Source organism: Ovis canadensis, chromosome 12, assembly GCF_042477335.2.
Source record: "Ovis canadensis isolate MfBH-ARS-UI-01 breed Bighorn chromosome 12, ARS-UI_OviCan_v2, whole genome shotgun sequence".
Classification (NCBI taxonomy): domain Eukaryota; kingdom Metazoa; phylum Chordata; class Mammalia; order Artiodactyla; family Bovidae; genus Ovis; species Ovis canadensis.
In genome coordinates, this window is record NC_091256.1 from 35,780,766 (window position 1) to 35,852,854 (window position 72,089).

Here is a 72,089-nt window from a genome sequence, read left to right on the forward strand (position 1 = left end):
TGCTGTGGTTTTACTGGTTATGCTTGTTAATACAATCCCTGCCCTTTCAGGATATGTGTGTGGTAACAGCACCATCTGGGTTAGTGAAATAGATACTCTCAGGTACAACAGACTAAACACAGCAGGATGTTCATAAAACTCTTGATCCAGGGGCCCTTTGGGCCACCAAGGGGAGGCACAGAGGTTATGTAAGCAAATTACTAAGTCAGGCTGAAACCAGACCTTCAGACATTTTTATAATTTAAAAAAATTTGCCCACACCACAAGAGGCTGACTCTCAGACCCCTCCCCGAGACATGCTAGACCACCCTGAGGTGCCAGCAGCGCTTTAAGCAAACATGGTCCCTTCTTGCTGCCTGGCCACCACCTCTAGGAAACCCACCCCTCTCCTAGCCCTGCGTATCAGGGCAACTTGGCGGGACAAAATCATCTTTCTAGAACATTTTATTGCTACATTGTTGTATTAATTTCTACAAGGGGAAAACTGTTTCATTGGAAGACTTCATATCTCCTTCCCAGGGTGATAACGCGGTCAGAGAAATTATGAACAATAGGAACCATGACGCTTACATTCAAACCCCAGCTCTAGAAACTGGTAAGTGGTGGGATCCTGGGGAAGTGATTTTGCCTCCAGGAGACTGTGTCTCTTCATCTGTTCATGTTGCTAAGAGAGCCTGCCCCACAGATGTGTTCTGCAAGAGACACAAGCTTGACATCTGGATGGAGCAGGCATTCCAAGAAGGCTAGGAAGCTGAAACTCCAATACTTTGGCCATCTGATGTGAAGAGCTGACTCATTGGAAAAGACCCTGATGCTGGGAAAGATTGAAGGTGGGAGGAGAAGGGGATGACAGAGGATGAGATGGTTGGATGGCATCTGAGTGACTGAACTGAACTGAGATGTTTCCCATCACCCCAGTACATGATTTCCCCTACAGCCAGGAAGCCAGGGAGCCTAAGATTACCGCATGGAGAGGAAGCACCAGAGAATTACCACTCTCCATCCCCCATGCAGGAGTTGGGGGAGGGCAGTCCAACCTGACAGCACTCACCTCTTCTGTTTACTAACAAACCTTACTTTCACAAAGAAGGCAGATAGTGCTTGCTTGGCAAGGTCCCCTTGAAATGAATGTACTCCTACAAACATGTCTGCCTTCACTGAACACTAACCAGAGTACCTGCTGCGCTGATGACCTGGTTCATTCATCATCTAAGGCTGGAAAGGACCTTGGCTCATAAGACACCTAGCATGCCTGAGTGCTCATTTGCTCAGTCATGTCTGACTGTTTGCAATCCTTTGGACTGTACCCTGAAAGACTCTCTGTCCATGGGATTTTCCAGGCAAGAATAATGCAGTGGGTTGCCATTTCCTCCTCCAGCGGATCTTCCTGACCCAGGGATTGAAACTGAATCTCCTGCATCTCAGGTAAATTCTTTACCGCTGAGGGAAGCCTCAAGACACCTAAGGCCCAGTGAATTTCCCACTCTGCTTTTGTGACTGCTGGAAAGGTCAAGTGCAGATGGTAGGCAAGTAATTTGATAGTATGGGAATCATCAATTTAGGAAACTTAAAGGAAACCTACTAGAGATTTGTCATGCTCAAAACCAGGAGCGGAGTGAGCTTGTGTCTAGGATTCATACCAAGAGAAGGATGCAGATGTACATCTTTAAAAAAAAATTGTAAAAATGTGTACCAGCAGGGTTGGGAGTCCCATGGCTTGTTGCAAGTGTTGGGGTCATTGCTCATTGTTTGGGGGTTCCAGATTCATCCTTTTACCCAGGAATCTGTGGTGTACAGCATTTCATCTGTGGGGTTGCTCTGCTGATGCCATGTTCAGGGGTGCACTAAGGTCAGAGCATTAACCTCACCCAGGTGAGTTTGGTCACAGCTTCTTGCCTCTGGTTGACTCTGTTTTCTCATATCTTTCATGATGTCAGTAATGGCAACTCCCCTTGAGCTTTGACTTGTGCTTTGAGTACCTTGAGTATTCACTGGAAGTACTTATGCTGAAGCTGAAGCTCCAGTACTGTGTTCACCCAATGTGTAGAGCTGACTCACTAGAAAAGACCCTGATGCTGGGAAAGATTGAGGGGAAGAGGAGAAGGGGGTATCAGAGGATGAGATGGTTGAATGGCATCACCGACTCAATGGACATGAGTTTGAGCAAACTCTGAGAGATGGTGAAGGACAGGGAAGCCTGGCATGCTTCAGCCCAAGGGATGGCAAAGATTCAGACATGACTGACTAACTGAACAACAACAACGTAGAACCAAACGAGGTAATGTTGAAAGGATTTTGCAAAGTTGAGATTTGGATAGAAATGCTATTGCTGTTCCTTTGTTAAGTCATGACTGACTGTCTGCAACCCCATGGACTATAGCACACCAGGCCTCCCTGTCCATCACCAACTCTCAGAGCTTGCTCAAACTCACGTCCATTGAATGGGTGATGCCATCCAACCATGTCATCCTCTGTCATCCCCTTCTCCTCCTGCCCTCAATCTTTCACAACATCAGGGTCTTTTCCAATGAGTCAGCTTTTCACATCAGGTGGCCAAAGTATGGGACTTTCAACTAAAACTTCAGTCCTTCCAATAAATATTCATGATTGATTTACTTTAGGATTGACTGGTTTGATCTTCTTGCAGTCCAAGGGACTCTCAAGAGTTTTCTCCAACACCATGGTTCAAAGGCATCAACTCTTTGGCACTCAGCCTTCTTTGTGATCCAACTCCCACATCCATATACAACTACTGGAAAAACCATAGCTTCGACTAGACAGACCTTTGTCAGTAAAGTAATGTCTCTGCTTTTTAATATGCTAAGTTGGTCATAGCTTTTCTTCCAAGGAGCAGCATCTTCTAATTTCATGGTTTCAGTCACCATCTGCAGTGTTTTGGGAGCCCAAGAAAATAAAGTCTGTCACTGTTTCCATTGTTTCCCCATATATTTGCCATGAAGTGATGTGATGTTGAGTTTTCAGCCAGCTTTTTCACTCTCCTCTTTCAACTTAATCAAGAGGATCTTCAGTTCCTCTTGGCTTTCTGCCATTAGGGTGGTGTCATCTGCATGAGTAGAAATGTAAGGGGGACTATTTTGTGACTAACTGCATGTGCTGAGGTGGAGAGGCACATAAAAAGGTCCATTGGGTTGCTGGGTCCACGTTTGCTTTCAAACCTTCTGAGCTCTCTCTCTTTCACAGCATCTGTTCACACCGTTGAAAACCAAAGCCAGTCACAGGAAATCCTGTCCATCCTCGGGACACAAGGTGTAGCTCAGTGCCCAACCACTGGACAGATAGCACCAGCATCTCTGCCACCTCCCAGCCTCTGCATTCACCATTCTCCCTGCACAGTTATCCATTCTGCTCCCAAGACCCATCCTGCCTTGAGGAGGGAGGCTCTTGGGCAGTTTCCACCTCACCCAGGGGGCTCTGCCTCCAGTCCTGCTAGACAAGCCAGGTCCAGAGAGGAACAAAGGACTCTGTCTGGTTCACAAATCCCCTCACAGGCAGCCTAACCTGGGTCCAGCCCGTGCTGCGACCTGAGTCAGCCCCTCGTTTTCAGCCTCCCTACGGAAATGTGTCTGCTCTGCATGGATTCATAGTTGGCTTTCCAGTCTGAACAGGGTGGCCTGAGGCTTGGGCTCTGGTTCCCAAGTTCCTGTTCTGATATCTGTCTGCTCCTCTCTGTCCTTCCCCCTCCACACTTGTTTTCAAGTCCAATTTAGTTGGCTTTCCAAATAGCACTTCCCCCAGCTGGGGTAGCCAGCTTCCAAGATGGTCCCCATGGATGCCCCCTCCCTCCCTGCCCTTCACACCCTCATGAGTTTTCCCCCAGTGAGTCAGGAATGACCACAGACTGAAGCTGAAGTAAGAGTGGGTGTGACTTCTGAGACTCTTGCCTTTTATTCTTAGATCTAGCACTAAGCTGGGAAGCTCACTGCTTTGCCCAGAACGCACTCAAGAGCACCCCTTGCAAGGGGCCACATGGAAGGAAACCAGAGCTTTCCACTAAGAGCCAGCACCAGTTTGTGGGCAGCGAGTGGAGCATCTTGGAAGCAGGGCCCAGAGGTCTGGACAAGCCTTTAAATGACAGCTTTGGTAATGACCTTGCCCTTATGACAGACCTTTAGCCAGAACTACCAGCCAAGCTGCTCTTGAATCTCCTGATCAACAGGAACCATGAAAGAAAATAGGTGATAATTTTGTTTTAAACCTAAGTCTGGGGGTTACTTGCTACTCAGCAGTCAAAAACAAATACACCAGCTCCTCTAGTTTCCCTGAAGAGGTGCCCCACCCACCCACTGAACCCCCATCACTTCCTGAAAGATCCACACCCCACCCCTCTCCCCCTCCCTGCCACATGCTGGTGATCAATTCATTGCAAACTCTACCCATCTCTGTCACTTTGTCTTGCTGTGAGTAAATGAGCCAGGCTTTTTGTGTGAGTTCTGAAAAAGACTATAACCAGGCAGGCTCCCCACTGCCGAAGCCAAAGATGATACTCATGAGGGTGGAATTTCCAAGACTCATGCAATCCGATAGCCTGAATTTGTTCTAAACTTTAGCCTCTTTGCAGACTCACTCTGCAGGTAGAAAGACTAATGCTGTTTCCAGATGTTCCTGTGTCCATTTTACAGATGAGGCAACAGAGGCTGGCATGGGAGCTCCTGCTGGCCTTGGTTTATAGGAGGGCTCAGACTCTTGGCTGTGGCCTGTGATGGGGTCTCAGTCCTGCCCATAAGTCATCCTTTCCACTTCAAGGGCCTCAGCCTAGGACTGAGCCACCCATGACCTTTCTGCTGCGATACTCTTGACCCACTTCCTTTTGGGGAAACAGTGGATGAAACTGGGTGATGTCATCTAACCGCTGCCCAGCTGCAGACTGCTCGTCATCCATCATCATGGTTGCTGAGTCTCAGAGGGGTGGTCACCTGACACCAGCTGGAGCCCCCGGGACAGAGGAGGAGCTGGGGGTATAGGTCAGTGAGGCAGAGGCCTCTAAACCAGAGCCAAGTACTGACTGGAGCAGAGAGTGAGCCCAACACAGGCCCCGCCATCAGCTGCCACATCGCAACAGATAAATATGATAAATGGTCTCCTCAGCTGTCTTGTGAAAGGGCTTCAGCAATGCAGGATCATCCTGTTTCCTCGCTGGTGTTCTCATAGATACAGTTGAGAGTGTCAACCTGAAATCGAAGCTCCAAAGCCCCTAAAGATGCAGAGAAATAGATTTTGTCTCAAGACATTTTCTAACTCAGGTTCCTTTTCTTCCCTCTGCCAAAATGCTGTCTCGAGCTGATTCTCATCTCTAGTTAAAGAAATGCGGAGTGAGAGGTGAGTCAAAGCAGTGAAAGATCTGGATTCAGATGCATGTTGTACAAAGAGGGCAAGTCACCGAAAAGGATGAAGGTGACCGTCTTCAGCAGACATGAGTGAGCCGCAGAGAGACAGGAGGGGTGCGGGCATGCACGTGCGTGTCTGTGTGTGTGTGGCATGCCTGCCCTCACCCCTGTCTCTAACCTCTTTTCCAGAGCCAGTTTACCTATCTCCACTGGATTTGCAGGAGAACCGTGAGGTGCGTGTCAAGCTCACCTGCACCGTAAGACCTCAAGAAGAATATATGGCCATCGCTTTAGAGTTCAAAGTCAGAAGTTCCTCTAAGCACATCCAGGCCCCCAAAGTGGTGTTGGGCCTAAAGACTATCCTGGTCACCAGATAAGAGTTTGGGGGATACTTTCTTTCTCAGGGTTGTTATTACTTGAAATCTGCAGCAGGGTCCAAGGGTCAAGCATGCCTTGGCCATATCAATCACTGTTGAGTCACTGGCATTTTTGAAGGAGCTCCATTGTATCCACAACGGAGGGCATTTGTGCTCTCTGGCCACCTGAGAACATAAGAAAAAATAATGATAAAAATAGCAGCAACCCTTAAATAGCATCACTGTGAAGGAACTAACTGTTTTACAAATATTCCCTCCTTTAATGCTCACAACAAATCTATAATGGAAGAATTTCTGGTAGCCTTGTTTACAGACATGGCACTAAGGCTCAGAGAATTTAAGCAGCTCTCTTAACTTTACATGGCTGGTGTGTGGCAAGTCCATGTCCTCCACCATCACACTGGCTTTCCAGCAGCATCAGCTCCTTGGTAATGTGAAGCCCTCTTCCAGAAAAGTTTTGAGATGGGACATAGGCCTTTGCTATCTCCCACTGCTCCCCTACACATGACCTGAACTCACAATTGTCCCCATAAAAAAGAAAGAGCTGAGTCAGGTGCTCCAAAGCTACTGAGGGCCCCATGTCCCCATCCTGTTGCTAATGGATTTGTTTTCCAGCACTGATTTTCCCTTCCCTCATCCTTTTTGGCTCTGACACCATGAAAGTCACTTAGCTTGCCTTCCAGCCCCACTGTGGGGACGTGACCTAGAAACCCTGGATATGCACATGAAAATTCAAACGTTACTGAAAAGTAGCCTGGGGAAGAGCCACGGGAAGTCTCTGAGCTAGAAAGTGGGCATGGGCATGGCTCCCAGCTCCACCACTTTGGAGTTTCATGTTCTGGATCAGATTATAGAAATATACTTGGGTTTAGACTCTTCATCTGTAAAATCAGAATTAACAAATGCTTATCTTGTAGTTGTGAGGACGTAATCAGACCACGTGTGTGGAGCTCCTGGCATGGCACTGTCTTCATTGTGGGGGCAACTATGAGGTCATCAATGAAGAGGATTCTTGTTCTGTGGGCAAGTGTTAGTCACTCAGTCATGTCTGACTCTTTGCGACCCCATAGACTGTAACCTACTAGGCTCCTCTGTCCATAGAATTCTCCAGGCAAGAATACTGGAGTGGGTAGCTATTCCTTTCTCCAAGGGATCTTCCTGACCCAGGGATAGAACCCAAGTCTCCTGCATTGCAGGCAAATTCTTTTCCATCTGAACTTCCAGGGAAGCCAGCATGCATTCCCCACCCCCATTATTTCATTTTCAGAAACAGGGATTTGTGAAAATCTTCTTGTTGTGCACTACAGTTGACTTGTCACCCACCCATTCTATGCTGAGGCCCTGAGAGGTCAAGGCTGATGGACTTAAGAGGTTATGTCTGAGTTGATAACAGAGTGGAAACATTTTGACAGCAGACAAAATACAGAATGCTATTTTGCCTCATCTTGTGCTGGAGTGCATGTTTTTAACAACCCACCAAACCTCCAAACAGAGCTATTGATGCCTTATAGTCAATTGCCTGGGGGCATTGGGGCAGAGAGGTCCAGCTCGTGATCGCCACACTCTGCTTCTGCAGACCTCATATCTCAACATAGCTGGTGTGGAGAATTTTTACGTTAAGCTCAAAGGATGCTTCTGTGCTTTTCATAGCCCACATCCTTCTTCACCCTAATTGGATCCCTAGCAATGTTTTCTGCAGGCAGAAGCGTTCTCTAAAATATGATGGATGGATGGATGGATGGATGATGAATTACTCCATCTATAGAAGGAATGGACTCACAGTAGATAGATGCCAGGCCTTTCTATTTCCAAGTGGCTGCCTTTATTGTACTGATGGTGGGCTGCCTGCGTCTTCTGTGCAAAGCTCTTCTTAGAGAAAGGTGAAGAGCATCGGGTAGATATTGAGTCTAACTAGCTTACTTTCTGGGTTCCTGTATTAGCCAGGGTCCAACCAAGAAAACAGAACCCACTGTGAATTTTTTTTTTTTTTAAGATGGAATTTGAGAAACTGGTGACACAGATTTGATGGAGGAGAGGCAGAGGGAAGAGTGTGAGAGGGAAGTGGTTTGATTCAGCACCAAAAACTCGAAACTGGACAGGACTGTCTGTGAAATCCTGTCTGGGTCACATAGAAAGGCCTAGAAAGTGATGAGCTTGACCGTCATTATTCAAAGTGACTACGGAAGGTTGGGCTGGCTTTCCCTAGATAGTGGTAATCTGAGCTGAATAAAGGCTTCCTTGTGATTGTGAGGGGCTGGCAGTGATCATGACCCAGGAGTGCAGCCACATCACTGACAGCGCCAGAACATAGACCCAGGGCAGAGCCACTGCACCCTAATCATCCCTCATGCTCCCCGCTCTCCCTGTAGGTAGTATTGGCCAGGTATTCTAAAAGCCAAATATACATGGATCATCCAAATGAAACCATATGTAGACTTTGCCAGCCCTCAACCATGATGATAAGGGTTGAGGTGCAAAACCCATTCAGACTTTACAACTGGTATGCTGCAAGCCAAATCTTCAAGTAGAAATGAGAGAAGCTATTTGGATTAAAGTGGTCAGCAGAGGTAGAAATATTTAAGAGAAAAAAAATTGGAAAAGAATAAAAAGAATGGGGCCAGCTGTTTCCTGGGGAAACCATTTTCCTCAAACGTGTCACCTTCCTAAATCAAAGCATCACAGTGTAATAAAGAGCATCTCCTGAGAGTGGTGATGATGGGAATCACCGAAATCCCAGTGTCCAGATATGCTGACATGTACTCCATGAAGCCAGGTTTGTCCTCTGAGAGCCTGAGGGGATGATAGAAAGAGACATGTGAGACCTGTGGTCAATACAAATCACCTTTGATCTCCAGCCATTAACCAGGATGGTTACTGAGACTATTTTGAAGACCTAGGAATATAACTGATCTGATCAAGCCTGAATAGTTCTAAAATCTATTCTTTTAAATATTTGTTTATTTGGCTGTGTCAGGTCTAGTTGTGGCTCACAGAATCTTCATTGCACTGGGGGGAACTTTCATTCAACATGAGTCTTCATAGTGACGCATGGGCTTAGCTGCTCCACTGCATGTGGGATCTTAGTTCCCTGATCAGGTATCAAACCTGCCTTGCAAGGTGGATTCTTAACCACTGGACCACCAGAGAAATTCTTAAAAGTCTATTTTTTAGAGAAAAGTGGCCAAAAAAAAAGTCCAACCTTTAGGAAAGGACCCACGGCCCAATGCCAAACGGAAGAGGGAAATGTTATTCTATAAACATCACATCTTAAAGTTCCATCCCATGGAACACTAATCCTGCAAACGGCTTCATCCTTAAGAAAAGCCTAGTTTGGGAAAGGCTCTCTAATGCATTCTCTTGCCTTCTTGCAGAATTACAGTGCTCATCAGCGTGTCAAAATTCTGAGCTGGCGTAGAGTAAAGCATTCTCAGCTTCTTGCTTCCACCTAGGGTTTCCCAGACTTCTTTTACAGTGGAAATTACTTTCCCATTACCTGCCATCCCATCTCAAATGGGAAGTGGGAAAAATCTCTTATTAGGGGATTGAAATGTTATTTTCAGAACCTCAGTCCTTTGAAAAGGATCAGTCTTGGATGATAGTCCTCAGGTGTGCCTTTCTGTAAGATGACCATTTCGACCAGTTCCAGATCCACCTACATAAGTTGCCCAGGTAAAAGCAGAGAACTGCTAAAGAAACTGGTGTGCGCATGACACTCTGGTCCACACAGAGCTCCCATTGTGACTATTAAGGCCCCACATCAAGATAAATAAATGTCACACTGGCATTATTTCCTCTGTTCTGCTGAATAGTCTTAAAGATAAGGAAACATTCTTCCCAACATAATGAGCCATCAAAATACACTTATATGAAATCCCAGGTACAGCCAAGTGATCTGTGCTGCTGACAATGGGCTTTCTTCTCTCCCATTTCTTGCATTATGTCCCCAACAAAGGAGCTATGCTATTACTCTTGCCCTGGCAAGAGATAGCGTTTCAGCCCTTGGAGATCTGACAATCACACTTAATTACTTCCAGCACAAGCACCCGCTTTATTAGCACAGTCAGGGTCAGTGGGGGCTTCCTGTAGGTCACAGGAGTGGGGGTTGGTTGAGACTTAGGTATAAGGCTCTGTGTTCATACAGAGAGGACAGCGCGCTTGTGTATCACTCTGTTGTGTCCGACTCTGTGACCCCATGGACTGTAGTCCACCAGGCTCTTCTGTTCATGGGATTTTCCAGGCAAGCCATTTCCTTCTCCAGGGGATCTTTCTGACCCAGGGATCGAACCCATGTCTCCTGTATTGGCAAACATATTCTTTACCAATGAGCCATCTGGGAAGCCCTGTTTTTTTCCCTATACAAGGTCTAGAAATCAGAACCCAGTCCACACAAGTGCCCACAAAAGTTGACAAACCAACAAACAAACAGCAAAGTGCAAACGGTGGTGAAATGGGCTTTCTGTGCACTGTTTACACGTTGAGAAAATTAAAACCTCCCCCAGACCTAGATGAATTGCCTACTTTTGCCCTTGACTCCATCCAGTACCCTCTCCAGTTGCTGTCCTCCAACCCAACCCAAGCCTCAACATTGCTTTAAAAAAACAAAACAAACCCCCAAACCTGACCTTCCCCTTGTTAAAATGGTGGCTCTCCTGAGAGCTTTCCCAGTGGTCTGTGTTGATGCAGAAGTGAAGCTTTGAACTCCAACACTGACTGTTGACTCTTAACCAGCTCACAGTGGGCCCTGTCAGGAACTTGACACTTTACCACCCCTATGGCACCTCTAGGTTGCTTTCTGCCTACCCCACCTGTGCGGACTCACCTGTATACAGGGCAAACCCCAGAGCACCCTGCAGTTTTAGATGCTAAGTAAAAGAAGCCCTAGTTACAAACTCAGGGTTTAAGGCACTGCCTTTAAAGTCTCTGGAAATACCCAGTGTATCTCCTTCACTGTGAAGGGGCCATCACCACAGCCTCAGGTAAGCTACAAGGGGAATCTTTTAAAGTCCATTCATCTTTGGGCCTTCTAGTTCTGTCCCAGCCATTTGGGGGCTATAGGTAAACCTATGGGACCAGTCGAAGGATGAGGAGGGGAGAGTGGGTTAAATGAAGGCATGATTTTCTTGTCATCCAACCAAAGACAGTTTGTTTTACAAAAGAAGCCTTTCCTTAGGGAAATCATTACCATTTAATTCCAATTTATTCTTTAAAATAAATTCTGTCTTAAATTCTGTCTTCTGTCTACTCTCATCTATTTCTTTCCTGTGGTAAGTTGCAGTGAGAGAAGAGCTAAGAGTTCAGAGGTCTGGGTAAACGTGCAAAAAAGTTCAGAGACCATCCAAATGCTGTCTGATGACCTAGTCAAGAAATTTGACCAGGGACTCTCAGGAGAACTGTGCATCAGACACTCCTTGCTACAAATTCTATTTTTCCTCAATGATAACCATTCACCCACTTCATGTCAGGCAGGAAATTAGAGCAAAAGGATTTCTGGCAACTCCAGAAAGCCTTTCTCCCAATAAATAGAGTGGTGGGAGAGCAAAGGATGATGGGTAGTTGGACACTGTTCCTTCAACATGGGGAGACACAGAGACAGAGGTCCAGACCTGGGTTCCAACCTTCACGACCCGGGGTTCCAGTCATGCAGGGTCCCCCACACCCTCCCTCTAGACTCACAGAAGCTGGAATTCCACGCCTCAGCTTATCATTGTCCTCTTAGGGGACCCACAGCTGGGAAGGGATCTTGTGTCTAAGAAGGAATGGGTAGGAAATAGACTCATTTACTCAAAAAATATAAGAATCCCTACCATTTACAAGACACTGTGTTGGATATTATGAGATGTTTACAAGATCTAAAACTCTATAGTGTATAGGGAGGGCTTAAAATCAATAGGAAGCTGTGGTACTAAGCCATAGCCATGGGCTTCCCATACGGCGCTAGTGGTAATGAATCCACCTGCCGGTGCAGGAGACATGGGTTTGATCCCTGTGTTGGGAAGATCCCGTGGAGAAGGAAATGGCAACCCACTCTAGTGTTCTTTCCTGGGAAATTCTATGGACAAAGGATCGGACACGACTGAGCACACACAAGCCATCAGTTCAGTTCAGTTCAGTCGCTCAGTCGCATCCCACTCTTTGCGACCCCATGAATCGCAGCACGCCAGGCCTCCCTGTCCATCACCAGCCCCCGGAGTTCACTCAAATTCACGTGCATCGAGTCAGTGATGCCATCCAGCCATCTCATCCTCTGTCGTCCCCTTCTCCTCCTGCCCCCAATCCCTCCCAGCATCAGAGTCTTTTCCAGTGAGTCAACTCTTCTCATGATGTGGCCAAAGTACTGGAGTTTCAGCTTTAGCATCATTCCTTCCAAAGAACACCCAGGACTGATCTCCTTTAGAATGGACTGGTTGGATCTCCTTGCAGTCCAAGGGACTCTCAAGAGTCTTCTCCAACACCACAGGTCAAAAGCATCAATTCTTCGGCACTCAGCTTTCTTCACAGTCCAACTCTCACATCCATACATGACTACTGGAAAAACCATAGCCTTGACTAGACGGACCTTAGTCGGCAAAGTAATGTCTCTGCTTTGGAATATGCTATCTAGGTTGGTCATAACTTTTCTTCCAAGGAGTAAGCGTCTTTTAATTTCATGGCTGCAGTCACCATCTGCAGTGATTTTGGAGCCCCCCAAAATAAAGTCTAACACTTTCCACTGTTTCCCCATCTATTTCCCATGGGGTGATAGGACTAGATGCCATGATCTTCATTTTCTGAATGTTGAGCTTTAAGCCAACTTTTTCACTCTCCTCTTTCACTTTCATCAAGAGGCTCTTTAGCTCCTCTTCACTTTCTGCCATAAGGGTGATGTCATCTGCATATCTGAGGTTATTGATATTTCTCCCGGCAATCTTGATTCCAGCTTGTGTTTCTTCCAGTCCAGCGTTTCTCATGATGTACTCTGCATAGAAGTTAAATAAGCAGGGTGACAATATACAGCCTTGACATACTCCTTTTCCTATTTGGAACCAGTCTGTTGTTGCATGCCCAGTTCTAACTGTTGCTTCCTGACCTGCATATAGGTTTCACAAGAGGCAGGTCAGGTGGTCTGGTATTCCCATCTCTCTCAGAATTTCCCACAGTTGATTGTGATGCACACAGTCAAAGTCTTTGGCATAGTCAATAAAGCAGAAATAGATGTTTTTCTGGAACACTCTTGCTTTTTCCATGATCCAGCCGATGTTGGCACTTTGATCTCTGGTTCCTCTGCCTTTTCTAAAACCAGCTTGAACATCTGGAAGTTCATGGTTCACATATTGCTGAAGCCTGTCTTGGAGAATTTTGAGCATTGCTTTACTAGCGTGTGAGATGAATGCAATTGTGCAGTAGTTTGAGCATTCTTTGATACATAAGTAATTACAGTTGCTCAATGAGGTAGGGAAAAAAAATAAACTTATTCTGTGAACACCTGGGTTTTGGTCCAAGGTAGTGGTGATGAGTTATGTCACTGCAGCATGCCCCGCAACATATCTCAGCCTTGGTTTCCCATAAATAGAAATGGAGATAAAAAGGTCTTTTCCCTAGGATTTTGATGAGTATTAAATGAGGAAAGGCATGGAAAGCACCTGGCCACAGATGGATATTGTTAGGTGTTTTCCTGGCATTGCTATTTCACCCAATGAGTTAAGCAATGTCTCTTTTGAATCATTCATAATCTCTGAAGTGGGAAAATCTCATTTACTTTCCTGACTCAGGCATGTCCCAAAGTAGTAGAAAGTAGTTCAGATTTTGTTGCTGTTGTTCAGTTGACCTCATGGACTGTAGCTTGCCTGGCTCCTCTGTCCATGGAATTTCCCAGGCAAGAATACTGGAGTGGGCTTCCATTTCCTTATCCAGGGGATCTTCCTGGATCAGGGATTGAACCCATGACTCCTACATTGGCAGGCAGATTCTTTACCACTGAGCCACCAGGGAAGCCCAATGTATTTTACTCATATTTATTGAGCATTTAATGTATGCTGTGTTAAGTTCTCTTCAGATATCACCTCATTTAATCTTTATATTTACATCACGGGAAGAAGGTACTTTATAAATTCTCAATTTACAGGTGAAGCACCTAAAGATCAGAGGGGTTAAGGAACGTCCCTAAATGTATACACATCTGATCCAAACCAGGGCCTTTCTGAGTCAGGAGCCTGTGCCGTTAGCCACCACCTATTTGTTTCTCCAAGACGTCACACTCAGGACAGCAGTAAGTCTCAGAAGTTTTCTCCCATCAATGGTGAGGCTGGCCTCACTCAGTGCTGAAAATGCCAGAAACACTGAACTATCCCAGGACCAGGACTGGGGTTAGCAAAGGGATGGGGTAGGTGATGCAGTGAAAAACGGGGACTAGTTAGCAAGGAGGTACGCACAAGACACCTTCCTGTGAAATGTGTGAGAATTTAGGAGAGTCAGTCTGAGATGCAGTTTTCAGAAACCATGATTCAGTGGACATTTCATTCCAAATGCTTTGAAGAAGCCCAGTCACTAAGTGGCTGCTTTAACTTTCTACTCCTTAAACCCAGACTTTTTCATTTGAGTTTAGTCTTTTCTGCAGACAGACCATGTAGCTGTTTCCATTGTTTTGTTAACGGCTCGGCTCGATTCTTTACAAGTCAATTCTCAGTCCACTTTTTTTTACTGTTTCGAAGACCTGTGATAATGACATTTGGGAGTGTTTCTTTAGCCCTGTAGTGGGAAGTTGCAGGTGAGAAAACAGCATGATCTCTCATCCTAGTTGAGAAAAGAATTCTAAGAACTGCACTGCCGTTTTCTGATACATAGGACAGAACCTGTAAATTTTTACAATTTTATTTCTGAAGCTTTCTTCTAACTCAGGGGTCAGCAAACAACGGCCCTGGGCCAAATACAATCTGCAGGCTACATTTCTTAATAAAGTTTTATTGGGACACAGCCATGCCCATTTGTTAATGTGTTGTCTCTGGCTGCCTCCAAGCTACAGTGGCAGAGATGAATCATTATTACGGACATCAAATGGTCCACAAAGTCTAAAATATTTACTACTTGGCCTTTTGCAGAAAAAAAGTTGCCAACTCCTACTCTAACGTACTCTTTCCATTTCCATTGCTTGGACTTTTCCTGAGATGTAATAAGATATGTATATTTAGTCTTCATCCTAGTTCCTGACACAGAACTTCTAAAACCCTTGTCATTTCCTGAGTGAACATGTGACTACATCTTTTGTCCTAATATTTGGTTCTTGACCCTCATTGCTAACGTAGAGCTCTGAAAACCTTTGTGATTTCCTGAGTGATGGGGGTGTTAGCAACATCTGACACAGAGCTCCTAAACCCCTTGGAATTTCTGAGTGATAGGAGCACCATTTGTTCCAATAAAGCAACTCTTTGTGGGATCCTGGATGGGTACTCATTGCTAGAAAGACCAAGTCATGATGAGAAGCTTGGAATTTTCCATTCTACCTACCACCCCCACCCCATCCTCTAGAGAGAAGAGGGAATGGGAAATTAATTAATAGACCATACATACCTCATGAAGCCTCCATAAAAACCTGTAAAGTATGGGGTTTAGAGAGCTTCTGGGTTGGTGAACACAACGGTGTGTTGGGAAGGCGGTGTACCCCAACTCCGTGGGAACAGAAGTTCCTGTGCTTGGGCCCCCAGGCCTCACCCTATGTGTCTCTTCATCCTTTGTCATGTTGCTGCTGCTGTTCAATCACTTAGCATGTCTGACTGTTTTGCAACCCCATGAACTGTAGCTCACCAGGCTCCTCAGTCCATCGGATTTTCCAGGTAAGAATACTGAGTGGGTTGCCATCTCTTTCTCCAGGGGATCTTCCTGACCCAGGGATTGAACCCACATCTCCTGCTTTGCAGGCAGATTCTTTACCACTGAGCCACCAGGGAAGTCCATCCTTTATCATATCCCTTGTAATAAACCAGGAAACACATGTAAATGTTTCCCTGAGTTTTTTGAGTCATTCTAGGAAATTATCAGACCCAAGGTGGAGGGTTATGGGAAATCATGACCTTGCAGCCAAGTCAGACAGAAGTGTAAGTAGCCTAGGGACCCATAACTTGTGACTGCCATCTGAAATGAGGCCAGTATTGTGGGGCTGAGCCTTGTAACCTGTGGAATCGGGTGCAAACTCTGGTAATTAGTGTCAAAACTGCATTAAATTAAGGGACACCTAGTCCATAGGGTAGGAAAATGTATTGGTGTGGGGTAGGTGTGAGTGTTGATATCTGTACTCTCTGATCACATTCATTGGCTCAATGTCCCCAAATCTAGGTAAAGAGGAAGAGCAGAGAAGGGCAAGGGTAAAAGAGGGAGGAATAAGAAAGGAACAGAGCAATCGTGGAGGAGAAATAATAATAAAAACCAAGGAATGAGATCAAGTGAGCAGAGGTGGTAGAAAATGGTCCCCTGCATTTGTCTTAGTTGTTCTATCCCTCAGCAGGTTCTCTCAGCTCCAAAGTTAGGGTCAGTTCTCCTATTGGTCAAGCAGGCATTTTCTGCCCTTTCCCTTCCCTGCTGTATCTCTTCTCTTCCTCACCCCCACTTCCATCCTTCCTGCTCAAACCCCCCTTAACTTTCTTTTTTTTTCTTAATTGGAGAAAAATTGCTTTACAGTGTTGTGTTGGTTTCTGCCTTTGAACAACAATGTGAATCCAAATGTGAATCCGTCATAATTATACATATGCATAAATATATCCCCTCCCTCTCAAGCCTCCCTCGCTCCCCCTACTATCTCACCCCTCTAGATCATCACAGAGCTCTAGGCTGGGCTCCCTGAGCTATACAGAAGCTTCCCACTAGCTATCTATTTCACACGTGGTAGTGTCAATGGCACCCCACTCCAGTACTCTTGCCTGGAAAATCCCATGGACAGAGGAGCCTGGTAGGCTGCAGTCCATGGAGTCTCGAAGAGTTGGACATGACTGAGCGACTTCACTTTCACTTTTTACTTTCATGCATTGGAGAAGGAAATGGCAACCCATTCCAGTGTTCTTGCCTGGAGAATCCCAGGGACGGGGGAGCCTGGTGCACTGCTGTCTATGGGGTCACACAGAGTCGGACACGACTGCAGTGACTTGGCAGCAGCAGCAACATATATATGTCAATGCTACTTTCTCAACTCTATCCTCTGCCTTTTTTCTCTTTGTTGCCCCATTTTCTATGCCTCCTTGCCAGTATTAACCCACGAATGATCTTGCGCCTCAAGGAAGGAACTCAGTGAGAAGGGGCTGCTTTCTACTGCAGGTCACCATGGAACCAGTGCCTGAGAGCCCCAGACTGGATACGGACTCTATGCTGCATCTGGGAAAAGCAACTGAGCTTTCTTTGGGGAAGATTGTATGTACACCCATACATACACACACATACACACACTCAGCAGCATGAACTGAAATGTGGAAATGAAATAAAGCATGCCCATCAGCTCAAACCCTTTCTTTTGATAGCACACATCAGGCTCTGGGCTGCTGGCTCAAAGGAACAATGTCAGGGTACAGGGCATTTAACATGATTCCTCTGCGGGGAGTTCCAAACTATCATAATCAAATTCAGAGAAGTCTGATGTCATGCTAGTGGCAGTGGAATAACCCATACGCTGTGGGCTAACCATGTTACATCAATTTTCATTGCATGTAATTACATTTGTGGAGACAGAAGGGGATGACTTGATGAGGCCTCATCAGTAATAACAGCCTAGAGAAGGGACTTTTGCTGGAGTTAATGGGTGCCCTTGAATGGATGATGCAAACACACACTTTACAAAATGAATCAGTTGCCAGCCATTGGTTCATTCTCACTGATGTTTGAAATTATCCATCCGTTTACCTCCTTTCCATTTTCCTGCTAGTGTCTTGGTTCAGTTCCAGTTGCCTCAATCCTACACTGTTTTCATAGTCTTCCAAATAATTTCCAGTTCTCTTGGGACTTTCCTTTCCTACCCTGTCTGTCTGTATATATATATATATATATATATACATATATATATATATATATATGTGTGTGTGTGTGTGTGTGTGTGTGTGTGTATAATATATTATATATAAGTATTGAATTGAATTATATATATATATAATTATATATTATATATACTCAGTTGCTCAGTCATGTCTGACCCTTTTGTGACCCGATGTACTGTAGCCCTGGAGAAGGCAATGGCACCCCACTCTACTACTCTTGCCTGGAAAATCCCATAGATAGAGGAGCCTGGAAGGCTGTAGTCCATGGGGTCACTAAGAGTCAGACACGACTGAGCGACTTCACTTTCACTTTTCACTTTCATGCATTGGAGAAGGAAATGGCAATCCACCTCAGTGTTCTTGCCTGGGGAATCCCAGGGACGAGGGAGCCTGGTGGGCTTCTGTCTATGGGGTCGCACAGAGTCGGACACGACTGAAGCGACTTAGCAGCAGCAGCAGTACTGTAGCCCGCCAGGTTCCTCTGTCCATGGTATTTTCCAGGCAAAATACTAGAGTGGGTTATCATTTCCTCTTCCAGGAAATGATTCCCGACCCTGGGACTGAATCCTCATTTCTTTCATTGGCAGACGGATTCTTTATCACTGAGCTACCTGGGAAGCCCCCAGATCGAATCTTGTCCTTTAAAGGCAGATTGTCATAAAGAAAAATCTCATCATATCATTATATAATCCCTTTACTCAACTACGGAAAATGACTCATTCTCCTCCTGCTGGCACTCAAAGCTCTCAGCACCGTGCCCTGAGACCATCCTTCCAGATGCATTTCCCACTGCTTTCACAGGCAGATCCTATATTCTGCCCATAAAAGCCCCCTAATTATTCCCTGAACACATCTCATGTTGAATTATGATAGTGACTTAAAAAAAAATCCAACTATAGTTCTGATACGCCTGCCTACTTAATCTTCTCTATCCATGCTTCTATTACCTTGTCTCTGAAGTCTCTTTCTTATTACCTGAAAAAACAATATCACCCTCTTCTGAATCCCTAGGACACTCAGCTGGGACTGATCCTTGTAGGTAACGCCAACAACTGTGTACATGTTGATCTATACTTCCAAACTAACAGCTCCTTGAAGACAGGGTTAGTTTATATTTTAGTCACCTTTTGTCTCCCACAGTATTTTGCATGGAGTAAAAACTGAATAAATAAACCATTTTTATATACTGAACAAGTAAATACAAATGTCTATGGAGTTCATATAAAAACTGGATGACAAAGAAATAAAACTCGACAAAGAAAACATAAATTACATATATGACGCAAATCTAACTGTTTAGAGAATAAAATAACAGCAGGAAGTTGTTAGAAGCTTATGAATGGAGCTAAAGAGGTAAAAAGACAATGTTGCTTCCATATATATGTGTTAATATACAATATTTGTTTTTCTTTTTCTGACTTACTTCACTCTGTATGATATTCTTCAGACTTACTCAGTTCAGTTCAGTTGCTCAGTCGTGTTTGACTCTTTGCGACCCCATGGACTGCAGCACGTCAGCCTCCCTGTCCATCACCAACTCCCAGAGTTTACTCAAACTCATGTCCATTGAGTTGGTGATGCCATCCAGCCATCTCATTCTCTGTCGTCCCCTTCTCCTCCCACCTTCAATCTTTCCCAGCATCAGAGTCTTTCCATAGGAGTCAGCTCTTCATATCAGGTGGCCAAAGTTTTGGAGTTTCAGCTTCATCATCAGTCCTTCCAATGAATATTCAGGACTGATTTCCTTTAGAATGGACTGGTTGGATCTCCTTGCAGTCCAAGGGACTCTCAAGAGTCTTCTCCAACACAACAGTTCAAAAGCATCAATTCTTCGGCACTCAGCTTTCTTCACAGTCCAACTCTCACATCCATACATGACCAATGGAAAAACCGTAGCCTTGACTAGATGGACCTTTGTTGGCAAAGTAATGTTTCTGCTTTTTAATATGCTATCTAGGTTGGTCATAACTTTTCTTCCAAGGAGTAAGCGTCTTGTAGTTTCATGGCTGCAATCACCATCTGCAGAGATTTTGGAGCCCCCCCCCACCAAAGTCAACCACTGTCTCCCCATCTATTTGCCATGAAGTGATGGGACCAGATGCCATGATCTTTGTTTTCTGAATGTTGAGCTTTAAGCCAATTTTTTCACTCTCCTCTTTCACTTTCATCAGGAGACTCTTTAGTTCCTTTTCACTTTCTGCCATAATGGTGGTATCATCTGCATATCTGAGGTTATTGATATTTCTCCTGGCAATCTTAATTCCATCTTGTGCTTCACCCAGCCCAGCGTTTCTCGTGATGTACTCTGCACATAAGTTAAATAAGCAGTGTGACAATATACAGTCTTGACGTACTCCTTTTCCTATTTGGAACCAGTCTGTTGTTCCATGTCCAGTTCTAACTGTTGCTTTTTGACCTGCATACAGATTTCTCAAGAGGCAGGTCAGGTGGTCTGGTATTCCCATCTCTTTCAGAATTTTCCACAGTTTATTGTGATCCACACAGTCAAAGGCTTTGGCATAGTCAATAAAGCAGAAATAGATGTTTTTCTGGAACTCTCTTGCTTTACCGACACCTAGATCTACCCATGGGAAACAGTGGAAACAGTGTCAGAATTTATTATGGGGGGCTCAAAAATCACTGTAGATGGTGATTGCAGCCATAAAATAAAAAAAGACTCTTACTCTTTGGAAGGAAAGTTATGACCAACTTAGACAGCATATCCAAAAGCAAAGACATTACTTTGCCAACAAAGGTCCGTCTAGTCAAGGGTATGGTTTTTCCAGTGGTCATGTATGGATGTAAAAGTTGGGCTGTGAAGAAAGCTGAGCAATGAAGAATTGATACTTTTGAACTGTGGTGTTGGAGAAGACTCTTGAGAGTCCCTTGGACTGCAAGGAGATCCAACCAGTCCATTCTAAAGGAGATCAGTCCTGGGTCTTCTTTGGAAGGACTGATTCTAAAGCCAAAACTCCAGTACTTTGGCCACCTCATATGAAGAGTTGACTCACTGGAAAAGACTCTGATGCTGCGAGGGAGTGGGGGCAGGAGGAGAAGGGGACGACAGAGGATGAGATGGCAGGGTAGCATCACTGACTCGATGGACATGGGTTTGGGTGAACTGTGGGAGCTGGTGATGACAGGGAGGCCTGGTGTGCTGCAATTCATGGGGTTGCAAAGAGTCAGGCATGACTGAGCAACTGAACTGAACAGAGATCTACCCACATCTTTACAAATAAGCCAATTTCATCACTTTTTGGGTGAGTAACATTCCATTGTGTATATCTTCCACATCTTCTTTATCCATTCCTCTGTTGATGGACATTTAAGAATCTAGATATTGCAAAGCAGAAATAGAGACACAGACGTAGAGAACAAACATACAGATATCAAGGCGGAAGAGGGAGTGAGAGAAATTGGCAGATTGGTGTTGACACATATAGAGTATTGCAACTATATGTAAAATAGATAACTAATCCATCCTAAAGATCAGTCCTGGGTGTTCATTGGAAGGACTGATGTTGAAGCTGAAACTCCAATACTTGGGCCACCTGATGCGAAGAGCAGAGTCATTTGAAGAGACGCTGATGCAGGGAAAGATTGAGGGAAGGAGGAGAAGGGGACGACGGAGGATGAGATGGTTGGATGCCATCACCGACTCAATGGACATGGGTTTGGGTGAACTCTGGGAGTGGATGATGGACAGGGAGGCCTGGCATGCTGTAGTTAATGGGATCACAAAGAGTCAGACACGACTAAGTGACTGAACTGAACTGAATGAGAATAATTCATACAGCACAGGGAACTCTACTTAATGCACTGAAGTCCAAAAGGGAGGGCACATATGTATATGTATTGCTGATTCATTTTGTTGTACAGTAGAAACTAATACAACATTGTAAAGCTACTATAATCCAATAAAAAATAATTTTTAAAAAGACAATGTTTGAGAATGCTTTGAGACTAAATGGAGATTTGGACTATGTCAGAATGGAAAGGAAATGAACATATTCTGTGCTGAATGCTGTGCCCTCACTTTCCTGGGCAACACTTCATTCACTTCTTGTACCCACCTAATGCTACACACATAACAGGCGCCTAAGGTGACTTAGCTTTAAAGGGGCAGAGTTAGGACTCAATTTAGGCCTCTCAGTCTCCCTAGCCCGCATTGTTTCCATGCCTTTCTGCTTCCTGTGCAGGTGCATGGGTGGGGCAGAGCAGGACTGCAGCTGGGTAGAAGCTGATGGGATGACACCATGGTGAGTAGGAGAGTTGTGAGGCAGAGGGAACAAGCAAGGGAAGCTGAGAAAGCCAGGGTTAGGGGGGTGGGGTGGGGCAGATTAGTGGGAAAGTCCTGGAGTGAAGGGGAAGGGCTGCAGATTGCAGTCCACGAAGGCTGAGGGGGACTTGGGACACCAGTGTCTCACTCAGAGTGGAGGGTACTCTCTTTAGAGCTGAAGGCTATGAAACAAACAGGATTGGAATGGAAGGACTGTGGTGCACCCAGAAAAGTCTTGGATTGTGGGATGCTATCCTCTGCAAAAGAGGAGGGATGTAGGTGGAGGCCCTAGACAAGAAAGTCCTCCTGCTAAAAGGCTTGCCCATCTAGTGGGCAGAGTTGGCTGTGCATGTCACGTGTACTGGGGGGGGAGGGAGTGTTGGGAGGGTGTGTTCCAAAAGAAGGCCTTTGATTTACTGCTGCTCCAGTGGGAATTATTTATGGTTATCAGTCTCACAGCTGGTAGGAAGGAAGCCAAGAATCATTGTGCAATTGGGGAATTCTCTTTTGTTCAAAGTGCCCATTTGACTGAGCTAGATATTGAATTAATCTAGTTAAGAAACCACTTAAAACATCTTAAGTTGTTCTAAACAAATAGATTTATGGCCTATGTATTACATTTTTTAAGACTTTATTTTATTTTTTGGTCTTTTTTTAAAATTCGAGTGTAGTTGATTTACAATACTGTGTTAGTGTCAGGTGTATAGCAAAGATTTTTAGTTATATACAAACCTATTCTTTTTCAGATTCTTTCCCCTTATAGGTTATTCAGTTCAGTTCAGTTCAGTCACTCAGTCGTGTCTGACTCTTTGCAATCCCATGAATCGCAGCACGCCAGGCCTCCCTGTCCATCACCAACTCCCGGAGTTCACTCACACTCACGCCCATCAAGTCAGCAATGCCACCCAACCATCTCATTCTCTGTTGTCCCCTTCTCCTCCTGCCCTCAATCCCTCCCAGCATCAGAGTCTTTTCCAATGAGTCAACTCTTCGCATGAGGTGGCCAAAGTATTGAAGTTTCAGCTTTAGCATCATTCAAGTTAAATATGGTTCTCTATTCTATATAGTAGATCCTTGTTTGGGTTATCAATTTTATATATAGTAGTGTATATCTGTTAATCTCAAGCTCCTAACTTATCCCATAGCACTATCAATCTAGCAAGTAAATAAATAATATACTGGCATTACAAAATTCAGGCTGTATCACTTCAACTACTACTATGACTGTTGCTAAGTACTAGCACATGTTATTATTATCACCATGATTGCTGCATGTCATTGTATGACTCTCAGTTGAGTTCAGTTCACACACTCAGTCATGTCCGACTCTTTGCGATGCCATGAACCACAGCACACCAGGCCTCCCTGTCCATCACCAACTCCTGGAGTCCACCCAAACCTATGTCCATTGAGTTGGTGATGCCATCCAACCATCTTATGCTCTGTCGTCCCCTTCTCCTCCTGCCCCCAAACGCTCCCAGCATCAGGGTCTTTTCAAATGAGTCAGCTCTTCGCATCAGGTGGCCAAAGTATTGGAGTTTCAGCTTCATCATCAGTCCTTCCAATGAACACCAGGACTGATCTCCTTTAGAATGGACTAGTTGGATCTCCTTGCAGTCCAAGGGACTCTCAAGAGTCTTCTCCAACACCGCAGTTCAAAAGCATCAGTTCTTCTGCGCTCAGCTTTCTTCACAGTCCAACTCTCACATCCACACATGACCACTGGAAAAACCATAGCCTTGACTAGACGGACCTTTGTTGGCAAAGTAATGTCTCTGCTTTTGAATATGCTATCTAGGTTGGTTATAACTTTCCTTCCAAGGAGTAAGCATCTTTTAGTTTCATGGCTGCAATCACCATATGCAGTGATTTTGGAGCCCAGAAGAATCAAGTCAGCAACTGTTTCCACTGTTTCCCCATCTATTTGCCATGAAGTGATGGGATTGGATGCCATGATCTTAGTTTTCTGAATGCTGAGTTTTAAACCAGCTTTTTCACTTTCCTCTTTTACTTTCATCCAGGTAACATTTGTTGGAGATCTTCTATTTGGAAGGCATCCATCTGGGGGCCTTACATCGTTACCTGCTAATACTCATTAAAACTTTACCAGTAAGTAGTATCATTAGCCTTGTTATGACTGGTCTCCAAATCTTTTTATTAATGACAGATTATTTTGTAGATTGTGCCTGGGAAAGAAGCCTTGTCAGTCCAAAGGGGGCTCCAGGGACAGTGCATATCCTTCCTGAATCATGTATTATTTTAGTATCTGAAATTCCAGCCCCTGGTCCTGTATGCGGGAGGCCTTCATCTTAAGGGGGATGCTCAGGTTGGCATTTGCTAAGGACCAAGGTGAAAGTAAAAGAGGAGAGTGAAAAAGTTGGCTTAAATCTCAACATTCAGAAAACAAAGATCATGGCATCTGGTCCCATCACTTCATGGGAAATAGAGGGGGAAAGAGTGTCAGACCTTATTTTGGGGGGCTCCAAAATCACTGCAGAAAGACACTTACTCCTTGGAAGAAAAGTTATGACCAACCTAGATAGCATATTCAAAAGCAGAGACAATACTTTGCTGACTAAGGTCCGTCTAGTCAAGGCTATGGTTTTTCCTGTGGTCATGTATGGAAGTGAGAGTTGGACTGTGAAGAAGGCTGAGCACCAAAGAATTGATGCTTTTGAACTGTGGTATTGGAGAAGACTCTTGAGAGTCCTTTGGACTGCAAGGAGATCCAACCAGTCCATTCTGAAGGAGATCAGCCCTGGGGTTTCTTTGAAAGGACTGATGATAAAGCTGAAACTCCAGTACTTTGGGCAGCTCATGCAAAGAGTTGACTCATTGGAAAAGACTCTGATGCTGGGAGGGATTGGGGGCAGGAGGAGAAGGGGACAACAGAGGATGAGATGGCTGGATGGCATCACTGACTCGATGGGCGTGAGTCTGAGTGAATTCCGGGAGTTGGTGATGGACAGGGAGGCCAGCATGCTGCGATTCATGGGGTCGCAAAGAGTCAGACATGACTGAGTGACCAAACTGAACTGAACTGAAGGTATCCCAGGTGGTGCCAGTGGTAAAGAACCCACCTGTGGATGCAGGAGATATAAGAGATGCAGAGATCCATCCCTGGGAAGATCCCCTGGAGGAGGGCGTGGCAACCCACCCCAGTATTCTTGCCTGGAGAATCCATGGACAGGGGAGCCTGGCAGGCTACAGTTCATAGGGTCGCACAGAGTCAGACACAACTGAAGTGACTTAGCATGCAGGCCATAGGGGATCCTCTTCTCATCCATTCAATCAATACCACTCCTCCTTCCTCACCAACTCTGCCAGAAGGAAAAATTAATCCTCACCATACTGAAGAGTCAGCACAAATGAGACTATTTATTTTTAATTAAATCACCAATGACTTTTGATTCATACCAGATTCATGTGCATAGATTACACATGAAAACTACTTGGGTCCAGACTGTGTCCTCCTAGAAAGATGTTAACATAGTTACAGTGACCTTGGGGCTATATTCCAGGAAACACTTACATTATTCAATAGAAAATAAAAATACGTAAGAGTTTTTAGTCAGAGGTGGTGTCATAAACTCTTTGTGGGCTCAGAAGAAGCTCAGAAACCAGCCTTTCTTTTCCCCACTATGTCTCATGTCAGAGGCTACTTTTACTTTAAAGATCAAAATATCTTTCATTAGCCCTTGCTATCTTTTATGTAAGACGCTGTCTTATCAGGACTATTCTCATTGCTATAGAAGTTAAGAAAATAGGAGAATGGTGCTTTAGCATAAAATAACACTAATTATATTTTGAAAAGTGAAGTCACTTAATCGTGTATGACTCTTTGCAACCCCAAGGACTGTAACCCACCAGGCTCCTCCATCCATGGAATTTTTCAGGCAAGACTACTGGAGTGGGTTGTTATTTCCTTCTCCAGGGAATCTTCCTGACCCAGGGATCCAACCTGGGTCTCCCGCATTGCAGGCAGCTGCTTTACCATCTGAGCCACCAGTTGGCTGTTAAGTCACTTCAGTGTCCGACTCTGTGCGACCCCAGAGATGGCAGCCCACCAGGCTCCCCCATCCCTGGGATGCTCCAGGCAAGAACACTGGAGTGGGTTGCCATTTCCTTCTCCAATGCATGAAAGTGAAAAGTAAAAGGGAAGTCGCTCAATCGTGTCCAACTCTTTGCGACCCCATGGACTGCAGCCTACCATGGGATTTTTCAGGCAAGAGTGCTGGAGTGGGTTGCCATTGCCTTCTCCATCAGGGAAGCCAGATAGTACTTTGAATTTCATGGAGAAAATCTCATCAAGTCATTTTTTGTCTTGCCATTGTATTCACACATCCAATCTCTTCTCCAGTCCCAGTTGCCCCCACGGCCAGCCCCATCTTCTCTGGTCACAGACTATGTCACTTGCATACCGTCTTCTCCTAATGGTTGTGCCCTGTTTTTACATGCATAGCTTTACTGCTGTGTTCTGATAGGATCAGATAAGTCAGTTATATACATGTATACAAATGTATACACATACGTAGGAACATATAAATACGTACATACATATGCATGATCAGGAAATCATTCCCACTGTCTACCACTGTTGGGACCTATTGGAATAGGGTCCTTGAATGAAGTATAAAGAAATGTAAGCACCCTAACAAGCAAATTGTATTTCTGTGTACATGATACATATGCCTTGTTGTTGCCAGAGTCTATCATCTTGTCACATTGCCAGCATTAAATAAATGGCTGTTTATAGTGAATGAAAGGGACTAGGAAAGGGAGGAGGGAGGAAACGCAATGTGATCCTTAATGAACATTTTCAGTAGTCAATACATTTTACTTTAACATTAATGGTGCTCTGCTCACATTAAAGAACTTCTAGCACTTTCAAACAGTTCAAATCTGTGGTTACGGCTCACTAAGCCTAAACTAATGGATAAAAAGCTAGAAGGTGCACTAATTTAGCTCTTTGTTCATGAATTCTCTCAACCATTGGTTGTACCAAATATCATTTCAACAGTGAGCTATTTTAATATTTTCCCCCAATTCAATCCAGTTTTACAAAGCTAAAAATGTGATTGGGTTCCACCACAAAAGTAAGTTACATGGGAAGCATCTAAGTAGAAACTTTAGTTAAATTCAATTATTTGGACAGAATAAGACAAAGTCAAATTAAAATTTGATTTTTAAAAGCAAAGTGAGATATACATAGATAGAGATAATGTTGACCCACTGCATATGCTGAAAAACCTCCTGCTTGCTGAAGTTGGCAGTGGAATACATTATATAATGATAAAGGATATAATTCAGCAAGAGAAAACAACAATCTTAAATATATATGCATCAAACATAGGAGCATCTTAATACGTAAACTCAGTATTTACAAACATCAAGAGAGAAATTAGTGGTAATACAATATTAATTCCAAATACCCTTATATCAGTGAACAGATCACTCAGACAGAAAATCAATAAGAAAACATGGGACTTAATGGGCACATTAGACTAGATAAAATTAACAGGTATACAAAGAGCCTTTCAACTCAAAACAGCCGACTATACATTCTCTTCATTAAAGAAAAAATTCTCCAGGATAGATCATATACTAGGCCACAAAAGAAGTCTCAGTAAATTTAAGAACATAGAAATTATATCATTTCTTTAACCTCCACAATGGTGGGAGACTAGAAAGTAAACACAATAAAAAACCGAAAAACACAAACATTCGGATCTAAGCAACATGCTACTGTACAACCAACGTGCCACTGAGGGGGGCAGAGACAGAGAGAATAAATTGACACTTTCAGATAAATGAAAATAAAAACAAAATGACCCAAAATCCATGTCATGTAGTAAAAGCAGTTCTGAGAGGAGTTTAAAGTGATACAAGTCTATCTCAGAAAACAAAACAAAACAAAATCTCAAACAATCTAATCTTATACCTAAAGAAACAAGAAAAAAAGAACAAACAAAACCCAGTTAGTAGAAGAAAATAAATAATAAAGATACAAAAATAAGTGAAACAGAGACTTAAAAATAATAGGCTAATAAAATGAAGGGCTGGTTCTTTGAAAAAATAAAGAAAACATAAACCTTTAGCCAGATTTAACAAGAAAAAAAAGGGTCCAAATAACTAAAATCTGAAATAAAAGAGGAGAAATTACAACTGACACCAGACAAATATAGAAGATATGAAAGACCACTACAAAAAATTATACACCAATAAAATGGACAGCCTAGAAGAAATGGATAAATTCCTAGATGTGTACAATCTTGCAAGACTGGGTCAGGATGAAATAAAAAATATGAAACAGTTATTACCAGTAACGCAGTGGAATTGATAAATTTAAAAACTCCTAACAAAATTCCAGGACCAAATGGCTTCACAGGTGAATTCTATCAGACATTTCAAAGCACTTAACAGCTATTCTTCAACTACTGTAAAAAAAATTAAGGAGAAAGAGTGCTTCCAAACTCATTCTCCAAGGGCAGCATCACCTGTTACCAAAACCAAAGACACCACAAAAAAGAAAATCACAGGTGATATTACTGATGAACATAAATGCATAATTTCTCAAAAGTATATTAAAATTCAAATTCACTAATATATTAAAAATGAGTTTTAAATTGAACTTCATACATGGTTGATTCTATAATTCTACTATTTTCCATTTTTTGAGAAATTATAGTTGATTTACAACATTATATTAATTTCGGGTATACAACATAGAGATTCAGTATTTTTGCAGATTATATTCCACTATAAGTCATCACAAGATAATGGCTATTATTTTTCTGTGCTATAAATTGTATCATGTTGTTTATCTGCTTTATGCACTGTAGTTTGTATCTGTTAGTCCCATAACCCTGATTTTTTATTCCCCCTTCCTTCTCCCCTGTGGTAACCACATTTTTTTCTATAGCAGTGAATCTGCTTTTTACATACATTCATTTGTATTATCTTTTAGAATAGACAAAAAAGTAATATTAAAAAAAATACACCATGACTTCAAAACAAAGAGAGGGTGTATATGCAACTGATTCACTTTGCCATGCAATAGAAACCAATGCAACACTGTAAACCAACTGTCCTCCAATAAAAATTAATTTTTAAAAATGCCATGATCAAAAGAGACATATCCTGGGTATGCAAAGATGGTTCAATACCTGCAAATCAATCGATATGATACATCATATTAGCAGGAGAAGAAAAATAAAAATCCTATTATCATTTCAATAGGTATATTTCTGAGTATTTACCCAAAGAAAATGAAAATGCTAATTCTAAAAGATATATGTATATCAATGTTCATCGCAACATTATTTACATAGACAAGATATTGAAGCAGCCTATGTGTCCATCAGTAGATGAGTGGATAAAGAAGAAGTGGTATACACAAACATAGGCAATGGCACCCCACTCCAGTACTCTTGCCTGGAAAATCCCACGGATGGAGGAGCCTGGTGGGCTGCAGTCCATGGGGTCACTGAGAGTTGGACACGACTCAGCAACTTCACTTTCACTTTTCACTTTCATGCATTGGAGAAGGAAATGGCAGCCCACTCCAGTGTTCTTGCCTGGAGCATCCCGGGGACGGGGTCGCACAGAGTCGGACACAACTGAAGCAACTTAGCAGCAGCAGCAGCAGCATACATATAATAGGATGTTACTCAGCCATAAAAAAAGGAATCTTGCCATTTATGACAACATGGATGGATCTAGAGGGTATTATGCTAAGTGAAATGTCAGTCAGAAAGAGACATATATCATATGATCTCACATATGAAATGTAAAAGATAAACTATATGAAAACAGTCTCATAGATATAAGAACAAACAGATGGCTGCCTGAGGGGAAGAGGAGATAAAATAAATGAAGAGAGTTAAGAGGTACAAATCTCCAGTTTTGTAATAAATAAGTCACAGGAATATAATATACAGTGTAAGGATCGTTGGTCAGTATTATTGTAACAGCTTTGTATGGGGATGGATGATGACTAGACTTACCACGGTGATCATTTCATAATGTATGCAAATGTCAAATCATGGCATTATACACCTAAAACTGACACAATATTGTACATCAGCTATATCTCAATTTTAAAAACTATTCACTTTTCTTAATGATGCTTAAAAGTTGTTTTTAAAATATTAACATTTAAAGTAATATTTTATCATAAATAGTCATATTCTTTGATGCATTTGTTATACAGCCTTTAAGCTGACTTGTTACTCTATGAATCAAATTCATTGGCCCTCCTACAGTTCAGTGAAAAAGCAAAAAAGAAAACTCAAAAATGAGAAAGGCAGAAAAAAGACAAGTACTCTGGTTTACATGAAGCTCTGACTTATCTTCAAGAAATCATACTATGCCTTGAGGGGTATCTTTTCTTCACTCTGTTAAGAAGGAGGCTTGCCACAATTTTATTCTTCTTGGTTGGGGACTACTGATTCTAAATAGCTGGCTATTCTACGATTGGCGCAGTCTCACCCCCAGAGAGAGGTAATAAATATAACCATGACAATGATAATAACATTTATATAGTTCATAGCCCTTTCAAATGCATTACCTCATTTGCTGTGCATGATGCATAATAACAACCATGCAGTTTATCCTCATGGCTCCCATCAACCACATATTTGTTAATGCTCAGAGTCTGGCATTATGCAGACCAACTTTCCGATCAAACAGACCTGAATTAACAGGTTGCTCTTTGGTCACCGACTAGCTCTGTGATTTGGGGTCACAGAGCCTTAGTCTCAGTTTCCTGGGTTAGCACCGCATGCTATAGAGCAGTTGCTTTGAATAAAAAAACACTATTAAAAGTAAAGCTTCTAGCACAAGAAGCACATTTTTTAAGCATTCAGTAACTTAGAACTCTGTTTTCCCTCTTTCCCAATCCAAATATCTGGGGGTAAAAATAGACATATTCCTTTTTCCCTAGTTGTTTTAGGGATTGGCTTCCATAAAAGAATGCTAACGATGCCTGAGAGACCTATGCTCATTTTACTAGGCCACATGGGAGTCAGGAGCAGAAGACAGGAGTCCTCAGGAGGTGAGAGGCCAGTGGGGTGGGGAGATAGTGTCGGCATGGTGCAAAGCGAATGGGGCCCGTTTGAATGCAGAATAAAGTGTGTTCAGGCAATAAGGCTGCTGGCTATCAAAACTGATCCAGCAATTAGCAAACGCAGATTCTTAAGATCTCCCAGATTGGTGAGCTCTAAGCTTTAACCACAGACACCTGTAATTAAAGGTTTGGGTGACATGGGTTCCAACATAACCTGGTCCAATAGTTGTCTGGCTATAAACAGTCTTTGGATGCAGGGTCTAGGTGCTCACAGAGCCTCATCCCAGGAGGGAGGAATGATTCAGAAGAGATGACTCACTTAGGTAATTTGTAACAACAGCTATAAACTGCTCAGATTTTTCCCCCCTCCAGCCTCCAACCCCAGTTCTGCTGACGCTTTTCTTTTTTTGTGTTCTCTGCCCTTCTTTCAAGGTGTTGTAAGGCTGACTCCATGAAGAAAAGAGCACAAAATAACTGAGATAACATCTCTGAAATAACCAACCCGCAAACGCACCCTGAATAGAGTGATGATTGGTAAGGTCTGGTCATCTTGGGAGTCATTTTCTTTTTTGTTGTGAACTATCCTTTAACATTTTTGATGATGCTGATTTATGATTATTTCTAGTGGGAGAGTCAGGTGACAAGTCCAACTATGCTCTAGCTAAAAAGACCATGAGGTTAAAAAAAAAAAAAAAGACTGGCTTTATTGATAAATAAGGGCCAGTCTTCAGTGATAAAGATCAAATGTTCCCACTGGTGGTTTTTAATGATCTATTGATATGTTCAAAAGATACAGTAATGATTTCATTTAGCACTTTAAATTTAAGGAAACAGATCTGGCATATTAGCCAAGTTTTACTGATAAGCAGACGCGTAAGGTGGCAGTAAGTGCTCAATTACCTACTATTTCCTCTAGAAAAACTGTTATAATTGAATTAACTTTCAAATAAGAGTTTTCTTATCATTAGGTAACACAAAATGATTAAATGAATTAATAAGCTTCAGTGATTATGAGTTTGGACTTTTCTAGAGAAAATAATATGGTTGATAAGATTCATTAAATAAATCCATTATCAATCTGCCATTCCATGGACTTTAAAAATATCTCTATAGGCAAATGGCTATAAAACTTTGCTCAAGGCAGTTCTGATTGTTCCTTGCTATTTTTATATTCAAATAATGTTTACTTAATCTTATAAATTATACTATAAAAATTCAATTTACAATTGTTTCTAGACACTATTTAGTTCTCCAGGAGTACATTTATCTTGAAAAAAATGTTAACAAACCTACTCACCTTTGCTTGTCACTCACCTCCCTCATTTTTTATTCTTTCCTATCTCATTAGGATGAAGAACATGAGTACACTTTGTTTCTTTGCTTGTAACATTAAAATGTAATCACTTTCTATATTAAGAGAGATATGAAACCAAAAGAGAAAGGAAGGGATTCTTCCAATCCCATGTATTGTCTTTGCTTTAAATATGTATGCCTTTCTATTTTGTCATAACAGGTAAGAAATAAAATTCTTCAGATGTGATGGAACTAGTTAGGGTTAAAGTGGGGCTCAGAATATGAGACAGGGTAAGATAGAGAGAGAGGAGGAAATTTATGATACAGGTGAGATCGATGAATGGAGAGCAAGGAACTTTCCCCTTGTCCCCCAACTCCACTGCTTTTAGACAGATTTTCTTAATCTAGGTAGGAGAGATCAAGAGAGTTTTTTTTTTTTTTCAACCACAAATGCACCGTTTATATACTGACTAGTGACAAAGATGAAATGTGTAGTTAATCCAGAAGTATGTGTGCTTCCTATGTCTGAGTTCTTGGCAGAGCTTTTCAATCTCATGTAATCTGCATATTTTTTTGGTCTTTTTTTTTTAAGATAATTTATTATCTTCTGTCTTGTCTGTTCTTCCCACTCCCCTAGAAATCCTATTAATTAAATTTTACATTTTTAATCTCCTATTTTCCTTTCCCATTTTGTGATATTCTTTATCAACATCTTCTTTCAACTACTCTATTATATATATATATATATATATATATATTATTTACATATGCACATATATATATTCTCATCCTCTATCTTGTTCTTTTTTTTAATAGAATCTTTTTTATGAATGCACTATATTCTCTTTTCTCTCTGAGACTATTTTAATAACTTGGAATTTTGTTCCTCTCCCTCATTTTCTTTGATTTCTCCAAATCTCTTTCTGTCTCTTTTTCTGCTTCTTTGTTTTGGTGTCTGTTTTAATGCTACATCTTTTCTCAACATGTCTGGTGAGTCCTAGTTCTCTGTTCCTATTTAAGAAAAGAGCACTAAAAATCAGAACAGAACCATAAACAAAGTTAAAAGGAAAATTGCAAACTAGAGATTACATTTGTATGTATGACCCAATAATGGTCAGTGTTTATATATCTAAAATGCATGAACAAATCAACAAGAAAAGATAACTATTTTAATAAAATGGATAAATGTCATGGACAACCAATATACAAAATATAATTAGTTAACTTTTTAAATGCTTAACTAATAATCAAATATACATTAAAACAAGATGTCCTTTTTAGTACCAAATCATCTTTTATTTTTTGTTGTAATTCCAAATGTTGGCAAGCATGGGAAAAGATACTTTCTTACATTGCTGATAGGATTATAAATTGGTAATTTTTTTCAGGTAACAATTAAGCTATATGTATTAAAGTTTTGAAAGAGTAAACCCTTTAAACTAGAAATTCTACTTCTTATAATCTTAAGAAAATAATCAGTCAAGTTTGCAAAGACTTACATTCATTCTTCTGTCATTTATGATGTTGAAAACTGGACACAATATAAGCGTCAAATGTTATGTGATTAACAGGATAAATTATAGTAACATCCATCTGGGAAATACAATTCAACTATAAGAAATAACATTATTGAAATTTATTTATTGACAAGCAAATATGTTACTGATATATTAAGTCAAAAAGGTGTGATGGAAAATAAGTTTGTATAAAAATGGGACTCCATTGAAGATGATACTGCTTATGATATATACATACACAGAAAAGCCTAGATGACATACATAAACCACACTTATTTATAGATGACGGCAATATATGTGTTTTATTTCATTCTTTATGCTCTTATATATTTTCCAGGTAATCCACAATAAACATAATGCTCCATGCATAACAAAAATATTTCTCCATGCATAAAAAATAATTAAAATGCAGAATGAGAGAGACAGTAGGTTTAGAGGCTCTGAGAACATTTGTGTGCAGGAGTGATGGTTAAGCATTGCTTCTGATCAGTAAGCTTTATCATAGTCATTTTGTAGGGTCCCTACTGCCTCCAGTTCCTAAATTTTTACAGGGTCCTGCAAGTCAAATTCATTTATTTCTTGTGCCTCTCTTCTCAACATCCTTTCAAGGCTCAAATAAATTCTACTACTCATCTACCTGTCTTCAGATTTCAAAATATTGTTGATATTTCTCATTTGCTGAGATAATCTTTCCTGTTCTCTTTCTTCTTGCTGACTTTTATCTTGTTTCTTTCTATTCTCATTTTAATAAAATTTCAGGAAAAGAGAGAAATAGTTGCATTCAATCTAAAACCTTTAACAGGAAATCCCATGGGTATTTATACATTGGCTCCTATTCATAACTAACATTGTGCACAGATGTCTCGAATAAGAAGCTGCAAGGGCTTGGCTAACTGAGTTAGTGCTAATCTGGTGAAGAGCTGACACATGACATCGCCTGGATTCACCTGACCTAACTGAGAGTTGGGACATGAAGATTCTTTTCCTTCCCTGATTATTCTAGCCATGGCCAGGGACATGCAAAAAGCAAGTGGCAAGCACAATATGCCAAATTCTCTATAATAAAATGTGCTTGAATAGGAAGGAAACTGCAGCTGTTCAGTACAGATGGCAAATAGCTGACTGCTTTTTAACAGGATACAATGAAATATCTAAACTGAAGAGACATATTGAGAAATAGATGTGTGAGCACATCTCACACATTTTAATGGGCTACTTCCCATTAAAAAAAAAAAATCCCTGAATAGTTAACATTTATTTTTTTAATGAAAATTTCCCCCAAACCACTGGCCCAAGTAGAGGATTTCCAAGGCAATTCACTAAATATTATGCCTCCAAACGTACTTGGAATTGCCCCAAATTTATTGATCTCTCAGGAATCATCTTTGTACCACCTGTTTTATTTCTTAATTAATTAATTAATTTTAATTGGCAGATAATTACTTTACAATATTGGGATGTACATCAACATGAATCGGTCACAGGTATACATGTGTCCCCCCATCCTGAACCGCCCTCCCACATCCCTTCCCACCCTATCCCTCTGGGTTGCCCCGGAGCACCGACTTTGGGTGCCCTGCTTCACACACTGAATGTGCATTGGTCATCTGTTTTACATATGGAAATGTACATGTTTCAGTGCTATTCACTCAAATCATCCTACCCTCCCCTTCTCCCTCTGAATCCAAAAGCCTTTTCTTTATATCTTTGTCTCCTTTGCCTCCCTGCATGTAGGATCATCATGTACCATCTGTTTTAAATGGCAACGCACTCCAGTATTCCTGCCTGGAGAATCCCACGGACGGAGGAGCCTGGCGGGCTATAGTACATGGGGTTGCAAGAGTCAGACACGACTTAGCGACTAAACCACTACCATCATACAGATGAGGGAATGAAGCAGATGTCTACTTGTGTGTCTGTGTGTGTTTGCATACTTGTGTGCACACTGTACTATTATTTTATGTGTGTTCACTTAGCCTCCAGATCTACACAATTAGAGATTTTAAAAAATTTTTCATTTTTATTACAGTGTATTTGCTTTACAATGTTGTGCATAGTAAACCAGCATAGTAAACCAGCTGTTGTTGTTATTCAGTCCCCCGGTCATGTCCAGCTCTTTCCAACTCCATGGACTGCAGCACGCCAGGCCTCCCTGTCCCTCACCATCTTCCAGTTTGCCCAAGTTCATGTTTATTGCATCGGCGATGCCATCCAACCATCTCATCCTCTGACACCCTCTTCTGCTTCTGCCCTAGATCTTTCCCAGAATCAGGGATTTTACCAATGAGTCATCTGTTCACATCAGATGACCAAAATACTGGAGCTTCAGCTTCAGCATCAGTACTTCCAGTGAATATTCAGGGTTGATCACCCTGAAGATTGAGTGGTTTGATCTCCTTGCTATCTAAGGGATTTTCAGGAGTCTTCTCCAGCACCACAGTTTGAAGGCATCAGTTCTTTGGCCTTCTGCCTTCTTTATGGTCCAGCTCTCACAACCATACATGACCATTGGGAAGACCATAGCCTTGACTATACAGACCTTTGTCAGCAGAGTAATGTCTCTGCTTTTCAACACACTGTCCAGGTTTGTCATTGCTTTCCTGCCAAGAAGCAATTGTCTTCTGATTTTATGGCTGCAGTCACCATCTGCAGTGATTTTAGAACCCAAGAAGAGAAAATCTGTCTCTACTTCCACCTTTTATATCCCCTTTTTTAAAAAATTTCTCTCCCATTTTGGTCACCCTAGAGCACTATGTAGAGTTCCTTGTGCTATACAGTAGGTTCTCATTAGTTATCTATTTTATACATAATATCAATATTGTGAATATGTCAGTCCCAAACTCCTAATTCATCCCATCACCCCCCACTTCCACCTTGGCATCCATACATCTGTTCTCTGTGTCTGTGATGGGCAGGAATAGTGATGAGTTTTTCAAAATTTTTCTGTTTCTCATAACACTCAACCCCTGCTAAACACATGGTAGGAATTCAGTCAACACTCACTAGTTTACTGATGGACTATATTGTTGAAAAGTTAAATCTGGACTTCCAATAGGACCAGGAAAACATCTAGATCTGTTTAATACAAACATATTGACAGAGGAAAATGTTAGCTAAGAATTATCAGTTAAATAAGTCAGTCACAAAAGGACAAATACATTTTAATTCCACTTACACAAGTTACCTAGGGTAATCAAATTTATAGAAGCACAAAGGAGAATAGTGGTTGCCAGAACTGGGGAAAGGAAAGAATGAGAATTAATCTTTAAGGACAGGGATTCAGTTAGGGAAGATGAAAAATTTCTGGACATAGACAGTGATAATGGTCGCGGAACAATGTGAAATTTACTTATTCATTCACTTATTTATTTATTTGGCTGTTCCAGGTCTTAGTTGCAGCATGTGGGATCTAGTTCCCCCACCAGGGATCAAACCTGGGCACCCTGCACTGGGAGTGCAGAGTCTTAGCCACTGGACCACCAGGAAAGTCCCTAGTGTGAATTTTACTTAAGGCTGCAAAACTGAAAATTTAAAAATAGTTAAAGTGGCAAGTTTTATGTTGTGTATGTTTTACCACAGAAAACAAAAGAATTGTTAGTCACATCGTTAATGGCTTGGGAAGGCCTTCTTTTACCAGGAATGTCTGGAATTTTAGAAATATCTCCTTGTTTACCAGGGTGATCGCAGTTTCTCGAAACTCTAGTTCAGACGATCAGATGCACTGGAGTCTGGTGAAAGGAAAACTCACATCTGAGTAAAACACAATGGAAACTCACTTTTTGTACATTTCATAGAGACTGCTCTCTGTCAGAGTCACCTTATTATCTCATGTCTTTTGGGAAGATGAAGTTTCCAACAGACTTTGTCTTTTGAGAAGTTGCTCACCCACTTGAGTTTTCTAGTAAGCTCCATCTGGGTCACATTGGTACAAACGTGTCCTTGCTGCCTTGGTAACCAAGGATAAGATACTGGGTGGGTAGTTGAAGGAAGTAGACTTCATCTATGAAGCCCCTTGTTCCCATAAAAATTTTGTTCCTGAAGTCTCCAGACCTTTCCTTCTTTCTGTTATGATTTTGCATCCTTTGGAACATCCCAGATAAGTGTGATCCATTCAAAGGCACAACTCTGAAGTCATTCCAATATTTGCTAAATAAGTTGTACCAGTTTAGAAGAACTAGTGGTTAGGGGGGCCTGCCTAATGTACTCCTGAAGTCCCAGAAGTTTTCCCAACTTGGCATTTGACAGTCATCCATGGAATGGTTGAGCTTGCTCAAGCATCAACTTGGAAGCCCCTTGAAATTCTGCTCATCAGAACCTACGTTGAGGTGAAAGGTTCAAGGGACTGGGTAGCACCCAGTGTTACCTGAAGAAACATCCAAATTGTCAACAAAGACAGAAGCAGGAGTTTAAAGTCAAGATGAGCAATGAAAGGCTGGCTGGGGCGAGGGGCTGAGTCCAAAGCTGTGAAATACATGATGGTGTCAGAGGCTCAAGATTGGTTGATGGTGGGGCCAGGGGTGGCTGGCGAGGTAGTTATGATGTTGTTAAGTTGCTAGGCAAGATGAGGCATCAGAGAGCCCAGCAAATTATAGGGATGGCAATCAGCAAGTACCACAAGGACTCAGAGTCACAACATTGATGAAAAGGAGAAAGTTCACTTCATTCATCAGGTGCACTATATACATGATATGAAACCTCTGCCTCCATGAAAATGCTCAAGTCATTAATTAAATGTTTCCTTTTTCCCCAGCTATGACCTAAAGAACTAGCTTGAGAGAGAGCACGTGATGAGGAGGAAAAGGAACCAGAATTTTCCTTTTCAGGATGATCTTTGTCACTCATTCTTTTTCTGGGTCTCATATCCGTTCTCTTATCTTTGGGCTTGATTAAAGGTCACTTTCTGGTTTCATGTTATCAAAACTTTCACTGAACTTCCTCCAGGGAGCAATGCCTCTGTAGATCCCCTGGAGACGGAAGTGGCAACCCACTATTCTCGCCTGGAAAACCCCATGGACAGAGTAGCCTGGCAGACTAGAGTCAATGGAGTCACACAACAAAGTTATGCCTTTGAGTTGCTTAGCAACTAAACAACAACAAACTTCTTGCCTAACTGAATCTCCTTCAACGCAGCCTCTTTGTGCCATTACTTGGTTGATTTCTTTGTCCTCAGAACATCCTCTAAAACTTCCTTGCCCCTCTTTACCTTTCTGAGAGCCCAGGCATAAGACTCACCCAAGCAGGCTCTTCCTTCCATGGGGCAGGACTCCAAGAAAAGAATTTACATTTGCAAAAAACAAAGGAACATGGAGTCATTTCTGAAATGTTTTCTTGATGACTGAAAATTTAGCTCTCATAACCGAAGGTTAAAAGACTCCAAGACCTCATCTTTCTTAACCTTTTGTTTGAAGTCAGTTTGGGATTGGAGAAAGAAAACAAAAAAGTCTGAAGAATATCTAATTTTGTGAATCTCATTTTCAAATTCAAATCTCAAATGTTCCTGGAGGCAGTGGATTGCGAAGGCAGCACAGTGATGAAAACTTAATAAAAGTCCCAGAAAGATCATAGATTACGCTGGCCTGTCAACTGTCATAGGTAAGGGAACAATAATGGCATTATTCTAATATTTAGGGATGTTCTTGGCTGTGTTCCACCCTCTGCAATGACAGCCACCCTGGCTTCAAACTTCATCACTGTCTGCCATGAGATCATCCACAGTTTTCTGGTCATTTCTGTCCTATGCTTTCTTTGTTTGGCCTCTGTTTTAAAAAATATTTAACCACAAAACGTATGTATGGTGATATCTTTATGTTATCACTGTATATCATGATTTTAGTCACTTCCAATCCCAGGCTCTCGTATTTTTTAGTCCATTAACTCTGCCCCCAGTTATCTTTTTACAGCAGAAGTATGGGTCACATAAATGCCATTCTCTGGTTTCTCCATTCCTATAGGATAAGGTAAAGCCCTTTGAACAAAATGCAGGGACTTTATAATAGAAACTGATTCATTTTACAGCCTCATTTCTTGCCCTCCTCTGTCCCCAAGTCTCCAGCAGCACCATGATTTATACCACTGCAATCCCAAACATATGAGACTCATTCACTTCTCTGTGTTTTCCCTGGGATGTCCTTTCTCTTTTTCTCTGCCTGGACAAAGAGGACTTGGCCTCCAAAGCTTACAAGTGTCCTCATCTGTGAAGTCTTTCCTAAGCTCACGCCAAGATAATTGCTCCGCTCTCCAGTGATAGGATGTCGTATTGGAACTGTTTGCAAGCCTGGGATCTGTGCCTATTCCCATGTGGTTACTCAGACACACTAGACAGAATCCTCCCTTTTCTACTACCTTCCTACCCCTCTTTGCTAAAATGCCTGGCGTAATGGCTCAATTAATGCTGAATGAAGGAAAGAATGAATGAAGACAAGGAAGGTGACAGTCTATCCAAGGAGAGTGGATAAGCCGTGTGCCATCTTCAGTGGAGCTAAAATCGGCTTGGCACCAACTGCTGTACCCAGGTTCTGGGGACATCCCCCATTCTTTTCCAGAGCTGTCAGCTGAGGGATTAGTCCATCTTTGCTTTCTTTCCAGGTAGGTTTCCTTGTTGGAGTTAATCTCATTGTCTCAAAGGAGGAAAGTTGACCTATCAATGGAAGGAAGTACTTCCTATGTTGGGCTTCCCTAGTGGCTCAGTAGTTGACTCGACCTGCCAATGCAGAAGACACAGGAACAATCCCTGGGTAGGGAAGATTCTCTGGAGACGGAAATGGTAACCCAGTCCAGTATTCTTGCCTGGGGAGTCTGACAGGCTACAGCAAAGAGTCGGACATGACTTACAAATAAACAACAGCAATAACTTCATATGTGACATCTAGTATGACCTCAAATCCCCTTTTTCAGTTTGGGGTAATGACACTCCTAAAGGAGACTGGTGGCCAAGGCTTCCCTGGTGACTCAGACAGTTAAGAATCTGCCTGCAATGTGGGAGACCCAGGTTCATTTCCTGGGTCGGGAAGATCCCCTAGAGAAGGACATGGCAACCCACTCCAGTATTTTTGCCTGGAGAATAACATGGACAGAAGAACCTGTCAGGCTACAGACCTTAGGGCTGCAAAGAGTCAGACATGACTGAAGCAACTTAGTGTGAAGGGAACTGGAAAACTTTCCTCTCAACCCCCCACACACCCTTTCTGGAAATCCAGGATTTGTGATTGTGACAAAGTCACAAGTTCATCCTCTTCTGCTTGCTGCTGCTGGGTGTGATATGCTAAGTCACTTCAATTGCATCCAACTTTTTGCGACCCTATGGACGGTAGCCCACCAGGCTCCTCTGTCCGTGGGATTATCTGGGAAAAAATACTGTAGTGGATCACCATGTCCTCCAGGGATCTTCCTGACCCAAGTATTGAACCCACGTCTTTTACATTTCCTGCACTGGCAGGTGGGTTCTTTACCACTAGCACTACCTGGGGAGCCTGCTGCTGGGAGTGTTAATTAGCACATTTCTCTAGAAAGCAATTAGGAAAATGCATTCAGTCTTCAAAATCTTTCACCCTTTGGATCTGGCAATCTCATTTCGGTGACAAGGGGAAAATATATAGATATTCATCCCAGAATTATTTATATTAGAGAAAAATTTTAAAGCAATAGGTTAATTACAGAACACACATTAGTCAGTAATGATCATATCTTAGAAAAATGTTTAATGGCATTCCCCAAATAACTATGCCAATTTGTTCGTGAAAAACAAATACCTACCAATTTTTCCATATTCAACAGCTGCTAATGTAGAGGAATTAGAGTTGTTTTTTTTTTGTTTGTTTTTTTGTTTGTTTTTTTTTTTTTGTTTTGTGGCCCCTGGAGCATTCTTATCCTGAAACCAGAAAGAAAAGTGACTGCTCAGTCAGCTGATTGAAGCTTGATCTCAGAGATGCTCAAAGCATCTTCATCACCTCTTTCTCTCTGTCTGTCTCCACCCAGAGAGACTTCCTGTGTCACGGTGTCTCCCTGTGACATTTTCTGGGGCACACAACACTCTGCTAGTTCTTCACAGCATCCTGCCTCTGGAATCATCCTGAGGTTCCAGAGCAATGGAACACGGGTTGTTCCCAGCCTGCATCCCTCATCCCCAACTGCATTCCTGTTCCCAGGAGGCAGGAGAGACACTGCTCACCCCTGGATTTCCAGCCTAGAACCAGGTCCGCCCAGTCTGGCCTTTCTTTGCCTTCTAGTGTCAGAGACCCCTTACATTCTACCTCGTGAGCATGCAGCATTCTTGACACACCATCACCCGCCTCTGAATCTCCTCGCCCAAATGCTCCTCTGGAGAATAACAGACAGAGAGGGTGAGAGGACAAAACTAAAAAGGGTCTCACTCTTTCCTCAGACTGTGTCCCCTCTGTCCCAGCTGCCCTTCCTTGGTAGCTCTTTCCATGTCTTTGATGCAACCGGCCCTCCCCAGAGAGAGCAGGTGAAATGGGAACATTTGAAGGCAGATTTACAGGATTCTGAAGTGTCTTCCACCTCTTTCCTGCTCACTTTCCTCCCTCAGGAAAATCATCCCACCTTAATGACACTTGGTCACCTAAAAAGAAAAGGACGCAATTAAATACAGACACTTTGACCCAACCTTCTCCGAGAAAAGAGGCAGGGATTTTGTTTTGAATTATTGAAAGAAGTCAGTACAATAGGATAATCGATTGTTCTTTATACTGTTTCCCAAAGCAGACGCAGATTAGACCTTCCAGGGCTTTGGGGCCCAAGGCCAGGAGACAGTGGCTCTGCTCCTTCTTCACTGGTCCAGGGACTCACTTCTGGGCATTCCTCTTTTACACTCCTCTCCCCGCCTATGGCAGCCATTTTCAGGCAGTCTCTCTGTGGAGAAGCATGGCTGTATGTGAACTTCTGAGCAAACTTCCTTATCTGGTTCATCTACCCCTCTGCACTCGTCTTCTCTAATTTGACAGACATTGTAGCTTTCTTTATCTGAAACACTCCTGCCACCACACTGGTAGCCTGTGCCGTGGAATCGGCAGCGTAGTTGTGTCTTTGGGCTGTTGAGAGTTAAATTAATGACCCAGCTGCTTACTGGACAGTGGCTCATGGATTTCAGTGTGTCTCCCTGGCCTCAGTCACCTGCAGATGAGTAATGGATGTGATAAAAATGACAGAGTCAAACTTTCTCATCACTGTGAGGCTCCCGAGAAGTTGGAGCTGTCCAGCCAAAACGCATCTTAAAAGGTGACCCTGGGAGAACAAGATGGTGGAGGAGTAGGTGGACGTGGAGTACATCTCTCTCCACGGATACATCAGGAATGCATCTTCAGACACAGAAATGCATGCAGAACACCAGCTGAGAGTGGACCAGAGTACCCGACCAGTGGAAAAGAACATATAGTTAATTAGTTAAGTCACTCAGTTGTATCTGACTCTTTGCGACCCCGTGGACTGTAGCCCACCAGGCTCCTCCATCCATGGGATTCTCCAGGCAAGAATACTCGAGTGGGTTACCATTTCCTTCTCCAGGGGATCTTCCTGACCCAGAGATCGAACCCAGGTCTCCCACAATGCAGGCAGATGCTTTAACCTCTGAGCCACCAGGGAATATATAGAACCATGCAAAACTCGGTAGGATGAAGGAACTAGGGGGAAAAACGGGAGTGTTAGTAGGACTGGCCCTGCCCTTGGTGGGTGGGGGAACTGAAGCAGGGGTCCGATCCCCACTTCTGGGCAATTGTCTGAGTCAGAGGAGAAACATTTAAGGCTGAGAGTGAAACAGCTGATCTCTGGCAACCTAAATGGAATGAGAATCAGACAGTTTTTGCTGCAGCCATATATACCCCAGACAGGAACACTGGTCCCCTAGAAAGGGCAGTGGTTGGGAGCTGGAGTTAAGGGATTGTGGAGCAATCCCAGGAGAGGGCTGCTGTTGACTGCGGACAGACGGATTGAGGGGATGTGAGGGAGGAGACTGTGGTGGGAAATGCCTGAGGAGGAAAGCCAGGCAGCCACGGAAGCAAGGTGATACTGCTGAGTCATGTATAGGGGGTGGAACCATCACCATAGCCTCTCTCTCCCCACACGCCTGCATAGGCAGGTAAACAACAGAGAGGCTGGCCCATCAAATACCTGATATGCTCAACTACAGAGCAGGACCCTACCCAGGGTATCCCTTTAAGTGCCTGATGCTCCAATCTACAGAGAAGGACCCCAGGCAAGGGAGCCCTCTAAGTGCCTGAAGGGGCGCAACTACTGAGAAATACTGGCCAAAGAGGCCTTCTGATGGCCAGCTACAAGAGGCTCGAAAAAAGACTGATAGGAACATAATTCCTGCACTGGAGGCACACAAGCCGAGCAGTTGGGCCACCTTCACGCTCAACTCTCACTGGGGCAGAGCTGCCACAGGCAAAAAAGTCTTGCATCTGTGCATACAGGGTCACTTCAGTTGTGTCTGACTCTGCAACCTTGTGGACTGTGGCCTGCCAGGCTTCTCTGTCAGGGAGGGGGGTTCTCCAGGCAAGCATACTGGAGCATAGTGGCCAGTACTTGTCGCCATACCCTTCTAGAGCTCTATACGTCCTGCTGCCCTAGCCGCCAACCCCTGTGAGTACCTGGTGCTGCCAGAACCCCTGGGACCCAAGCAGCTGCACCACCTCCACACCTGGCCCTCACAGGGGCAAACCCAAGCCCTCCAGGGCAGACTCAGGAGCAAACCCCAGTGGACGACCCACATGCAGAGGTGGAAATAAAACCACAGTTGAAACCCAGGGGAAGCGTGGCTAAGGAAGAAGACCCAGAACCTTCCCACCAGCTATATAAGCTGCAGGTTAAAGCCACACAATCAGCTAGACAGACTCTGTGTCTCTGGAATATATAAAAGGCCAGTTTTGTGGAGTTTTCCTTTTTTATTGCTTTTTTTACTCTTTTTAATTTTTTAAACCTATTATTATTTTTCCTACATTTATTCCTTTCTTTCCCTACTGTTCTTTTCCCCTTGCAGTTAATCTTTAACTTATATAAATCTTCATTTACATCTTTTTAACTGTGCATATCTCTTCTTTCTTTTCTTTCTCTCTTCTCCTCTCAACATGTTTGTTAGTTTTATTTTCATTGCTTTATCCCCCCGTTGTCACCTTGCTTTAGTTTTGTTTTCCAGTTTGTGCTTTAGTTTTGTTTTCCACTTTGTGCTTTAGTTAGCTTTGTTCTGGTAAATATAATTGTTAGAATCTTTAGTTTGCTGGGTTAGTCTATTTTACTTGTTTTTTGTTGGACTGTTTTGATTTTGTTTATGGGTGTATATGTGTATATCCAGTCACACTTTTATTCTTGCTATAGACTTCTGCCTTTACATTGGATTTTTGCAGTTTTCTGGAGTTTTTATTTTTTTTTCTTTTCTCTTTTTTTTAATTTTGATTTTTTAAACCTATTATTATTTTTCTACATTTATTCCTTTGTTTTATTTTCCCCTTGCAGTTAATCTTTACCATATATAAATTTTCTTTATCTACCTCTGTTTAACTTTGCATATCCATTCTTTCTTTCTCTCCTTTCCTCTCAACATATTTGTTAGTTTTATTTTCATTGCTTTATTCCTCAATTGGCACCTTGCTTTAGTTTTGCTTTCCAGTTTGTGCTTTAGTTAGCTTTGTTCTGGTAGATATAATTTTTGGTTTCACCAGATATAATTTTGTTCACCAGGTCAATCTATGGTACTTTATTTTTGATGGACTGTTTTGATTTTACTTATGAGTGTATATGTATATGTGTATATTCACTCGCACTTTTTATTGTTGTTATAAACCTGTCTCTACGTTGGGCTCTTGCAGTTCTGTTGAGTTTTCCTTTTCTTTCCTTTTTTCTTTCTTCTTATTTTTTTTCTTTTTTATAATTTTAATTTTTAAACCTATTATTTTTTTTCTACATTTATTCCTTTGTTTGCCTTTCCTACTGGTCTTTTCCCCTTGTAATGTATCTTAATCTACCTCTATTTAACTTTGCATATCTATTCTTTCTTTTCTTTCTTTCCTTTCCCTTCAAATATTTGTTAGTTTTGTTTTCAATGCTTTATTCCCCACTTGGCACATTACTTTAGTTTTGTTTTCCAGTTTGTGCTTTAGTTAGCTTTGTTCTTAACTGGTAAATATAATTTTTGATTTCCCTGTTCACTCGGTCAATCTACTGTACCTTATTTATGTTGGACTGTTTTGACTTTGCTCATGGATGTATGTGTGTATATTCCATTATTTTAATTATTATTTGCCTGATTTTATAACTCCCATTTGTCTGGGGTTCATCTTTGGCTTCTCGTTTGGGGATATTTGGTTTAATCTCACCTAGTACCATAACAAACCACTTGTGGAACCTTCGTTCCTGACTAGAGATCAAGCCCTGAGCCTTTGGAGTGGGAGCACTGACTCCAAGGCCCTAGACCACCAGAGAACTAACTCTGCTGTTAAGTCGCTTCAGTCGTGTCTGACTCTGTGCGACCCCATAGACGGCAGCCCACTAGGCTCCCTCGTCCCTGGGATTCTCCAGGCAAGAACACTGGAGTGGGTTGCCATTTCCTTCTCCAATGCAGGAAAGTGGAAAGTGAAAATGAAAGTGAAGTCGTTCAGTCCTGTCTGACTCTTCACGACCCCATGGACTGCAGCCTACCAAGCTCCTCTGTCCATGGAATTTTCCAGGTAAGAGTACTGAAGTGGGGTGCCATTGCCTTCTCCGAAATAACCCTAGGGAGTATCAAATAGTGAGAACTCACAAAAAGGAAACCACTTGAATACAAGATCCAACATCACCCAACCACCAGTACCACCCTGTGCAGGAAGCCTCATCTAAACAAGAAACAAAACAAAAATACAAACCAAATTATCAGCAGATAGGATTACCACTCACTCAGCCTTGCCCATCAGAGAAAAAATGAAGAAACAACAAAAACGCAGCACAAATCTCACCCTATGTGAAGCTTACACAAACCACTGGACCAAACTTAAGAGGGCAGAAACCAAAAGGAAGAAAGAATTCAACCTTCTTCAAGAAAAGAACTCAATTTTCCTTGAAGCCTGGGAAAAGGAGACCTCAAACTCCATAAGTTAAAAATATATATAATGGAAAAGCAGAGAATTACTACACAGATGGAGGAACAAACTAGAAACACAGAAGTCCAAATAAATTAAGAGGAAATAGGCAAACTACCTGAAAAAGAAATCAAAATAATGATAGAAAAGATGATGAAAAACTTTGAAAACAAAATGAAGAAAATGCAAGAATCAATTAACAGAGAATTAAAGAATAAACATACAGAACCAAACAACACAATTACTGAAATTGAAAATACTCTAGAAGGAATCAATAGCAGAATATCCGAAGCAGAAGAACAAATTAGTGAGCTGGAAGATAAAATGGTGGAAATAACTTCTGAAGAGCAGAAGAAAGTAAAAAAAAAAAAAAAAAAAAATGAAAAGAACTGAGGACAGTCTCAGAGACCTCTGGGACAATATCAAACACACAAACGTTTGAATTATAGGGGTCCTAGAAGAAGAAGAGAGAAAGAAAGAGTATGAGAAAATTTTTAAGACATTATGGTTGAAAATTTCCCCAACATGGAAAAGGAAAGAGTCAGTCAGGTCCAAGTAGCACAAAGAGTGCCATACAGGATAAACCCAAGGAGAAACATGCCAAGACACATACTAATCAAACTAACAAAACACTAAACACAAAGAAAGAATATTAAAAGCAGCAAGGGAGAAGTAACAAGAAACATACAAGGGAAACCCATATGCTTAACAGCTGATCTTTCAGCAGAAACTCTGCAGGCCAGAAAGGAATGGCAGGGTATATTTAAAGTACTGAAAGGGTAAAATCTACAGCCAAGATTACTGTACCTGGAAAGGATCTCATTCAAAATTGATGGAGAAATAAGCTTTTCAGACAAGCAAAAGTTAAGAGAATTCAGTACCACCAAACCAGATATACAACAAATGTTAAAGGGACTTATACAGTCAAGAAATACAAGAGAAGAAGAAAGATCTACAAAATCAACCCAAACAATTAAGAAAATGGCAATAAGAACATATATATATATATATATATATATATATATATATATATATATATATATACACACACACACACACATATATATCAATAATTACTTTCAATGTAAATGGATTAAATGCCAACCAAAAGACACAGACTAGCTGAATGGATACAAAAACAAGACCCATATATATGTTGTCTACAAGAAACCCACTTCAAACCTCAATATACATACAGACTGAAAGTGAAAGGATGGAAAAATATATTCCATGCAAATGGGAAGCAAAAGAAAGCTGGAGTAGCAATCTTCATATCAGACAAAATAGATCTTAAAATAAGGAATATACAAGAGATAAGGAAGGATACTACATAATGATCAAGGGATCAATCCAAGAAGAAGATGTAAAAATTGTAAATATCTATGCACCCAACATAGGAGCACCTCAATACATAAGACAAACACTAACAGACATAAAAGGAGAAACAGACACTAACACAATAATAGCAGGAGATTTTAACACCCAACTCACACCAATGGACAGATCATCAAAACAGAAAATTAATAAGGAGACACAAGTCTTAAACCATACATTAGATAAGATGGATCTCATTGATATCTTCAGGACATTCCATCCAAATGCAGAAGAATACACCTTCTTCTCAAGTGCACATTGAACATTCTCCAGGATAGACCACATTTTGGGTCATAAATCAAACCTCAGTAAATTTAAGAAAATTGAAATCATATCAAGCATCCTCTCCGACCACAATGCTATGAGACTAGATATCAATTACAAGAACAAAACTAAGAAACACAAACAAGTGGAGATTAAACAATACATTTCTATATAACCAACAGGTTATTGAAGAAATCAAAAGGAAAATAAAAAAGTTTCTAGAAACAAATGACAGTGAAAACATAACAAATCAAAACCCATGAGATGCAGCAAAAGCAGTTCTAAGAGGGAAGCTTATAGCAATACAATCCTACCTCAAGAAGCAAGAAAAACATTGAATAGACCACCTAACTTCACACCTAAAACAACAGGAAAAATAAGAACAAAAGAAAAAACCACAAAATTAGTAGAAGAAAAGAAATCATAAAGATCTGAGCAGAAACAAATGAAAAGGAAATGAAAGAAACAATACTAAAGATTAATAAAACTAAAAGCTGTTTCTTTGAGAAGATAAACAAAATGGACAAACCTTTAGCCAGATTCATCAAGAAAAAAAGAGAGATGAATCAAATCAACAAAATTAGAAATGAAAAAGGAGAGGTTACAACAGACAATGCAGAAATACAAAGGATTATAAGAGGCTATTATGAGCAACTGTATGGCAATAAAATAGATAACCTGGAAGAAATGGATAGATTCTTAGAAAAGTTCAATCTTCCAAGACTGAACCAGGAAGAAATAGAAATTTTGAACAACCCAATTACAAGCACTGAAATTGAAGCTGTGATCAAAAAGCTCCCAAAAAACAAAAGCCCAGGACCAGATGGCTTCACAGAAGAATTACATCAAACATTTAGAGACAAGCTAATGCCTATCTCTCTAAAACTCTTTCAAAAAATTGCAGAGGAAGGAGCACTTCCAAACTCATTCTAGGAGGCCAACATCACCCTGATACCAAAACCAGACAAAGACAACACACAGAAAAGAAAATTATAGGCCAATATAACTGATGAAGGTAGATGCAAAAATTCTCAACAAAATTTTAGCAAACAGAATTTAGCAACATCTCAAAAAGCTCATACACCATGATCAAGTTGGGTTTATTCCAGGGATGCAATGATTCTTCAATATATGCAAATCAATCAATGTGATGCACCATATTAACAAATTAAGAGATAAAAATCATATGATCATCTAAATAGAAGCAGAAAAAGCCTTTGACACAATTTAGCACCCACTTATGATTAAAACTCTTCAAAAAATGGGCATAAAAGGAACCTACCTCAACATAGTAAAGGCCATATATGATAAACCTACAGCAAACATTATTCCTAATGGTAAAAACTGAAAGCATTCCCCCTAAGATCAGGAACAAGACAAGGGTGTCCACTTTCACTATTATTCAACATAGTTCTGGAAGTCCTAGATACAGCAATCAGAGAAGAAAAAATAAATACATAAAAGGAATCTAGATCAGAAAAGAAGTAAATCTCTCACTGTTTGCAGATGACATGATATTGTACATAGGAAACCCAAAAGATAGTATCAGAAAATTGCTAAAGCTAATCAGTGAATTTAGCAAAGTTACAGGATACATAATCAGTACACAGAAATCACTTGTATTTCTATATACTGACAAGGAAAAATCAGAAAGAGAAATTTAGGAATCAATCCCATTCACCATTGCAACAAAAAGACTCAAATATCTAGGAATAAACTTACCTAAGGATATGAACTGTACACAGAAAATTATAGGACACTAATGAAAGAAATCAAAGACAAAATAAACAGATGTAGAGATATTCCATGTTCCTGGGTAGGAAGAATCGATACTGTGAAAATGACTATACTACCAAATGCAATCTATACATTCAATGTGGTCCCTATCAAATTACCAATGGCATTTTTCACAGAACTAGAACAAAAATTTTCACAGTTCATATGGAAATATAAAAGACCTTGAATAGCCAAAGCAGTGTTGAGAAAGAAGAATGGAGCTGGAGGAATCAACCTTCTTGACCAGATTATACTACAAAGCTACAGTCATCAAGACAGTATGGTACTGTAGAAAAACAGAAACATAGACCAATGGAACAAGATAGAAAGCCCAGAAATAAACACATGCACCATCCTACTCTTTGTGACCCCATAGACTGTAGCCTACCAGGCTCCTCTGTCCATGGGATTTTCCAGGCAATAGTACTGGAGTGGATTGCCATTTCCTTCTCCAGGGGATCTTCCCAACCCAGGGTTTAAACCCAGGTCTCCTACATTGTAGACAGATGCTTTACCATCTGAGCCACCAGGGAAGTAGCTATGGGTACCTTATTTTTGATAAAGGAGGCAAGAATATACAATGGGGCAAAGACAGCCACTTTAACAAATGGTGCTATGAAAACTGGACAGCTTCATTTAAAAGAATGAAATTAGAACAATTCCTAATACCATGCACAAAGATAAACTCAAAATGGATTAAAGACCTAAATGTAAGACCAGAAATTATAAAACTCTTAGAGGAAAACACAGGCAGAACACTCAATAACACAAATCAAAGCAAGATCCTCTATGACCCACCTCCTAGAGTAATGGAAATAAAAACAAAAGTAAGCAAGTGAGACCTGATTAAACTTAAAAACTTTTGCACAGCAAAGGAAACTATAAGCAAGGTGAAAAGACAACTCTCAGAATGGGAGAAGATAATAGCAAATGAAACAACTGATAAAGGATTAATCTCCAAAATATACAATCAGCTCATACAACTCAATACCAGAAAGACAAACAACCCAATCAAAAAGTGGAAAAAAGATCTAAACAGACATTTCTTCAGTGAAGATGTACAGATCACTAACAAACACATGAAAAGATGCTCAACATCTCTCATTATTGGAGAAACGCAAATCAAAACTACAATTAGATATTACCTCACACTGGTCAGAATGGCCATCATCAAAAAGTCTACTAACAATAAATACTGGAGAGGGTGTGGAGAAAAGGGGACCCTCTTGCACTGTTGGTGGGAATATAAATTGATACAACCACTATAGAAGATGGTATGGAAATTCCTTAAAAAAAGAGGAATAAAACCACCATATGACCCAGCAATCCCACTCATAGGCATATACCCAGAAGAAACCAAAATTGAAAATGACACATGTATCCCACTGTTCATTGCAGCACTATGTACAATAGATACAACATGGAAGCAACCTAGATGTCCATCGACAGATGAATGGATAAAGAAGTTGGGGTACATATGCACAATGGAATATTAGTCAACCATAAAAAGGAACACATTTGAGTCAGTTCTAATGAGGTGGATAAACCTAGAACCTATTGCCCAGAGTGAAGTAAGTAATAAAGAGAAAGATAAATATATTCTAACACATATGTACAGAATCTAGAAAAATGATGCTGAAGAATTTATTTTCAGGGAAACAATAGAGAAATAGACATAAAGAACAAACTTATGGACATGGGGGAGAGGTGAGGAAAGGGTGAGATGTATGGAAAATGTAACATGGAAACTTACATTACCATATGTAAAATAAACAGCCATTGGGAATTTGCTGTATGGCTCAGGAAACTCAAACAGGGGCTCTGTATCAACCTAGAAGGATGGGATAGGGAGGAAGATGGGAGGGAGGTTTAAAAGGGAGGAGATATATGTATACTTATGGCTGATTCAGGCTGAGGTTTGACAGAAAACAGCAAAGCTCTGTAAAACAATTGTCCTTCCATTTAAAAAAAAAGAAAAGGTGACTCCGCTCATCAGTATTAACTTTAGTGTAGAAGCAGAGACAAAGGACAGAAGAAGCCAACTCAAAGAGCGTTCTGGGGCTCTTGGAGGGGAAAATGTCCAGAGGAAAAGGTTCATGAAGTGATCAAATCCTCACGAACTCTCCTGTGTGCTCCAGGAAAGGTGTCGATAAGACGGTGCAGATTGAGAGACTTGATAGATGTATCAAGTACGCTGTGTCTTTCCAGAATTGACCCCTACCAGCTTAAGTCCAAAGTTATCAGTGTTCACTGATACTTTTAGGCTGGTGATGCTCTCCAGATAGAGATTTTACAATTCATTGCTGATATCATTTGATATCCTGGAGAAGGAAATGGCAACCCACTCCAGTATTCTTGCCTGGAGAATTCCATGTAAAGAGGAACCTGGGGGGCTACAGTCGATGGAGTCGCAAAGAGTCAGAAACGACTGAGCAACTAACACACACACACACACATCATTTGATATCCAATAGTCATCACCCTGGGGACTTCCCTGGTAGTCCAGTGGTTAGGACTTCACTTTCCAATGCAGGAGGCAAGAGTTCAATCCCTGGTCATGGAGCTGAGATCCACATGCCTCATGACCAAAACATCAAAGTATAAAACTGAAACAATATTATAAAAAACTCAATAAAGTTGTTAAAAATGGCCCTCATAAAAAGAAATCTTTAAAAAAAAATGCTTTAAAAAGAATCAGTCACACTGTAATGAAGTGATCTTTCAAAACTTTAAGAAAATCCTTTCCCATCTACCCTACAAGTAGAGCAGCAATGTCTATTTTTCAAGTTTGTGTTTCACAAAGTACATTTTTGGGAGTTACAGCTTGAATTCCTTTAGCCCTTCTTCACACCTTCCATACCAAGTGATGCTCTGGAAACACAGATACTATGTTGCATCTATTGGCAAACCCTCTCTCATCTTTGTGGGGGCAGGAGAAGGGGACAACAGAGGATGAGATGGCTGAATGGCATCACTGACTTGACGAACGTGAATCTGAGTGAACTCCGGGAGTTGGTGATGGACAGGGAGGCCTGGCGTGCTGCGATTCATGGGGTGGCAAAGAGTCAGACACGACTGAGAGACTGAACTGAACTGAACTGAACTGAATATGATTCTCTTTGTTACTATTGTTTGAGGGAAATCATTTTTGAGACCAGGATTCTTCAAAACATGTTCTACTTCAATTATTTCAATTTCTAAACATTTATCAAGCACTTACTCTAAGTCATTCTTTATGTAGTTGTTATAAAAATTATGAGGATGAATGGATGGTGCTCAGACTCAAGTAGCTTTGGAGCCCTCATCTCATTAAAAAAATGAAGTGCCCGGATCCCAACTTTTCTCACAGTTGAATCTATGGAGCAGGTGAGAGTTTTTAAAAGTATCTAGCAGCTAGAAATTTCTCACAGAGATATTGACAGTACTATGATGGTGCTTGCTACTAATACAAATAGTCACTTCCCATTGTACCGCTAGTGTATAGCACTTACTGGGTTGTACAAATTATTCTTCCATATGAACCTCAACCCTATAGGACTTCTTCTAAGTGTGATACCCTGTGCTCTGTTTTGAGACCGTCTGGTCATTTATCTTACATGTTTGAATTCATTTATCTATTCATTCATGACTTACAAGAATGTGTTTCTTTTAAAAGTCCATTTTCTTACCACTGAAGCCTCACTCAGTTCAGTTCAGTTCAGTTCAGTCACTCAGTCATGTCCAACTCTTTGCGACGCCATGAATTGCAGCACGCCAGGCCTCCCTGTCCATCACCAACTCCTGGAGTTCACTCAGACTCACGTCCATTGAGTCAGTGATGCCATCCAGCCATCTCATCCTCTGTCGTCCCCTTCTCCTCCTGCCCCCAATCCCTCCCAGCATCAGAGTCTTTTCCAATGAGTCAACACTTCGCATGAGCTGGCCAAAGTACTGGAGTTTCAGCTTTAGCATCATTCCTTCCAAAGAAATCCCAGGGCTGATCTCCTTCAGAATGGACTGGTTTTATCTCCTTGCAGTCCAAGGGACTCTCAAGAGTCTTCTCCACACCACAGTTCAAAAGCATCAATTCTTCAGCGCTCAGCTTTCTTGACAGTCCAACTCTCACATCTATACATGACCACTGGGAAAACCATAGCCTCACTACTGAGCATAAAAATAAGCACACAATGCAGGAAAAAAAAAAAACCACAGATCTTATATTTATGCAATTGCAAATGCATTGGGTATAGTAGAAAATGCAAAACTCTCTTTTGCTACAAACAGACAAACCTTAAGTTGAAAGGATTAATTACTAATATAACAAAGCAAGGCACACAAAATCTGATTCCAGTCTTCTCCAGAAACAATAATATTCATTCATGTGATTAACATGTACTCAACATATCAAGATTAAAACAAAATGATTATACATATCATCATTATTGTAATTGCTCTGAAGGCTGTTGCCAGTGCAATAAGGCTTGAAAGAAAAATAACAGGAATGACTATGGGAAAAGAAAGAATCATTATTTTTAGAGGACCCAGATTCTACCGAGAAAACCAAAGAAAAGACTGTTAGCCAAGACTGTGCTATAATTGAAAAACTGAACCAAAGAATGGGAGAGATATTGGCAATACATACAACCCTAAAAGATTTGTATTGTATTCAAATTCTACAAAGACCATCCTCAAATCAGTAAGAAAGGATGAATAGAAAAAAAAAAAAGGGACAAATGTTGTGTTGTTTTTTTTAATAGAGGAAAACTGAGTGGTCAATGAACCTCTGCAAAGATGTACCACCTCTCTTGTTCTCAGATAAAGGAGGGGTTTGTAGACAATGGCCTCCAAGTGATTTTATAATCCTGTATCAAACAATAAACTTCATTAATTTGTTAAATAATAATAAATGAATCAATGGTCTGCTGTGTGTATGCTGAGTCCCTCAGTCATGTCTGTCTAATTGCAAACCCATGAACTATAACCTGCCAGGCTCCTCTGTCCATGGAATTTTCCAGGCAAGAATGCTGGAGTGGGTTGCCATTGCACTGCAGCAATGGTCTGGTAACCTTCTGATTCAGTTCAGTTCAGTTGCTAAGTCATGTCTGACTCTTTGTGACTCCATGGACTGCAGCAAACCAGGCTTCCCTGTTCACCATCAACTTCCGGAGCTTACTCAAACTCAAGTCCATCAAGTTGGTGATGCCATCCAACCATCTCTTCTTCTATTGTCCCCTTCTCCTCCTGCCTTCAATCTTCCCCAGCATCATGGTCTTTTCCAATGAGCAAGTTCTTCTCATCAGGTGGCCAAAGTATTGGAGTTTCAGCTTCAACATCAGTCTTCAGGACTGATTTCCTTCAAGATTGACTGCTGTGATCTCCTTGCAGTTCAAGGGACTCTCAAGAGTCTTCTCCAACACATAGCTCAAAAGCATCACTTCTTCAGTGCTCAGCTTCCTTTATAGTCCAACTCTCACATCCATACATGACTTCTGGAAAAACAATAGCCTTGACTAGATGGACCTTTGTTGGCAAAGTAATCTCTCAGCTTTTTTAGTATGCTGTTTAGGTTGGTCATAGCTTTTCTTCCAAGGAGCAAGCGTCTTTTTATTTCATACCTGAAGTCACCATCTGCAGTGATTTTGAAGCCCCCCAAAATAAAGTCTCTCACTTTTTCCATTGTTTCCCCATCTATTTTCCATGAAGTGATGGGACCAGATGCCATGATCTTAGTCTTCTGAATGTTAAGTTTTAAGCCAACTTTTTCACTCTCCTCTTTCACTTTCATCAGGAGACTGTTTAATTCACTTTCTGCCATAGGGGTAGAGTCATCTGCATATCTGAGGTGATTAGTATTTCTACCAGCAATCTTGATTCCAGCTTGTGCTTCATCCAACCTGGCATTTTGCATGATGTACTATACATATAAATAAAATAAGCAGGTTGACAATATACAGCCTTGACATATTCCTTTCCCAATTTAGAACCAGTCTGTTATTCCATGTCCAGTTCAAACTGTTCCTTCTTGACCTGCATACAGATTTCTCAGGAGACAGGTCAGGTGATCTGGTAATCCCATCATTTGAAGAATTTTCCACAGTTTGTTGTGATCCACACAGTCAAAGGCTTTGGCATAGTCAATAAAGCAGAAGTAGATGTATTTCTGGAACTCTCTTGCTCTTTTGATGCTTCATCAGATGTTGGCAATTTGATCACTTCTTCCTCTGCCTTTTCCTAAATCCATCTTGAACATCTGGAAGTTCATGGTTCATGTACTATTGAAACCTGGCTTGGAGAATTTTGAGCATTACTTTGCTAGTGTGAAGGCTATGGTTTTTCCAGTGGTCATGTATGGATGTGAGAGTTGGACTGTGAAGAAAGCTGAGTGCTGAAGAATTGATGCTTTTGAGCTGTGGTGTTGGAGAAGACTCTAGAGAGTCCGTTGGACTGCAAGGAGATCCAACCAGTCCATCCTAAAGGAGATCAGTCCTGGGTGTTCATTGGAAGGACTGATGCTAAAGCTGAAATTCCAATACTTTGGCCACCTCATGCAAAGAGTTGACTCATTGGAAAAGACCCTGATGCTGGGAGGGATTGGGGGCAGGAGGAGAAGGGGATGACAGAGGATGAGATGGCTGGATGGCATCACCGACTCGCTGGATGTGAGTTTGAGTGAACTCCAGGTGTTGGTGATGGACAGGGAGGCCTGGTGTGCTGCGGATTCATGGGGTCGCTAAGAGTTGGACACAACTGAGCTACTGAACTGAACTGAACTGCACTGAACTGAACTGAAGATGAGTGCAGTTGTGTGGTAGTTTGAGCATTCTTTGGCATTGTCTTTCTTTGGGATTGGAATGAAAACTGATCTTTTCCAGTCCTCTGGCCACTGCTGAGTTTTCCAAATTTGCTGGATATTGAGTGCAGCACTTTCATAGCATCATCTTTTAGGATTTGAAATAGCTTCATTGGAATTCCATCACCTCTACTAGCTTTGTTGATAGTGATGGTCCTTAAGGCCCACTTGACTTCACATTCCAGGATGCCCAGCTCTAGGTGAACGATCACACCATCGAGGTTATCTGGATCGTGAAGATCTTTTTTGTACAGTTCTTTTCTGCATTCTTGCTACCTCCTCTTAATATCTTCTGCTTCTGTTAAGTCGATACCATTTCTGTCTTTATTGTGCCCATCTTTGCATGAAATGTTCCCTTGGTATCTCTCATTTTCTTGAAGAGATCTCTAATCTTTCCCATTCTATTGTTTTCCTCCATTTATTTTCACTTATCACTAAGGAAGGCTTTCTTTTCTCTCCTTGCCATTCTTTGGAACTCTGCTTTCAGATGGGTATATCTTTCCTTTTCTCCTTTGCCTTTAGCTTCTCTTCTTTTCTCAGCTATTTGTAAAGCCTCCTCAGACAACCATTTTGCCTTTTTGCATTTCTTTTTCTTGGAGATGGTCTTGATCTCTGCCTCCTGTACAATGTCACGAACCTCTGTACATAGTTCTTCAAGCACTCTATCAGATCTAATCCCTTGAATCTATTTCTCACTTCCACTGTATAATCTTAAGGGATTTGATTTAGGTCATACCTGAATGGTCTAGTGGTTTTCCCTACTTTCTTCAATTTAAGTCTGAATTTGGCAATAAGGAGTTCATGATCTGAGCCACAGTCAGCTCCAAGTCTTATTTTTGCTGACTGTATAGAGCTTCTCCATCTTTGGCTGCAAAGAATATAATTACTCTGATTTCGATGTTGACCACCTGGTAATCTGCATGTGTAGTCTTCTCTTGTGTTGTTGGAAGAGGGTGATTGCTATGATCAGTGCGTTCTCTTGGAAAAACTCTAATAGCCTTTGCCCTGCTTCGTTTTGTACTCCAAGACCAAATTTGCCTGTTACTCCAGGTATCTCTTGACCTCCTACTTTTGCATTCCAATCCCCTATAATGAAAAAGATATCTTTTTGGGGTGTTAGTTCTAGAAGGTCTTGTAGGTCTTCATAGAACTGTTCAACTTCAGCTTCTTCAGCATTTCTGATCAGGACATAGACTTGGATTACTGTGATTTTGAATAGTTTGCATTGGAAATGAACAGAGATCATTCTGTCATTTTTGAGACTGCACCCAAGTAGTGTATTTTGGACTTTTTCATTAACTATGACAGCTACTCATAAGTGGCAGAATAGAAGCACATGCACTCATCTTCTCCTGTGAGAACTCCAAAATTACAACTCACTGCTGAACACCGTTGACAAGAGAATGTTGGATTCCATGAAAAAAGGATACCCCACATTCAAGGGCAAAGGAGAAGCCCCAGTAAGACGGTTCAGTTGAGTTCAGTTCAGTCACTCAGTCGTGTCTGACCTTTTGTGACCCCATGAATTGCAGCATACCAGGCCTCCCTGCCCATCACCATCTCCCGGCATTCACTCAAACTCACGTGGGGTGAAATCACGTTTAGAATCAAACCGCGTATCCACCAGAGACGCCCGGAGGGCTCAAACAAACTTTGTGTGCACCAGGACCCAGAGACCCTGCAGAGACAGACAAAACGGAGTTGAGTGTCTCCTGTGGAGGTATGGGTCAGCAGTGGCCTGCCACCGGGGCAGGGGCTCTGGGTGCAGCAGACCTTGGTATGGCATAAGCCCTCTTTTGAAGAGGTCACCATTAACCCCACCAGAGAGCAGCCAGAACTTACACAGAACTGGGAAATAGACCCTCGGAGGGCACAAACAGAACCTTGTGCACACCAGGACCCAGGAGAAAGGAGCAGTGACCCCACAAGAGACTAACCTAGACTTGTCCATGAGTGTCCAGGAGTCTCTGGCAGAGGCATGAGTCGGCAGTGGCCTGCTGCAGGTTTGGGGGCACTGAGTGCAGCAGTGGGTGCATGCGATCTTTTGAAGGAGTTTGCCATTATCTTCATTACCTCCACCACAGTTTGGCCTTGGGTCAAACAACAGAGAGGGAACACAGCCCTGCCCAACAACAGAAAATTGGATTAAAGATTTACTGAGAAAGTAGGGAAAACCACTAGACCATTCAGGTATGACCTAAATCAAATCCCTTATGATTATACAGTGGAAGTGAGAAATAGATTTAAGGGATTAGATCTGATAGATAGAGTGCCTGATGAACTATGGACTGAGGTTTGTGACATTGTACAGGAGACAGGGATCAAGACCATCCACATGGAAAAGAAATGCAAAAAAGAAAGATGGCTGTCTGGGGAGGCCTTACAAATAGCTGTGAAAAGAAGAGAGGCAAAAAGCAAAGGAGAAAAGGAAACATATAAGCATCTGAATGCAGAGTTTCAAACAATAGCAAGAAGAGATAAGAAAGCCTTCTTCAGGGATCAAAGCAAAAAAATAGAGGAAAACAACAGAATGGGAAAGACTAGAGATCTCTTCAAGCAAATTAGAGATACCAAGGGAACATTTCATGCAAAGATGGCTAGATAAAGGACAGAAATGGTATGGACCTAACAGAAGCAGACGATATTAAGAAGAGGTGGCAAGAATACACAGAAGAACTGTACAAAAAAGATCTTCACGACCCAGATAATCACGATGGTGTGGTCACTCACCTAGAGCCAGACATCCTGGAATGGGGAATCAAGTGGGCCTTAGAAAGCATCACTATGAACAAAGCTAGTGGAGGTGATGGAATTTCAGTTGAGCTACTTCAAATCCTGAAAGGATGCTGTGAAAGTGTTGCACTCAATATGCCAGCAAATTTGAAAAACTCAGCAGTGGCCACAAGACTGGAAAAGGTCAGTTTTCATTCCAGTCCCAAAGAAAGGCAATGCCAAAGAATGCTCAAACTACCGCACAATTGCACTCATCTCACACACTAGTAAAGTAATGCTCAAAATTCTCCAAGCCAGGTTTCAGCAATACGTGAACCGTGAACTTCCAGATGTTCAAGCTGGTTTTAGAAAAGGCAGAACCAGAGATCAAATTGCCAAGATCCACTGGATCATTGAAAAAGCAAGAGAGTTCCAGAAAAACATCTATTTCTGCTTTATTGACTATGCCAAAGCCTCTGACTGTGTGGATCACAATAAACTCTGGAAAATTCTGAAAGAGATGGGAATACCAGACTACCTAACCTGCCTCTTGAGAAATCTGTATGCAGGTCAGGAAGCAACAGTTAGAACTGGACATGCAACAACAGACTGGTTCCAAATAGGAAAAGGAATGCGTCAAGGCTGTATAGTGTCACCCTTCCTATTTAACTTATATGCAGAGTACATCATGAGAAACGCTGGGCTGGAAGAAGCACAGGCTGGAATCAAGATTGCTGGGAGAAATATCAATCACCTCAGATATGCAGATGATACCACCCTTATGGCAGAAAGTGAAGAGGAACTAAAAAGCCTCTTGATGAAAGTGAAAGATGAGAGTGAAAAAGTTGGCTTAAAGCTCAACATTCAGAAAATGAAGATCATAGCATCCAGTCCCATCACTTCATGAGAAATAGATGGGGAAACAGTGGAAACAGCGTCAGACTTTATTTTGGGGGGCTCCAAAATCACTGCAGATGGTGACTGCAGCCATGAAATTAAAAGACACTTACTCCTTGGAAGGAAAGCTATGACCAACCTAGATAGCATATTCAAAAGCAGAGACATTACTTTGCCAACAAAGGTCTGTCTAGTCAAGGCTATGGTTTTTCCTGTGGTCATGTATGGATGTGAGAGTTGGACTGTGAAGAAAGCTCAGTGCTGAGTAAGTGATGCTTTTGGACTGAAGAAGACTCTTGATCGTCCCATGAACTGCAAGGTGATCCAACCAGTCCATTCTAAAGGAGATCAGTCCTGGGTGTTCTTTGGAAGGAATGATGCTAAAGCTGAAACTCCAGTACTTTGACCATCTCATGCGAAGAGTTGACTCATTGGAAAAGACGCTGATGCTGGGAGGGATTGGGGGCAGGAGGAAAAGGGGATGACAGAGGATGAGATGGCTGGATGGCATCACCGACTCAAAGGACGTGAGTTTGAGTGAACTCTGGGAGTTGGTGATGGACAGGGAGGCCTGGCGTGCTGTGATTCATGGGGTCGCAAAGCGTTGGACACGACTGAGTGACTGAACTGAAATGAACTGAACTGAACTGACCATGGCCCCACCCTTCTGAATAAGACCCAGTTTCCCCCTTAGTCAGTTTCTCCCTTCAGGAAACTTTCATAAGCCCTTTATCCCTATCCATCAGAAGGCAGACAGAATGAAAACCACAATCATAGAAAACTTACCAATCTCTCACATGGACCATAGCCTTGTCTAACTCAATGAAACTATGATCTATGCCATGTAGGGCCACTGAAGATGGACGGGTCATGGTGGAGAGTTCTGACAAAACGTAGTCCACTGGAGAAGGGAATGGCAAGCCACTTCAGTATTCCTGCCTTGAGAACGCCATGAACAGTATGAAAAGACAAAAAGATATGACACTGAAAGATGAACTCCCCAGGTCTGTAGGTGCCCAATATGCTACTGGAGATCAGTGGAGAAATAACTCCAGAAAGAATGAAGAGACAGAGCCAAAGCAGAAACAATACCCAGTGAGGACGTGACTGGTGATGGAAGTAAAGTCCAATGCTGTAAAGAGCAATATTGCATAGGAACCTGGAATGTTAGGTCCATGAATCATGGCAAATTGGAGGTAGTCAAACAGGAGATGTCAAGAGTGAACACCACATTTTAGAAATCAGTGAACTAGAATGGACTGGAATGGGTGAATTTAACTTAGATGACCATTACACCTACTACTGTGAGCAACAATCCGTTAGAAGAAATGTTCTGATTAACAAAGACTTATAAAGTTCTTATCACATGTCAGGCAAAGAAGCATCCTCTGTGAAACTAAAAGTCTACCAAAGTGATGTACTCACTCTCAATGAAATTTACTTAAAATTCTCAGAAAAAAATGGAATTAAATCCCACACATTTAATATTGTACAACTGAACCATCATCAAAACTGAAACCCAAGCATATTTGCTTTCACGAATGGGAATATTTATCTTTCCAAGTGCAGTATTGAATTCAAAAATCAGGAAGCCTTTAGAAATATCTGATTCTGTGGAAAGTCAGATGCCAGGCTTCATCGATTTCAATATTTGGGGAAGCGTCTCAAAAATTGAGTGCATGCTTTCCATCTCTGGAGACTTGTTTGTCTCTTATATAGTGAAGGTACCTGGTAATGAGCTCATAGTTTAGAGCTAATTTTAAATGGAATTTTTATAGAGCCAATTTTTTGGTTGCTTAAAGTTAATTGCTTTGTACCTAATTTAAGTCCCATAGGGAGCAATTCTGATCTCCCACAACAAACTTTATCTTAAAGGAGGCTGATCTATAATTCTATTACATGTATCTGGATGTCTATCAGTCAATATCACAGGAAGCACTCAGTTTCCAAAGGGTACTCTGTAGTTTTAACATCCTCCAAGAGTTTTACTTTTGGCAAGAGAGTGAGTTGTTTTCTTGCAGCTAGGTCAGTTCATAGTACCAAACAAAAGCTATGGGAAGGTGATGAGATTTGTATTAACTTTTCTTATTCAAACAATAGATCACAGTTGCCAGAACTTGCCAGAGGTAAGATGCTATAAATGCAGTTCTCAAAGTGTGGTTGCAGTATCAGCATATGAATTTTTTAAATACAAATTCTTGAGCCCCACCCCAGATCCACCCAATCTGAAGCCCTGAGGGTGGAGCTCAACAATTTGTATTTTATCAAGCCTTCCTCCCCCCTACTCAGTGGACATGAGTTTGAGCTCCAGGAGATGGTGAAAGATAGGGAAGCCTCGCATGCTGTGGTCCATGGGCTCACAGTGTGGGACACAACTTAGCGACTGAACTACAACAGCTGCCTCCCTAAGGTGATCCAAACGCACACTGAGGTGTGAGACACACTGAGCTAGATTATGGGATTTTGCTGAAATAGATTCGTGAAATGCATGTGGTCACTCATAAATGCGTCAGGTTTAGTCTTGAGACGTGGGGACAGAGACGGGCAGCATCGGGAAGTGAGCGTCTAACAGAAGTTCATGCAGAAACACTCCAGTCGTTTCTCATTTGGAGAAGGAGTGGAATTGTGAGTCATGCCAAGTCAGAAACCAGAAGGTTTAATCAGGATGGTAGACAAAACTCTGGGACCAGGTATGGTTTCCTGCTCTGTGCCTGATTTTTACCACCATCTCTTTCCTGGAGATACAGTGAAGTTATGGGAGGTCTCTGACACAGGAAATGACATGTTGAAGATGGAGCCTGAAGCGAACAACGCTTTCATTCATCTAAATTCACTTATGAGACAATGCACCCAAAGCTTGTAGATCTGAGCTCACAGGGTATAAGTAGGTGAGCTGTGGGTAAGAGAAACAAAGAAACTTTTCAGAAAACTCCATGACTCTCTTTGACATCATTTCAATTTTGGTGGACAATGTGGGTTTCATTAGTGTGAATAGAATAGATGGTTAACAAAGCATTTGACGCCTCTCTCAGTGGATCTTATTATAGAAACAGCAATAGAGAGCTATTTGACAAAGAGAACCATGCTGAGGATACCAAATTATTTTCTAGAATTCAGAATATGTGAAGATGATAAAATATAACTGTGAGGACTTGTGACAAGAACATTTTCAGAGACTTTTTTAGCCATAGATTTCAATGATCAGGGTGGCCTCCAAAAATGATTTGAATAATAATGGGGTGTTGATTAAATATTAAACAAGATAATCATGATTTCATCTCTGGCCCAAAACTTGTCTGAAAGCTCTCCTTTCTGGATGTCAGAAGCCAACAGCTTATTAGTAGTAGGAGTTAATCAAAAAGGATCTCTTACCTAAGCACATCTTCTCAACCTGAGCATGCATCAAAAACCCCTACAGAGCTTGATTAGCACAGACTGCAGAACTCCACCCCAGCGTGTCTGATTCTGTACATCTTGAGTGGGGACTGAGATACTGCATTTATAGAACACTGGTGTTTCTGTTTCAGGGGCCATATTTTAAGGACCAAAATGTTAGGGGAAACACACTGAAACTGCCTACCCTGGCCAGGTACTATTGTAGCCAATTTTATGACAGGAGGGCCCCGTAAGGAACAAGGAACTAATAAGCCACCACCAACTGGAAGTGTTCGGTAAAGAGATCCCATGCGTCCTTCCACCTCCCAGATTGCTTCTTTGCATCCACCTCAGCTGAGCAATGCATGCTCAAGAATGACCCTGAATCAGAGCGACTGGCCAGAGAAAGCCTGGAAGCTAATCCCATCATCACGAAATCCAAGACTCCAAGCAGGGTAGTTCTCCTAGGTTCTCTTATAATCCTGCTCTTCGCCTGGGCACATCTTCCCAACAAAGTCTCTTGCTTTGTTAAGCACGTGTGTCGCCTTGGATAATTCATTTCCGAGTGTTAGACAAGAGCTCCCTTTCGGGAATGGAAAGGGTCCCCCTTTCTGCAACAAAAAGAGGAGAGGAAGCACTGAAGCATAATGATGAATTTCTAGGATTAAATCATAGGATAGAGGCAGAAACACTCCGCTGCATAAAGCTGAAACTGACTTATTCTAATATCCAGGAATGAGAGATTCCAGGCAAGTTTTGGATGATTCAATGAGATAACTTCAGGAAGAGTTAGAACTGAGTCAGGTTTTCTAGTGCCTAGATCACTTTTGAGAGTGAAAGAAAGTGAAGTCGCTCAGTCGTGTCCGACTCTTTGCGATCCCATTGACACCAGGCTTGTCCGTCCATGGGATTTTCTAGGCAAGCGTACTGGAGTGGGTTGCCATTTCCTTCTCCAGAGAATCTTCCTGACCCAAGGGATTGAACCCAGGTCTCCTGCATTGTAGACAGACGCTTTACCGTCTAAGCCACCAAGGAAGTTCAAATTTTAACCAGGAATCAAAACAATGACCCTAAGGGAATTATCATTGAGGCTGTAAGTTCTACCTGCTGTGCCCCCCCCAACCCCCACCCCGATCTCAGCCAGGCTGGCTGCTTGTTTCCAGAAAGTTAGCCAATTACTGTGCAAGTGGGTGGGAGAGTGCCTTTCCCTGAAACTCATGAATAGTCTCTGGTGTGTGGCTGCCAAGAAACGGGCAACCTGGACATTCTTCTTTTCCAAGGACTCCACCACCCACATACAGAGGCTACTGATAAGCCTCTCCATGGTTCTCTGAACCTCAGAGCATCAATGTCACCTTTTCCTCAGAAAGCTTAGCCTAGGTCAGGTTTCTCTCTGGTCTCAGGGATGGAGCATCATGCACCATGGGGTGTAGAAGAAAGCTTCCTCACGGAAAAGGATTTGAGAGCAAAGCAAAGGGCTTGCTTATCAGACATTTGCCAGAACTTGACTTTCTGACACTGCCTGTCACTGTGTCGTTCTGCTCCCAGTCCATCACCAGCAGGAGTCCCTTGACTTCCCAGTACCCAGGAACCAACTTGCGCCCCAGCTTTGACCCGTGAAGGGGGTCTTAAGAAGGAAAAGAGCCTGCGGAGCTGGTCAGTCAACTTGGCACTACACCTGGAAAATTTCCTGGCCGCACCCTGCCAAAAGCAACACGTAGGAGGAAGACAATGTCTAGGAGGTGGGACTATTTCTATTGTTTACATGTCATTTGACCCTTGGGGAAGGTGCTGCCACCAATATTTTCATCATTTGGGAGAAGCACTGGGTGGGAAGCACAGGCCTCACATCATTCACAGGACTTGATAGAAGGAGGCCTGACTTACGTGAGTGGTGACACTGATGAGACAATCATTGGTTGTGTTTCTATTAGGTGATGTTAAAAAGTTCAAGGTCCCTTTTCTACATGTTCCCCTGTCTCCTGAATTAGCATTTGCTCCAGAGCAACTGGGGGCTTCCCAGGCGGTGCCGTGGTGAAGAATTCACCTGCAGTGCATGAGACTTGAGTTTGATCCCTGGAGGAGAAAATGGCAACCCACTCCAGTAATCTTGCCTGGGAAATCCCATGGACAGAGGAGTCTGATGGGCTGCAGTCCATGAGTTCGCAAAGAGTCAGACATGATTGAGTGACTGAACTGAACACTGAGCCAGAGCAATAGGTTCTATGTTTCCAGTCTCTGTGGGTCAACTGCTTGGAGAGACCCACCTCCAAGCAGGGAAGCTGAACTTTTCTCAGCTTCTGGGCCTGGAACCAGGTGGATGTCACCCTTGCAGGACAGACTCAGCTATCTGGAGGCAGGAAGTCCTGCTACACTCTCTATTCTACCTGCTACAGAAAGTCCTGAATAGAATTGATAGTGGGATCCTCACTTAGCAACATGTGTATCTTTCATCATCCAGTCTCCAAAGAGAAGAAAGCAGGGTGTTAGGATCTGAGCACCCACCCTGCCTGCCACTCCACTTCCAACCAGCTGAGACTGACCATTCTTTTCCCTTATGGGCTTCTTTCCCGTCTGGATTTATCAGGAGGTGTGGAGGTTTGTTGGCAGGAGGACAGCATAGGCAGGAAAGGGATTGAGACTTGGCACTGTCCACCAGGGCAAGGGAGGCCCAACTAATGAAAGAGAATCAGGAGAGGCACATGGGCAAGGAGTTCATCATTCCACACTCCTGTCCAGCTTAATTGCTAGCCCCAGGTGCTCCAATTGAAGAGGTGAATTATGCCAAAAGGTGAGCAGGGCCCGCTGGGAATCTGGGACAGGCATTTCTTGGAAGTCAGGGCAGGCTGCCAGCCTTGGGTAGTTTTGTCCACAGGAATCCAGGCCCCAGCACTGAGCTAAGACTCAGAGTTTAATCCTCCCCTGAGCCTACCTCCACTAGGGAGAGTGTTATTGTCAAGAGCAAGACGGCAGACTTTGAGACCAAAATCAAAGTGAGAAAGTTCAACCCATTGCATCTACACAGAAGCTTCTGATGGATTGGCCAAAAAGTTCGGTTTGGCTTTAAGTAGAACTGACACATTTTGTATTTTCACCAAGAACTTTATGAAACAATGGATTCCTTAAGCAGATGAATGTTTTGGCTAACCCAATATATATATATAGGTGCTGTGTAATTACACGAGACTTTCCTGGTGGCTCAGATGGTAAAGAATCTGCCTGCCAATGCAGGAGACCCGGGTTCAGTCCCTGGGTTGGGAAGATCCCCTGGAGAAGGGAATGACTACCCGCTCCAGTATCCTTGCCTGGAAAATCCCGTGGACAGACGAGCCTGGAGTACTACAGTCCATGGGGTCACAGAGTCGGACACAACTGACTGACTAAGCACGCACACATAATTACACAGAGGCTGTTATTTGATGGAAGAATTCCAAACCAGGGAGACAGAGGAAGCATAATGGGGATCCCAGGGACAGAGGAGCCTGGTGAGCTGCCGTCTATGGGGTCACACAGAGTTGGACATGACTGAAGTGACTTAGCAGCAGCAGCAGCAGCAGTGCTAATAAAGAGTAAGGATGATATAAGTAAGATGGGGAGAACCAAGGTCAACTGGCTCAGCCCTCATGGGCATAATGACTCACTATTGAGGTGCCACTGCCCAGGGGAAGGGAGGTATAAGCCTGCTTTAGTACTTCTTGTCTCAAGGCCACATTTTCGGGGGACCGAGGCCTGAAGTTTAGGCGATCAGTGAATCTGGCTATAGAAATTGGGAGCCTGCAGAAGGATGGCAGGAGGCAGGCTAAAACTTCTGTAATACATCCTCACTACGAGGGCCTAGAAAGTGTTGAATCTGACCAGGGGACCCAGACAATTAAGATTAATGTAGATTGCAGCTTGCCCCACACAGTCACGGGAGCGCAATTTGCCAAAGCCTGCAGACAGTAATTCTGGCATTGGCACCCATGGCAGCAGCTGGCATCACCAGGATGGGCCAGCCTCCAGCTCTCTCCGAGATGTAGTTAGGATTTCTGGCTTTGTTCGTGGAAGAGTTTTGTTGGATGAGTTAAACTGGAATAATCTTGCTTTCCTGGGAAACTTGCTCCTTTTGTCTGCCATGCCTCTGGGCAAAATCTTTAGGCCTTGCTCGCTGTTATTTTTTACCACTCTCATAATTGCTCCATTGTTAGGCAGACAGGACACAAACATGTGTCTCAGGATTCTGGGGACTTGGGGTTCTTACCTTCTAATTTTCTGGGAGTTTTTTTTTTTTTAAACTGTTCTTTTTTTTCAGTTCTCTTTATTATTGTTTTGGTTCTCTTTGTTTGACCTCAGCTGGGTCACAAAATAGACCAGTTGTAAATGGAAGAAATCAGTAAAGTATCTGTACATCTAAAGCTGTTCTGGAGAGTTGCTTTTTCTGCAGTTTTCTGATCTGTCCCCACACAAGCTGTCGAAAGTACTTCATGCAGTGCAAGCATTCTTAGTGTGCCCCATGAGTGTGTATACCCATGCTCAGTCACCCAATTGTGTCCAACTCTTTGAGACCCCCACGGACTATAGCCCACCAGGCTCCTCTCTCCATAGAATTCTCCAGGCAAGGATACTGGAGTGGGTTGCCATTTCCTATTCCAGCCTCATGAGTGAGCTTACTAAATTTGGTGTGTACCATCAACAGTCTCACCTATTTGGGAAAGCATCAACAATTACCTCTTTTATTATTATTATTATTACCTTGTTTTGCATGTTAGCAAGTAGGAATCAGGCATACCCACCTCCTTATCCTGCACTTACAGTAGTTTTCATTTCATGTTTTTTGGTCCATCTTTTTGAACTTCCACTCTATTTTCAAAGACCCTGATCCGCATCCCCACCCAGCTTCCTTATGACTCCCTTCAAAGGAAGCAGAAGGACAAAAGACTTTGCCACTGAGGAAAAGTCACTTGACAATCTGGAAATTAGGGAAGGACAGGAAAACTCTCAACTGTTAAGTAAAGCTCTCAGGAGTAACAGTTCCCAGAGTCTGGGTCTCCAAACAAAGACACCTGTTTTAGAGTCTTAATAATAGAATCTTCAATTTAGAATAGATGCATTTCTGTGTTTCGGTTTTTCAAGTCCATTTTGATAGCCACCTACAATTGTTTCATGGGCACAAAACAAGAGACACTATTTTCCAGGCTTGCGGTCCAAGCATACTTTCCTGCTGTGTGCTTCCTTCGGTCACTAAGACTCTCTTTCCACCATCACGTAACCCAGTGTTACCACTCCAGATATGACCCACTGCATCCTTCTTCTAGTATGTGCTTGCCACTCAACAAATATGAGGCAACTTGATTTCCAGCTCCCTTTGCTCACAATGGTTTCCACGCCTCCTTCCCAATCACGATGGTCTCCTCTTTCCATTGCTGCTCACCCAAATCCTTTCTCTGATTCAAGGTTCCAAATAAGTTCCAATTATACTATAAGACTTTCCTCCCCACTTGGGTTCTCACTGTTATCTCTTTTAATTATGTTCTTTAGCACTTGTTACAGTGATTCATATCCTGGAAATGAGTGTGAATCACCTGGGGACTATTTAAAAAATATAGACACAGACCAGACAGACCTAATCAGAGTCTCAGTGGGTGAGCTACAGACATCTACAGTTTTACCAAGCTTCATAGGCAATTTTAATGTGTAACTTGTGTTGAGAAATACAGATAATATGTAGATGACTAATTTTAGTATTTAATCATATCTTGCTATATCTACTTATCTGCCTTACATGTATATGCTTTGCAAACTCTTAAAGGACATGTTTTTCTTTTCTACTGTACTGAACTCAGTGTTACGTACAGGGCTTACACCTTTCAATGGATATTTTGATATTAAATAACTGCTGGGAGGGATTGGGGGCAGGAGGAGAAGGGGACGACAGAGGACGAGATGGCTGGATGGCATCACTGACTCGATGGACGTGAGTCTGAGTGAACTCCGGGGGTTGGTGGTGGACAGGGAGGCCTGGCGTGCTGCAATTCATGGGGTCGCAAAGAGTCGGACACGACTGAGCGACTGAACTGAACAACTGAACTGAACTGAATAGTAAGAGTAAATAAATAACAAAAACACCTAAGAGTTCAATAAACATTTCACTATGCCGTGCACTAGAGCTATGCAGACGAAAGCTATCTTAACTCTTCAGGCTATAGTCATTGACTAAGAGATCAAGGTTGCTGGAAACGTTACTTGACCATTGAGGTACACATGAGGATAAGGAAGGTTTGTTGTGATGAAGATACTTGACTGCTGAGAGAATCGTGAAATGTGGGCGAGGTCTCTGATTTTGTGAAGGGTGAGACATGTCTGAATATCTTTAAAAGATTCAAATAGTAGTGCCTTCAACATTCTACACCTTCTCATGCTGTGCAACTAGTAGGGAGAGGCTGAAAAGCCAGACGCACCTACTTATACCCCTAATTACCACCAGATGGCCGCTCAGTTGGAAGAATCATCTGCAGCTTTCCCGCTAAGTGCCAATGTGGACATGCACATGATGAAGAAATGAAAGCACGTGTTTGCTACGGCACTATCATGGCGATATTCAGATGCCCACAGACTGATCATGGGTCAGGTTCCAGCACTGCCCCAGGCAATAGGGTGCAGACTGCAAGAGATTTCTTTTAGGTGCGCCACTCCGTCCCTCCCATCTCCTTCATCTTCCCTGGTGCATTGCTCCTTCCATCCCAGGTGCCTGCTAACTGCAAGATCTCTCTTTCACATTTAGAAAGACTTTTCTTAAGTTGTTCAGTCACTAAGTCATGTCTGACTCTTTGCAACCTCATGAATTGCAGCACACCAGGCTTCCCAGTCCTTCGCTATCTCTCGGAGTTTGCTCAAATTCATGTCCATTGAGTTGGTGATGCTATCTAACCATCTCATCCTCTGCCTCCCCCTTCTCCTTTTGCCTTCAGTCTTTCCCAGCATCAGGGTCTTTTTCAATGAGTCAACTCTTTATATCAGGTGCCTAAAGTATTGGAGTTTTAGTTTCAGCATCAGTCCTTTCAAGGAATATTCAGGGTTGATTTCCTTTAGTATTGACTGGTTTGATCTCCTTGCTATCCAAGGAACTCTCAAGAGTCTTCTCCAGTACCACAAAGTTAAAGCATCAGTTCTTCAGTGCTCAGCCTTCTGTATGATCCAACTCTCAAATCCAGTCGTAACTACTAGAAAGAAACATAGCTTTGACTATGCAGAACTTTGTTGGCAAAGGTCCACATAGTCATTCTTATTCTTAAGCATGGGTCTTAAAAATAAATTCATAAGAAAATATAGCATACTGATATAGCATTAGTATCTTGCCAAATAAGTAAGGAAACTAATTTGTGTCAGCTCTGCTATGTTGAGAGATGACTAATAAATTAAATAGAGAAGGTGATTAGAAGGCTGGGATTCTCGCAGAGTACATGGTTGATCCATTTGATGGTGGCTTTCTTCAATCCCATTTCTTTCTGTTTCTCAGACTCAGTAATTCTCATTGTCTTATCTTTAAGTTTGCTGATTTTTTTCTTCTGCCTATCCAAATCTTACTTTGAATCCCTCTAGTGATTTTTTTTTAAAAATTTCAGTTGCTGTAATTTCAGCTCCAGATTTATTTCTTTCCTTTTAGGTTTCCTATTTCTTTACTGATATTTCCATTTTATTCATATATTGTATCTCAGTACCCATAAAATACAGATGGTGGCTTCTTTCTCCCTCTATGTAAGGTGAGCCCTACCTGTAGCTTCCTAGGGGAATCACATAGTTAGTCTTGATTTTAGATGCCTCTTCTAAGATCCACAATCTGCTCTGGATTTTTTTTTTTTCCTTTGCGTATCTGGTTGATTTTGTTCCCAACTCTTACTGCAGACAGATTGCTTTCTAAACTGGGTCATTGATTTAATCTGTGAGCTCAGGG

At 42.1% G+C, this 72,089-nt stretch overlaps 1 long non-coding RNA gene across 1 annotated transcript; it reads left to right on the plus strand.

The window, feature by feature from the left end:
* Positions 1-1,322: 1,322 nt before the first annotated feature.
* On the plus strand, positions 1,323-35,939 carry LOC138415871 (uncharacterized). The gene is made up of 4 exons (XR_011247431.1): positions 1,323-1,425; positions 24,010-24,097; positions 31,488-31,589; positions 35,600-35,939. It is a non-coding gene; the product is annotated as an uncharacterized lncRNA (long non-coding RNA).
* Positions 35,940-72,089: the final 36,150 nt, after the last annotated feature.